The sequence below is a fragment of the Carassius carassius genome, chromosome 43 (assembly GCF_963082965.1).
Source record: "Carassius carassius chromosome 43, fCarCar2.1, whole genome shotgun sequence".
Taxonomy (NCBI): Eukaryota; Metazoa; Chordata; class Actinopteri; order Cypriniformes; family Cyprinidae; genus Carassius; species Carassius carassius.
Window position 1 is genome coordinate 1,454,050 of NC_081797.1, and position 72,089 is coordinate 1,526,138.

Genomic DNA, 72,089 nt, shown 5'->3' on the forward strand with positions numbered 1-72,089 from the left:
CAGTTAGCTGCCAAGGCAATATTTCATTAAATTGATCTTGATATATTAAAATAGCAAACTAAAAATGAATTAAAAAACACATATAAAGTAACAAAAATTATAAAAACCTAAATTAAAATCAAATAAGATATAAATATAAAAAATATACATCAAATATTGATAAAAGCTGTAACAGCAGGTGTTTTTACCTGACGGTGTCTGACCTGGTTCCCCGTCCTGAGACACACACCTGTCCTTCAGCGGCCCCGAAACCCTCCTGGGACGAACACCCGGCACAGGGGAACGCAGCAGGTTCTCTATCAGAAAACACTTCCCAGAATTCCCGAATCCCGGATGAGGAAAGCCAGCCATGTCGTTCAGGTTCCTCGTCCAGTCTGGAGCGCTCAGAAGAGTTTCTCCTCTCGTGTGAAGAGTTAACTTCATTAAAAAGCACAAAGGAGACAATGCTGCGCGCTGTGATTGGCTCTGATAAGACCGGCTCTTTCTGGGGGACAGAAGGTGGAACCCCTTCATTCATTATGTCAAAGCTCCCATTAAATGATAGACACGGGAGACAATGGACTCCTGGCCAAAGTTTAACTTGCACAGCAAACAGAGCCCGGCCGCAGTAAAGAGTAATATCTTTCTTCAGCACCAGCCTTTGAGAGAATCTGAGCCTCAGTCTATCAATGTGGACTGTATTTCTTTACTTTATTGTTGGCCGTCCTCACAGCTGCGGACACTGAGAGCTTGTTTGCAATCAACGAGTGCTACTTTACAATAATTAATGCATGTGTGAAACGCACTTAAAGTTTTAAAGAACACGTCCTGAATTTCTTAACCCCGAATCAGAAGAAATAAATAAGAAACAAGATTTTGCATGAAGCCTAATTTTAGCATCATTAAGATCATTTTCCCTTAATTAATTAATTTAATAATAGAAAAATAATAATGATGTGATTAATGTTTTAAAAAATTATATATTATTTAATCAGTATTTTTTTAAATTACTGCCTGTATGCTAAATTACATAATTTAATTTCAACAATAATTTTACACAATAAATTATGGTATTACAGTATTACAAAACAAAATCTTGATACAATGTAAAAAATTAAAAGATAAAATCAAATTTGAGCACACTTAGGATTATTTTATTAAAAATAAAGAATGTTACTCTAATTAATTATCTAATTAAAAAAAGAAAATCTCTTTACCATAATGTGTAAAAATAGTGATACATGGTATTTAAGTTGTCTTTAATTTACGGTAAATAAATTTAAAAAGTTGTTTTTTACAAGCGTTTTGTAGAAAAGGATGATTTCATAAGTATTGAGAATTACAAAAAAACAGACCTTTTAAAATGCAAAACATGAAGAGATTAAGTTTTAGCATCACTAAGATTATTTTCTTCAAAAAAAACATTAATGAGCATTACCATGATGTCAAAAATAATGATGTTTTATATTTCAACTGTAAATGTAATGCTCTCTGACAACAATTAAATCTTTTTGATGCAAATGATTATTATTTTAGGATAAAATGATATTTAAATATGTCTTCCAAATTAAAAATTTAATTTAATTTAAATGTACAATTCACTTAAAAATGTATTTTCTGTTGCAAAGCAGAAGTGTCATAAAACCAAAATCTGCTTTTGTTCGACATTACAGGGAAAAAGCTGTGAACATTACATTACTTTTGCCACAAGCCAAAAGAGACTCTATATCTACAAATATTAAAATGTGCATATCTCATAAAAAATGATTGCAAAAAAATCTGAAAAAGGTTTTTAAAGCATTTGCAAAGTTTCACTGTCTTCCTAAAGATTACACTTGTTTTTTTGCATATGTCTTCTGGGTCCAAACGCAGTCAGATGTGCTGGAGATGTGTGTCAGACCTGCTGGATGTAAACAGGCATGTCCCAGCGCAGGGGGGACCCGGGCCAGTCTTTTGGGGGAAACATCACCTCATGCTGGGCATGCTAATCGCCGCAGACAGCCGCTCTCTTTGTCCCCTCGACACAGAGCCAAAGGGCACATGTAATCAAATTTGCAGTTTCATTGGCCTCGCTGGTAGCATGCAGGCTGAGCTCCGATGAATATGTAATGTGTGTTAACACTCGGGTTATAGATCAAGAAATGATCTTGTGACTAATCAGATGAACAACACACATCACTGCGGTTATAACAGTGTGACGGAGCGGTCAAATCCTTCACACTCTTCCTGATATTAAGACCAGTGATGCAGATGTGGTTTAACATATCTATGAGAACTGAATGCATTCAATTACAAAATAAGAACCTTGAAAACTCAAAGATGTTTACTGATGAAACATCGTACTTTATATTCCAAAAATAAATGATAATTGCAAATGATGTGTGTGTGTGTTATAGTCTGCATGGTTTTCCCAAACAGGCAGAATTAGTCGTTGATGAAGTGGAGTCACTGAAACATTAGTTGATGTGAACTCATTTGAAGCTATTATATCTTTGTCGTCCTCATTGAGAGAGTGTAAAGAGCCTGTGGTTGTGAGAGCAGCTGTGAAAGGTCTCTCTCCTCTTTCATGCCGAGGTCGTCTCTCAATGGATCAGTCCTCTGGGCTCTTCACACACTAATGCATCTGAGCGGCTGGAACAACAGGAAGTCAATCAGGCCTGTGTGATTCACGCTTTGGATGCCATTTTCTCCAATAAACAGATCATAAACACGTGAAACTGAAAAGACATTCAACTCCAAGCAGTTCTGCAATGAATTCTGACAACAGTTCAATCATGAAATCTGCTTCTGTTGTTAAAATCATGCTAAAACCCTTCATACTGGTTCAAATGTGACTTACTTTATTCATATTCCTAATAGCAGTCAATCACATCCGATTAAAAAATTATTTTTAACCAGTTTTTTTTTTTTTTAAATGAACTGTCCAAATGAACCGATTCACTAAAATGAATCAAATATTATTGAAGAGTTTGTTTGAGTATCATCACAATACACTATACATGCACACACACACATATACATATAATTTACTAATATATATATTATTTATGGTATATTATAAAATATTTTTCTCAAGGCGTCTGTTGTCATCTGTTATATTTATGTGGAAAACTTTAAAATTACATTTTATTTTATATTTTCTAAATAGTCTTTAATGGTTTCTATATCGTTTTCATTTGTAGAAAATATTTTTAAAAATTATAATTGATTTGATATTTTTAGACACTGAAGACTGGAGTAATGATGCTGAAAATACAGCTGCACATCACAGATAATAACGGATATTCATATAGGAAACAGCTATTTGAAATCATAATATTTAACAGTTTTAAGGTATTTATAATCGATTATATGCAACCCTGGTGAAAAAGCTGCTGTAAATAAGTAGTGTAAAGTGGTGATGTGGTATTTGTCTCACTCTTATTTATTTATTTAATTATAAGAAAAAAAAAGCTAACCTACTACCAAATATGAATGCATAAACACAATAATATAGTAGAAACGTTTATTATTTACAGCACACAACAAAAACTACGAAAAACAGACATAAATAGCTACACTTGCGTCTTTACAAAGTACATCTGAATAGAAAATAATATTCTTTACAATTCTGTAATCTCTATGTACAACAGTCGGAGTGCATCTCAAGAGCTGTGTGTGTGTCACTGTATCGTAATGATCTCAGCACTTGTGGTGTTTCCATTTGCGCGCGGCGGCGGTGATGTGCAGGTCCTTCTTGAGCCACGGGAACAGACTGGACAGCTGGATGGAGCCGGAGGCGCGCATCGTGCCCGTGATCAGGTAGAGCTGCGCGCGGCCGGGGCGGACCAGCGGGAGCGCGCAGCGGAGGTTGATGAGCAGCCAGCGCTGGATGAGGCTCACGGTGTCGTACGGGAGCAGCGGACCGCGCCGGATCAGCTCCACCGGGCCTTCCACCGTCAGCTCCGGGTCTGCGGAGGGCAGGCGGCGCCGCGAGATCTTGGCTTTGACGGCTGCGGAGAGAAAACACGGTGAGCTAACGTGCCCCAGAAGTCCCTAAACCCCATCTGGAAAATGATGTGCACAGACAAGAATAATCGCGTACCGAAGTCGGTGAGGCAGAGCGCGTCCAGCACGGTTTTGAGAGACGGGGCTTCCTCCACAGACGGACAGCTCTGACACACGGGCTGAGGGAAATCTGTTCACACGAGAACATGCACCGTTAAATCAATGCATTCACGGGATTTATGAATGTCTGGAAGATGAATGCATTCAGCTTCCGAGTTTTATTAGGATTGGACAATATTTGACTGGAATACAACTATTTGATATATATCTAAATATATAGAGTTGAACAGATGAAGTCCTTAGCAATGCATGCTACCAATGAAAAAAAAATTGTTTTGATGTAATGAATGTGAGAGGGGCTCACCTTTGGAGAAGGCGCTGATGTGTTTGGGTAGCGGCGTCAGACACGTGTCGTCCTGCGCCGGGAACCGGTCACAGTCCAGGGCTTCGGGCCAGGCGTGTCCATGACAGGCCAACACCGGAGCACAGCTGTCCCTCACAGCCACACACACGCTCCGACACGGCTGGATGAACCTGCGGACGCAAACACACCTGAGCTCACAGAGAGTCCACACTAACAGCTTTCCCAGGCATAGAAACATCCAAATGTGTCATTAGCAACCCTTTGAAATAATCTATTATTATTAGAATTTTTAATGCATGTACCTGTCGAGGCAAACGGGAGCGACGAGCGAGCAGACGAAGGCCCGGGCCTGTGGATGACAGCCGGTGTGGAGCAGCGTCCTCCAGTCGTCCGAGCGAGGAACCGCTTCCTCCAGACTGCTGTGGCCCAGCAGGTTAGGCAGACGCATCTCTGAGTACGGCACGTCCTGGCAGACGCTCATCTGCGGCGGGACGGGGACGCAGCGTGTGGTCTGGCCCAGGTCGAAGGCCCCGGCGGGGGCCAGCAGAGCGACCAGGAGCAGCAGGTGAGACAGATGCATGATCCTGACAGAGGTGAGGAGCTGAGAGATGCAGGAGCTGAGCCGGCTCAGGGTTTATATACAGGCGGACAGATGTTATCAACGACACATTAGTGGGACGCAGACAGTGACAAGCAGGAGATAACGGGCCCAGACGGGGGGAGCGAGGGGGGACATTAAATAAACTATCAAAGAGATCTACACACTTAAGCTGCTGACGGCCACAAACCCACCCGACTTCATTTCACAGGACACTTCTAGCTGTCTTTATGCATCCAGATCATTTCACATGATCAAACTGAACCGTGAACAGCAGTCAAGATGTGGGCTGAAGTCTGCTGCAATTTCATCAAAAACACTCTCTGGAGTATTTGTGCAAACATTGTCATTTTTGGTGCATGATTAATTTAAACATTTAGATGATAAAACTGAACATAATATCATAAAATCTGCTGCAATTTCCTGCAGTTTAGTCAAAGTCACTGCCTGAAATATGTATACATTTTGAAACATTTAAGTGCATCATATCTTTTGGTCATTTGTTATAAAACTGAATTATAAATAATAATATTAGTCAATATGTTGGTTAAAATCTTCTGCAAAACCCTCTCTGGCACAAATATTTATACATTCAGATAACTTTAGATGCTAAAACTAAATGTTAAATAAAAACAAAATATTTGTGCAAACATACTTTTTAAGAAATGTTTTCAGTAAACGATTGATTTATATGTTGAAATGATTAAATTGACCAATAAATAATAATAATAATTCCTGTCTTCCTGTATTATGTCACATTTTAGTGCATGATTTATAAATTCAGATTATTTCAGATGACAAAACTAAATGATTAATAATGATAATATCAGTTAAAACTTGGCTGAAGCCTGTTGCACTTCCCTATAATTTAATCAAAACTAAATTGTGCAAACACAATCATGTTTTTCTGACGTTTGTAGTACATGATTTGTTTATACGTTCAGATCATTTCATGCAAAAACTGAACTGAATAAATAATTATAATAGCAGTTAAAATGTTGGTTTAACTCTGCTGCAATTTAGTTAAAAGTACTTTTTTATATAAAATATTCGTGCAATGAGATTTTAGTGCTTTACTTATATTTAGATCTTTCATAATTAAAACTGAATAATAATATCAATCAAGATACAGGCTGAATACAACATCAAGTCAATTCAAAAACATATTTTTTTGTGATATACTTTGAAGTACATAAATATACTCAAATCATTTCATAAAAATGCAACACCATGTAAAACCGCATTTGCACCATTAGTTAACATCTACGTTAAACTAAGATACTTGTTTATGTCTGTCTGTCTGTCATTTGGCTTCTGTTATCAGTGTTTTCAAGTGGAATTTTTTAAAAGGTTTAAATGCATCAGTTTTCTAACAGTGTCAGTGTTTGATAATGACGTAGTTCCACCTGACATCTGATGCAGAAATGTATTTTCCTTTCATTTGCAGCTCAAACAGTGTAAAGTGCATCCTAATGGCTGAGTGCGTCCACATGCACGGATGATTTCTGTTGGACTGAGCTGAACGTCTGGTCTGTGTGGAGACAGGCGTCTCTGACAGGTCACTGAGAGCGAGAGAGTCTGCAGTCTACCTGTGCTGCGGTGCACCTTTGATCTGACTCGACAGGCTGCATTCATATTCAAATCCTCCCGCTCGTGCTGCAGATGTCCCTCTAATGTCTCAGACGCTCTCCACTTCACTGGATTATCTCACATTAGTGCTCTGACATTTGCATTTACAGCCCTGGACTTCTGCAGTCTGACTCTCAGTCTGTGGCTCGGGCAGCTTCTGTATTTTGAGGCTTTTTCTAACATGCATTCCTTCAAGTACAATAAACTGCATGCTTGTTGCATCGATCCCAGTATGCACACGCTGTAATATCGTGGTTTGGAAAATATAATACACCTTTAACCATTTAAACATGAGAATAACTAGAAATAACAATATTTCTGTTTCAGCCGTTTCAGTTTTTTTGATAAGAGAATAAGTGGAGAAAATTATTTTCAGTATATTTCTGTGACTATTTTAGTAGTTTTTGTTACTTGTACAGTCCCCAGAATGGTAGATCCTTAGAGGATTTTTTTATTCATAGTTGAAATTGTAAAAAAAAGACAGACATCCACACAATAGTCTCATCGTTCCTGCAGTTTTTGACCAATTATTCATTTCAAAATGTCATTTAAATGAATGAAAGAAAAAAAAAGATGAACAATTTGACTATATTAGAGGGGAGAATAACTAGGGAAAAAATCATATTCACTATGTTTCTGTTACTTTAAATATTTTACTAATTTTTATTAGTGTTTTTGGTCTCATGAATGTATTCACATGTATGCAATATGACATCAGCGCTCCTGCACTTCTGACCAATCATTCATTACAAATAATAGTTTTATTTATCTTTATTTGTGATCCATTTAATACTTTTTTTTTAACAATTTCAATATTTTAGAGGCGAGAATGACTAGAAATAACTATATTAATCTGACTTCTAAACATTTGATACATTTTTATGACTTTTCCAGTCCCAAAAATGTCTAATTCTAGACTCTGAAATGCGTAACTGAAATAAAAAATAATATGACACGGCATGATTTTAAACAGGGTTTAAAATCTTTACAATATTAGAATAGTGCACACTTAAAGATGGTTGAAATGTTGTATATTGATACAGATTTGTACCTAAATGCATCATGCACGAGAGGTGTACACGAGTGATTGGATCAAACGCAGCTGACAGAACTTCATTTACATGCTCAGAAGAGCAGAAGTGTTTCCAGACAGTGAATGTGAGGGTCTGGAGCCCCTGAGATGAGAAGCCAGTCTGGACTCTCTTTATGACTGAAGACGGTCTTCATCTGAAGTCCCTTTACTGCCCTGGACAGACGGCAGCTACTGAGGGCCCTAACTGGCCCATTACAGACACAGAGCCATTTAGGAGAACAATGGGGTGCTTGAGCCCTCTCGCCGCTGATGAGCCCCCGCTGAGTGTTATTCTTTCTAACGTCTCTTTCTCCTGTGTTTGGATTGTTAATATGTGAGCGCTAACGGACTGGCTGAGCTCCAGCTGAAGACAGCGTCTGCTTCTTGTGTCTGCATCAGGAGCTCAATCTCTGGAGGATGCAGTTTTGTCAGTCAGTGTTTATTAATATGCTGAGTTAGCTTTGGTTTTCAGTTTCACTCTAATTTTAGTTTTGTTTTGTAGTATCTCTGTTTCGCTTTATTTTTATCTCTCCATTTTATTTTCAGTAGTTGTTAAGGCAACAATTCTCATTTCCGTTTAATTTTTATGTCGCATCAGTTTTCTGTTTTTCATCTAATATTTATGTTTTACATTTTTTATGTAATGTCAGTTGATTTTATTTATTTATTTATTTTTATTTTATTTTTTTGATTGAAAGCAGTTTATTTAATTTTAGGTTAACACTATAATATACTATTATAGATTTATTACTGAAATACTTTTCTTTTTAGTAATATTTTGAATAATAATAATTTCTGTTTTCACTAATTTTTTTAGTTTGTTGTGTGTTTTTTTTAATAGTTTATATATTTATATATATATATATATATATATATATATATATATATATATATATATATATCTTTAATTTATATTCAGTTTTATTAATGTATAAGCAAATTAGATTTGATAGTTGAATAATTTTTGGTTTCATCTAAATGTTGATTTTTTTTTATTATTTATTTAATTGATTTCAGGGTTGTTGTTTTTTTCAATTCAATTAATATTTTTAGGTTTAGTTAATGACAACACTAGTGTGATTTGTTGCAGTGTTATGTTATTATCATGCATACGCTATAATAGTTTATATATATATATATATATATATACATATAAATACATATATATATATATATTCAAGAATAGGGTTTTAAAAGTTCTGTTTTCACTTAGTAATTTTGTTGTGTTAATCGTGTGTGTGTGTGTGTGTGTGTGTGTGTGTGTGTGTGTGTGTGTGTGTGTGTGTGTGTGTGATGAACCCCGTCTCTCCTTCATCAGACCAACATTCACATCAAACACAGACAGATTATAAACAGCCTAAATCTGAAATACTTCTTTAAGAAACATTACAAGCTGAGATGCATTAGAACGGGGTGCACATTCAAATGATAAAACACCATTTCTATATGCAGGTCTTAAAAATCATATTCATTCAAATTATAACTTTAATAAACACGACTTGAGAAGAGAGTCTGAGATATTTTGTGGGACATTCACAGAAAACACTGAATATTTTGGCATTTAAAACTATTTTCATGATTTGAAAGAGGAAATCCTTCCTATTTATTAATGTATATATGTACATATACATATATATATATGTTGCTTTGAATAAAAAATTGGTCAAAATACTGTATAAGCATAAATATTAAATAAGAGAACATTTTACTGCCAGCAGGGTGCAGTGTAGAGATGTTTTTGAGTTGTTGTATTGTGTGTCACCAGCAGAGGGCAATAGAGACCGACCATTGTGTTTTATTACCGTGTGTCACCAGCAGAGGGCAGTTAGAGACCGACCATTGTGCTTTAATATCATATATCACCAGCAGAGGGCAGTGGAGACCGACCATTGTGTTTTATTACCGTGTGTCACCAGCAGAGGGCAGTGGAGACCGACCATTGTGTTTTATTACCGTGTGTCACCAGCAGCAGACCATTGTGCTTTAATATCATATATCACCAGCAGAGGGCAGTGTAGAGTTATTATGCTGAAATTCATACTCAATTTGGAGATTTAAAGCTTCATTGGCATGTTTAAATGATTTACACGGCCGATGCATTAATCAACATCTCATATTAGCGAGTAATTAATCATGTTATGCTCCATATTTATGCTATTTCTGTATATTTTCTGTGTAATTTCCACAACTTCCAAAACTCCACGTCTGTCCCTCACAGCCTCGTTCTCATTCCTTCCAGAAATGAATGAATTAAAGCATGACGCTACTCTTTCTAGGGTCTATTTCTATACAATAGAATACACGTGTTTCTACAGTCCTCTGTGTGATGTCAGTAGATACTGTAAGAATACCATGCTACACTCTCGTACTGTTTTCTTAGCACTTATTTTAAATTAGGTTAATGATAATTACTACCTCAAACCCAAATCCCAGCAGTAACCTTTGGACATTTTTAGATTTTAATGAATTTTTTAAACCGTGTTCCTCCCAAAGGTTCCCACAATCTAGGTGATTTCAGCTTTTATTATTTTTTTTTATTTTTTTACTGATACCATAAAGTATTAACATGTTTTAGTTGTTTTGTTTACATGCAGTAGGCCATGGTAGTCTCAAACTTGAGTGAATTGATGTAAATAAATACGTGAAAATATGTCTTCAAAGAAAATATATTTTTATTTACACTGAGGAATATCTAAACCCAAAAAAATATTGGCTAGTAATAATATAATAATAGTAATAAACACTGTTAACTGTGTTTCTGATTCAGTTTTGTTCAATTCTAATCAAACACGATGTTTTCTCTGAAGTGTGGCCAGGGTTCAGCCTCGAGCGCGCGCCCGTGCGCGTGCGCATGCGCAGTCTCCGCCTGCAGCTCGGTCCGTAGCGGCTGCTGTGCTGTTTCTGTCCGCCGCACCGAGAATCTCCGTGTTTTTCCGCTGCGTTCTCCTCCTGCCTCCGTTTATGCGTCGGACCCCGAGCCCCGGGCCCGTGCTGCTCGGTCCGTACTCCCGGTGAAAGACTCGTCTGAACTCGGCTCCGGGCGTTATGCGCTCAGATGAGGCCTACATGCTGAAGCTGTCCTCCTCTTCCTCTTCCTCATCCTCATCCTCCTCCTCCCATGCATGAATCTCACCGTGATGGCTGATGATCAACAACAACAGCCCGGTGCTCCCGGAGCGTCGCTGCAGAGCCCCGAGGCGACGGCACTGCAGTACAACAAGATCAAGAACTCAATCTGGTGAGAGATCCGATCGCACAAACACTCCTGCACATCTCCTAAAACACACATTTCTGAGATGATAGAGAGAGAAAGAGAGAGAGAGAGAGACGAGCACCTGGCGTGCATATGACGGCTTGCGCTCCGATCGGGATGTGTCTGATTCCATTGCATGCGATGTTTGATTGTTTACATTAGGATGTCAGATGGATAGCAGGCCTGTATTTCAGTGCATGGGTTGTGTGTATGATTTTTTTTGCATGGCATATCTGGCTTCAGTGCATGTGGTTATGGCTGTTTTATGATTGCATTAGCATGTCTGATTTCGTTACATGGTACATCTGATTTCAAATGCAACTGATACGTGATGTCATTGGATGCGACTGTTTCAAAGTCCGTTCCTGTTTCCTTTGCATTTGGATACATCAATTTATTACATGGATTTTCTGTTATTGCATTGGATGTCTGATTTCAAATAATATCTGGTTTCAGTGCATGGGGATGTCTGATTTCATTCCAGTGATTGTATGATTTCTTTGCATGGCATATCTGGTTTCAGTGCATGTGATTATGGCTAGTTTATAATTGCATTAGACTGTTGGATTTTATTGCATGGATTTTCTAATGTCACCTAATGGGTGTCTGATTTCAAATAATCTTTTCATTCTGATTTCAATTTATTTTTATTTTTTCAAATAATGATTTCATTGCATGCCTTGTTTGATTGTTTACATAGGAGGTCTGATGCCAAATGGACATCAGACCTGTATTTTAGTGCATGGGTCGTGTGTGATATTTTTTTTCTTTGTTTACGTTCATGTATGATTTATAATTTAATTTCTACAATACGATGCCTGATTTTCTAGCATGGATTTTTTTTTTTGTCTGCACGGGATGTATTTGCAAAGGATGTCTGATTTCATTTCATGGCAATATGCATGTAATGTATGATTTCAATGCATTTGAATGTCTGATTTCAGTTGCAATGGATGTGTAAATTCATTGCATGGGGGTGATGTCTGATTTGATCTCATGGATTTTCTGATGTCATTATTGAACAAAATGCATTTAAAATCTGACATGTCATGCAATGACATCCGCAAATCAATTATATAAAATAAGACATCATCTCCATGAATTAAAATCATACATCCAAATGCAATGAAATCAGACATCTCATGCAGTTACATCAGAATGTCCTAGCAATTGAAACAGATGTCCTAATGCAATTAGAAATCAGACTTAATCATATAGGACCAGACATAACATATGCCATGCAAAGGCATCCTACATGCAATGACATCAGAAAACCAATGAGACAAAACCAGACAACATCCCCATGCAATAAAATCAGGCATCATATCCAAGCAATAGAATCATTGCAATAAATTTAATCAGACATGCTTGCATTATTTGCATTTTAAATCAGATATGCCATGCATTGACAATTCATATCTAATTTGAGTGCATATGATTATGTCTCATTTCTAATTGCTTTGATTATATGATGTCTGATTTTATTGCATGGATTTCTGATGTCATTGCGTGCCTTATCTTTTTTTCAAATGCAAGAAATATCTGATCTCAGTAAATGATGTGACTGTCGAAGTCTGATTCTAATTTCATGACATTCAGATGTCTGATTTGAGGTACAATGGATGCATGATTTCATTGCTTGAATTGTATGATTTCAGTTGCACAGGGATGAAGTCTAATTGCCTTGCATGAATGTTTGGCATCTGAAGTCCACTTACACCTTATTTCCTATAAAAATCAGACATGAAAATGTATTTAGATGATCTGCATGCACTTAATGTCCAGAAAAGCTTCATTTCTCCAAAAACAACAAAAGTGTTAGTGACTCGACCTTTGACACCGTCATTAAGAATGAAAGAAGAGCCTGTGCTTTATTTTATCATTTTAAACAAGCGTAACGACCTCCGAAGAAATGCCTTGCCTGTTATCAGGAACCTAACAGCATGTCTTCCCCCCACTGTGTTCATACTTGAAGCACAACTGCTCTAATAATAGTTTTTTCTTGTTTTACAGCAAATCTGTACAATCAAAAGTGGAGAGTATATTGGTAAGTCTCTCATGTTATTAATTATGAACGTTTAGGCAATGTGCCTCCATTTTTTGTATATCCCGAAAGATCATTTGGACTATAAATTAGGGATGGGCGATATCTTTTCGTTTGTGAGATACTGGTAAAATTCTCCACGATAATATTTAGTCTTTCCACGATAATATCGATAAAACCTAGTTAGAACGTGCAGAATAAATGTGCTACAGTAGTACAGTTCTGCATGTGTATGAGCCTGTTTACAAACTAATTAGCATTGCATTAAAAATATTCTGTATGCTTAAAAAGTACCCAAGATTGCTTAAAGATCACAGATTAATCATATATTTTGTGCAATCATGTTTATTGTCTTCAGGTTTCATCAGTTAAAATGTATCTAACTACAGCGATAACAGGATACCTTTGTCTATGTTAGGGATTTCCTGGAGCCTCATCAGATTTATTACTTCTGCGATGCATGTGGAGTTTCTGCGCTAGAGCGCCCCCTGGCTTCCAGTATGAATTAAACAATCAGTAATACATTACATGTGTACTAGGGCTGCACAGTTATGACAAAAATCTAAATTGTCGATTATTCCCATGAAATTGTAATTGTGACTATTAATTACGATTATCATAATTAACATTGAATGATGTTTATACCATTGTTTAATGCAACTGCAAGCCGTATTTTTTTTATATGAAAATAAACAAGCTGAAAAAACTTTTTGTACTAATCTATGGTATTAAGCTTCAGATGTCAACTATACATCAGATTGGTTTCTTCTTTAAATTATAAAGAAGTTTAAATATGAATGGTATTGTTATGCACGCAGAATAACATAAGTAGACTTTGAACGATTAATTGTGGCATCCATGATTGTGATCACGATTAGAAATTCGATTAATTTAGACATTTATTTTAAGATTTTACATTCCACCTTAATGCATTTTATTTTTTTTAAAGGGAAACACATCTTTAAAAAATTAAAGGCATTAATGTATAGCCTAACTTTACAAAGCTGCTGTTTTTCTATACTGTTTCCTATTTTATTTTATTGATTGAATGGCATCTTCTTTACCTGATCACCTGCTCCTCCTCTCCCTCTGCTGACTTTTCTACCCTGCAGCTATATTTACCTCGGATCTGTTATAAAAACATGTTAAGAGATTATACACCTCATAACGTTATGACATTTGTGTATATCATCATTCATAAAATTCTAACATAGGAGAGATTATCAAAAGAAAGAAATTAAGTATTGAAACCGCCAGTAGGCGGCAGTGTTTCACTGTTTTAATGAGTTAGCCACTTAAATCGCTAATTCATCCAATTCGTTCAAAAGTCAGATTAATTTAGTAAGAAAACAAACACCGATGTGGATACTTTTGTCGTTGATAATTACGACACTATTGAAAAATATACTAGCAAAACAGACAGCTGCTTTGGTAACTTGTTATACCGATAGTTATAGCTAAATACATTGCAATGGATTAGCTAGCTAAATATATGTGGTGTGTACTAACTTTTACACAATATTCTCATACCTCATTGTCAGTACATGATGTATTTTTTTTTTTTGCATCCCTCTCTGACCAGCAGTTAAATATAGTCCGCTGTGCAGCGCTTTCTTCATTTTTGGCGTTAACATTAACCGTGTGCTCTCCCATTCAAACACCACTCGCTTGTTTTGGTGAAAGTGCGACTCATTGGTTGGGCGTTACCAATCGGTTCAATGGAGGGGGGAGTATTTTTTGTCTGATTTATTATGACATACTCATATTTGATTAGGAACAAAATTATTTTTACAAAATAAATGAATTCTATTTTTTCATATTATATTTTTCATTTGATCTACTGTGATTTTCATGTTGAAATATTGGGGGGGTTGTAACTGATGGATTTGCATATTGGGGGGTTACCTCCCCCCCATCCCCCCCATAAACTACGCCCCTGAGTGAATGCCTTAATTTTAAAACAATTCTGATCGTGTAAAGAATAAGTTCATGATATTCATTACTGTCTGATGGTGGGATTTATTTTTAGTTCCAGCAGTCGTGTGTGTGTGTCATCTGAAGACTGCTTACTTTCATCAAAACAGTGCTTTCTACAACAGTTGTCATCCTAGAGTTGTCGTGTCATAGTGCCCTACTGTTCCTGTATAGTCATTTATTATGACATAATTGATATGATGTAGTTGTCATAGTTCTTCCTTAGTATTTTTATAGTATTTACACCAATTTTCACTCGGAAATTGCTTGTAACATTCATAAATGATTATGAATATGCTGCAAGTAACACATTGAATTAAATGTGAAATATCAATGTAGAAAGACTGAAATACGTCAAATGCACTCCACTAATCTTTGTTTTATTTACATCTTTGTGAGATCATTTTTGTGGTGTATCTTAATGCAAATTCTTTAATATTAACATGTTTTCAACAAAGTACTGACATGTATTCGACATTTAAAATGTAAAAGTACTGACATGTTTTTGACATTGAAAATGTAAAAGTACTGACATGGTTTCAAAATTTAGAAAGTACTGACATGTTTTCGACATTTTAAATGTAAAAGTACTGACATGGTTTCGACATTTAGAAAGTACTGACATGTTTTCAACATTTAAAATGTAAAAGTACTGACATGTTTTTGAAATGTAGAAAATACGGACATATTTTCGACATTTAGAAAGTACTGACATGGTTTCGACATTTAAAATTTAAAAGTACTGACATGGTTCCGAAATTTAGAAAATACGGGCATATTTTCGACATTTAGAAAGTACTGACATGGTTTCGACATTTAAAATGTAAAAGTACTGACATGTTTTCGAAATTTAGAAAATACCGACATATTTTCGACATTTAGAAAGTACTGACATGGTTTCGACATTTAAAATTTAAAAGTACTGACATGGTTTCGAGATTTAGAAAATACGGACATATTTTCGACATTTAGAAAGTACTGACATGGTTTCGACATTTAAAATTTAAAAGTACTGACATGGTTTCGAAATTTAGAAAATACGGACATATTTTCGACATTTAGAAAGTACTGACATGGTTTCGACATTTAAAATTTAAAAGTACTGACACGTTTTCGAAATTTAGAAAATACGGACATATATTCGACATTTAGAAAGTACTGACATGGTTTCGACATTTAAAATGTAAAAGTACTGACATGTTTTCGAAATTTAGAAAATACGGACATATTTTCGACATTTAGAAAGTACTGACATGGTTTCGACATTTAAAATTTTAAAGTACTGACATGGTTTCAGGATTTAAATTGTAAAAGTACTGACATGTTTTCGACATTTAAAATGTAAAAGTACTGACATGTTTTCGACATTTAAAATGTAAAAGTACTGACATGGTTTCAACATTTAGAAAGTACTGACATGTTGTCAACAAAGTATTAAATTTTTTTCATGAGTTTGAAATACTAGCATTTTTTAACAATTTTAAGTACTAACATGTTTCTTTTAACATCTCAAACAAAGTACTAACATGTTTTTAACATTTTAAAGTACCAACATGTTTTCAACAAACTACTAAAATGTTTTAAACATCTTAACATTAATAACTTTTTATGTATATTTTTACATGTACTTTTGGACATACTGGATGATTCAGCTAAAAATACTCTCTTGACTATATTTAATATGTATGGCATTATTTTTGCATTAAAAGTTAAAACAGTTAATATTTAAAGCAAAACACCAAAAAAAAGCACTAGTGTAACAATATGTTGTAATTTTATAAATGGCATTATGTAGAATACTTTTTTTTGTCTGTTTAACATTTTTGCCACGTTTTGTTTAATTACTTAAGCCACAATAACAGTTAAACTGATTTACAGAAATTAATTGAACTTAACTATTAAATTAACTATTAACTTGTATATTTGTAATATTCATAAATATTTGCTATATCACTTAGCTCACTTGTACCGTGGTAATTCTGTGAATTACCTTGAATGATCACATATATGTCATAGTATTTGTGTATTGTAATCATTCAGTGCCACAGTTTATATGCAAGTACATAAACCGTACAATGGCAGTAACGCCACAGTATTTTTTGTAAGATTGTTCAAGAGTTAATTCTCAAAACAGTTGAGCAAAATTCATGTAATTTAGCTTCTTGTAAGGCTTTAAATTAAGGAGTCATTCGTTGCAGCTGTTTTTCAGATGATTATATTTTGTTGAGAATTTATTCAGAGGCCTTTTTAGTTTGCTGTGAAATGCCATTTCTGTAAAGTTAGACAAATTAGACCAAAATAGCCACAAGTTTAAACTGATTATAGCTTTTATAGGTAGTTATAGCTTTTGTGGGATCATGTAAAGCAGACATATATAAATGTGTGCCATGACTCCAGTAACAAACAGTTGTATCCACGGAGGCTGTGACCAGGATGATGAAAATAGGAGCACTTGTGGTTGCAGCAGGGTCCCAGCAATCATTTAAAGTCACACTAGATTTAAGACAAAAAAATGATTGCAGATACTTAAGCTAATCATTGGTATAACATGATATGATGTCACACTTCTGCTTTGAATTTCAAAACATTTCGAACCATGACTGACTGAATGAATGCTTATATTCTTAAAAATGCAGTTTATAAATATAAATATAATATATTTTTTAATTGAATATTAATGGACCAACACAGTTATTACAAATATATATTTATAAGTACAAGGGTTAGCAAAGTACTAGGTTATAGTAGTTTTTGTGTCTATTTAGTGTTTAAAATTTAATAAAAACAGTTATTGTAGGAAAAATAGTTTGTGGTTGTTTGTTATCAGATGTAAATGATCCTTATAGAGACATCTGAGTCTCTATGTTGTGATGTTTATATGTAAAAAAATAAATAAAAATAAAACAGAATGAAATGGAAATTACTTGATTGGAATTAACTGGAGTGGAATTGAATGGATTTGAATAGACTGGAATATAACAGAATGGAATGGAGTTGAATTGAATAGATTGAAATTTAGTAGATTATAATGAAATGGAATGCAGTTATATAAGAATGGAATTAAATGGATTGAAATAGAATGGATTTGAATAAACTGTAAAGGAATGAAATTGTCTAGATTGGAATAGAATATAATGATTGGAGTAGAATTGAGTGGGATTGTATAGAATGGAATGGATTTGAATAGAATACAATGAAGTAGAATAGACTGGAATGGAATTGAATGCAGTTATATAGAATAAAACGGAATGGATTTAAATAGATTGGAATAGAATGGAATGGAATTGTATAGATTGGATTTTTTATTTTATTGGAAAACCATGGTTAAAGAGTGTTTGTTTGGGACACATGACGCAGATCAGCAGAATCAGAATCAGAATGAGCTTTATTGCCAGGTATGTTCACACATACGAGGAATTAGTTTTCATGACAGAAGCTCCGCAGTGCAACATAACAGCGACAGAACAAAAAACACAAAAAGGAATAAAAAATACAAATATGTAGGTAAGGAATGACAATATACAAATTGACAATGTATGGCAGGTATATTACAATGAGCATTTATGTATGCACATTTATATTATGTGCAAAGAATTCAAGTGTACGCAAAGTATGTGTGTTAGATAAATAAGTGTGTGTGTATATAAATATAAATAGTGTAGTGTGTTCCACAGTTAGCATATTACTTTTATAAAATGCCTGGTATGGCAATATGATAAAAGACACCAATGTTCACTAGTAGCTTAATCATAATCAAAATAACTCTTTCACCAGTTAATTCATACAACTAGCTGTTTGTAAAAGCAACATACAATCGACCTTTAAACAGAACTCATCCAAGTTTAGAGTTGCATTATAAATATGGAACAAAATACAGTATTGTGTGGTAGAATAGAATGTACAATATACAATATAACCACAGTCAAAAAGAGCATTTTGTGTTTTATTGTTCAGTGATTGGCCAGTAACACCTGTTGCTGCTGTACAGCCAATCAGACGCAAGATATCTATTCCATACATCATATTGCATTAGAATGATGCTTACCAATAACCACAGTCGTTACTGAAGGTGTTTAGTAACACAGAATAAGAATAAGGCTGTTTGCTTTGGATGGAAGGATTTGTGAAGGCTACCTGGTACAATTAGGAAATAACAGTGAATTGTCTTTTATTTTTTATTTACTCTCATTGGCTGTCAAGTCTCACCCCATTCATGAGCGCTGGTTTCCCCTAGCAACAAAGAGGCGAATAGAATAGGACGAGGTGAGAGGAATTCATTCTCACCAGCCAATTAAATGCCCGTGCTGAAACGACGTGTAGCCAGTGTGTCAGCATTGACATGCATGTTTACTGTCAGAGTTTACATGGCAACTGGCTAAGAGCAGGGCAGGATTGCAGGTTTGCAGCTGGCCATATGAAGAGACACGCTGTGTACTGTGTTCCTGGTCGACTTGAGGAGCTCTGTCTCTCCCCGTACGATACACAACCTTGTGGAAATGGATGCAGGAGAAGACAGTGATGTCATGGGCCATGGAGTCTCGCAGGGGCCACAAAAATCAAGGCCTTTAATAGAATTTTAGTGTGTGATATTGGTGTGGAAATTTGATATTGTGCATGATTCGAATACATTTTCTTCTACGTTTCTGAAAAAAGTACCAAAAACAAGCTTAATTGTATTTTTGCTGCGGTGGAATTTTTTTGTCATTTCCATCACAACCAAATATATAAACTTCTATTGGGGAAAAACTAAGGCTGAATGATCATGGTTAAAACTAATGACCAAAATTATTTTGTTTTTCATTCTCATGATTGCACAAATGAAGAAAGTGTGAAGTTTATTTTATCTCTCTTCCTTATGAAAACTTGAAAAACTTTAATCAGTGAAATTTATATTAATTAATTAATGTTTTTCAGTTTTTCACAAACAATACAGTCCATAGTTTTATAGCAAGTATCACAGATGATGCTTATATAATCAATAGGGAAAATTTAGATCATGATACAAATATAATTAATCTTGCAGCACTAGGACAAACTCTTAAAAAAAGCTCTAAAAATAATAATTTTTAAACTTTAAAACTGCAAATTTGACATACAAATAAAAAAAGAACAATTATTATAATAAATGAATGTTGCACATGCTAGGTTTTTATTTTTTAAAGTAAAAATAATGTCAATCTTGCCTGAAATTAGTGTGACCATATCTGATTAATAAAGCAACAATGTAACATGATGTATTTCTATAAATCCAATGATTTAAACAAGTTGCCAACTTGCTAAAACAAGCAAAATATTTTTTTTTCACCCCTTAAACTTTTATTGGAAAAAATGTGTTCTAAAAAAACATAGTGTGACTGAAACTTTGGGGGAAAAATACATTTAGGTTAGTCATAGAATTTTAGATTTACAGATTTTAACACTTTACTTACATGTAATACTTGCATGTGACGATTAACCTGCTGTGATTTTATAAAAAATAATAAACTTGTGTGAAATGTCCTTGTCTTATAATCCTTGCATTGTTCATTCACACAGCAAGATGTTGAGAAGTTTACAGATATTGAAAAGCTCTACCTCTACCTTAAGTTGCCTTCTGGTCCCAGTAGTGGCAATGATAAAAGGTAAATGTTATTTTTTTTATCTACCTTATTCCTTTCCATATCCCCCTCCTCTCCTTTTATGATTTCAACACCTCATGGACCATTTGTGATTCATGTGCTTTGCAATATCAAATACACTCATAAGTCTGATAATTATGATTGATTCATGTTTACGTTCAGTGAAACATGCATATATGAAATGCATTTATGAAACAAGATCAAAGCATATGCAAGTATCATTTTTTTGTAATGTTTAATTTTGCATTTGTTGTCAGCTTCAAATTAATTCATGATTCATTCAAGCTAATCATTTCACCATTAAAATAAATTTTGTGTAAATTATGACATTGCAATACCAAGCTTCCTGTATTTTATCATTTGTTTCCCCTTATCTGTCCATCATGTCAACCCCTCTTTCCCAACATGATGTCCAATAGAACTGAAAATCAGAGGGGCTCTGCAAGTCCTGCGATATGGTACTACAACTTTAACTATATTAAAGGGAAAATAATTTTGAAGTAATATGTAACATAATATATTATATAGGACCAACAGACGTACACACAGCGTTCTGCTGCTACCCATCCCTGTTTCAAGCATTTTCCCATCCCTCTGTTTTCCCAATAGTGACCAGAACTCCATGTCATCGAGCCGAACCCAACAGATGTATGCATTCAACTGGATCCGAAATCACTTGGAAGAGCACCCAGAAACCTCACTGCCAAAACAAGAGGTGTACGATGAATACAAGTGAGTGGTTTAATGCTGCGGTAATGGACGGAGTTTGGGTTTGCATGTACTCATCATCAGTTTCTCATGCTGTGTTTCAGGAGTTATTGCGACAATCTGGGCTACCATCCTTTAAGCGCAGCTGATTTTGGAAAGATCATGAAGAACGTTTTTCCGAACATGAAGGCACGCCGTTTGGGCATGAGGGGGAAATCAAAATATCCTTTTGAATGGAAAAAATCTGATATGTTTGTATAATGTAGATTGCTAAATGCAATACACCTAAAGCATGACAACATTTGCATTTGAAACATTTTGTATGCATTGTTGTGCACCTTTACAATGCATTACGTACTGCTACAGTGGGCTGAGAAAAAAAGCATTTGTGCAAATGCCGTCACTCCCTAACTTGGAGTTGCACAAATCAGGAGATGGGGTGAGTATCCTGTTCATGTCAAATCCAAAACAAGAGATTCATATCAGTTTATTTAATATGCCCTAATTGCAACAAAATTATGTGCAGATTTGATAACCAGATCCCCTCTTATCCCTCCTCTTCTTTAGTGTGAATTGTTGGAGTCGACTGGACAGTCACCCAGTGCTGAGGATGAGATGCGTTCGGCAGCTTGCGGTCTGGTCTGCGAATGGGCTCAGAAGGTTTTGAGTCGCCAGTTTGACAGCGTGGAGGAACTGGCACGCTTTCTTCTCAACAGTCATTATATAGGCACTAAGTCTATGGCAGCTCTGACTGTTATGACTGGAACCCCAACAGGCAAGAAACCAAAAATGCTTGCATACAAATCTAGATGATGCATGAAAATGTGGGTTGTAGCAGCTACTGGGTTACTTGTGTGGCATTCAAACTATGTTCATTTCTTGTTTCTGACTTCTAAACCAGGTATGAAAACCCCTACGCCTGCCTCTGCCTTTGTGCCAACTGGTGAAGCCAACTCATTCCAGCCCCAAGTGAAGACCCTCCCTTCACCTTCTGTAGATGCCAAACAGCAGCTGCAGCGGAAGATCCAGAAGAAACAGCAGGAGCAGAAGCTCACCTCTCCTTTGCCAACTGATGCCCAGGCCAGAAGGGCAGAGGCGGGCACACCAGGCCCTGGATCCAGCCTGACCTCTGGAAGTCCTGCACTACTGTCCCCTCAACCAACCATAGGCATTGTGGTTACTGCTGTTCCAAGTCCTATCACAGTAAGGAGATTTTGGTTGATAGCAGGGTATGGATGATTTGACATGCTCAATGGACAAGTGGTTTAGATTGTGCTTTTGTTTGCAGGTTCAGAGAAGCAGGCAACTAATGACCTCTCCAAGTCCTGTTGGGGCAGCAGAGGGAAAAGTTGTACCTGTTAACTTCCAGGTTGTGACACAAAATGTTAAGCAGTCTCCAAAAACACCCCAAAATATCCCTGCCAGCCCAGTCGGTGACAGGTTGGCTAGACACCGTTATGCTCAGATTTTACCTAAACCATCTGCCACAAGCGCCATTGCCCTTCGCTCGCCCCCAACACTCCTCATCACCAACAGTCCCATCAAGACGGTGATGCCCACACCCCACGTTAGCTCTGTAAATGTGGTCAAGATGACTGCAATTTCATTAGCGCCTAACAGTAGCAGTAGTAGTATTAGTACTCCTACCCCGTTGCGACCTGCTTCAGCGGGTGTCAGTAGCACAGCTTCTCTGGAAGAGTCTAGCCAAACCCATCAAGCTCAGAATGGGGCATCTGTCATGTCTCTTCAGTCATCTGGGAAAGCTGGACGTACCTCCACAACCCTAACCCCATCAGTGTCCACTGTTACCAATGAGGTAAAAGTGACTTTTGAAGCTGTGAATGACAGTAACTTAGCCACTGCTGTTGATAAACAAAGCACTGCATCAGGGGCAAGTACAGGACTAAAGAACGAAAGAGCCACTAAATTCAGAGCTTCCAGTGAACCCTCTTTTTTTATTAAGGCGTCCCCTGTGCCTGAGAGAGTGGCAAGGGCCAAGAGTGACTCTACAACCCCTTCAAATACAATCATGGGGGCTCTTGCCCCGAGCAGCAATAACAACAACGATCAACCAGAAAGTACTTTGTATTTAACTGTTACTAGCCAGAATGTAGACGCCGAATTGTCATCCATTTGTGCTGTGGAAACAGCAAGCACTTCTTCTAAAGATGCTGGCCTCGGTCCAAAAAGCCCTCGAAAACGCTCTGCATCTGTTTTGGAAACCCATGCAATTCCAGTTAAAAGAGTATTCATTTCCCAGCAACCTTTGGATGTTAGCAGCAATACCAAGCCTGGTATTGTAATAGCAGCTAAGAAGATACAGAGACCTGGCACCTCAGCAAGACCAGAGAGTGCTCCATGCAAAGTTACAGTAAAACAGAGTAGCTCTTTTTCGACTCAAATCTTGGCCCTTTCTGACACCCCCATTGGAGCCCTGGACACCTCTCAGACTGTTAATCCTCAGAGCTCTTCACAAATCGAGAATGAAGTTGCCAATATTAGCCCGAATGAAACTGCTTCTGGTAACAGCACAACTTTACTGCAGCAAATCCCAAGTCACCAACAAATCAGCAGTGATGTTTCTCAGGAGGTATCTGCTGTAAGTGAGCTCAAGAGTTCCCTGCAAGACTACTCGCAACAGATGCAAGTAGAACACAAGCAGATTGCAGCTAATCCCTTACCGTTGATGGCCCAGGCAACTGAGACCACCAGTCAGCTCACTCTTCAGCAGGACATTGTTGATTTTGCAAGAGCCCAAGCAAGCATGGACTATTTCCCCTTCAATGATGATGATATGACCCAGGACAGTATTGTAGAAGAGCTTGTACAGATGGAGGAACAGATGAAGCTGAATAGCAGTTTGCAATCCTACCTGAGTTGTGTGGATATATCCCTACAAGGTCAAGCCACAGTTGGCCAAGGAACAATCCTGTCGCCCCATCAAACAAGTACACAGTTCTATCATTCCTCCCATAGTAGCGCAACTCCAATCCACACGCCAACTCCGACACCCACACCGACACCAACACCTACTCCAACTCCTACCTCTGAGATGCTACCAGGGGGGCATAGCTTCACCAGAGAAAGCCCTTGTTCTCGAATGGCTCCTGTTACCCCAGTGGATAGTATCTTAGGTGGGCGCCATACACCCATCAGTACTCCACTGTCAAACTGCAGCAGCAGTGTTCCTCCGAGTCCCATTGAATGCCGCAACCCCTTTGCGTTTACTCCTATAAACTCTAGTATAACTGGATATCACGATGGTAGCGTTGTGTCCAGCAGTCCAGTGAAACCCATGCAAAGGCCAATGGCCACCCACCCAGATAAAGCCAAGCTGGAGTGGATCAACAACAGGTACAACAGCACTGCAGGATCTCCCGTTATCTCCACCAACTCCACCATTGGTATCCTGCCCAGTTACCAGGATCTGGTCGAGGACCATTTCCGTAAACCACACGCTTTTGCCATCCCAGGTCAATCTCTCCAGTGTCAGTCAAGGCATCAGGATGGAAACTTGGGAAGGTTGACAACCGTTTCCCCAGTGCAACAAGGACACCAAACCACCCTTAGTAGCAAGCAAGAAAGTTTTGCCGTCCCAGCTCCGTTGGACAGCAAAGGGACAGTAAGCACATCTGCATCTGCAGGGGGAACCTTCAGATGTCGCAGCGTTAGCCCGGCAGTTCGCCAGCGTAACTTTAGTGGCACCACTGCTCAAACAGTCACCACCCCAAGGTCTGTTGTTTCTCCCTTTAATTGCCCCCTGACATCTGAGGTCCTGAACATTTTGTCCAACAACCAGTCTGTTGTCAGTGCCAGCAGCTTGGCCCAGAGGAGCCAGTCAGTTCCACTAAACATCATGATGCAGTCTGAGCTGCTGCCCGTTAGTCACCAGGTGCAGCAAAGCAATAGTGCTAAGATCACCACTGTGCTCCTTAGCAAGATGGACACAGATGGAGATGATACAGTGCGAGGGCTAGGTGTAAATAACCTGCCCGCCAATTACACCGCACGGATGAACTTAACCCAAATCCTGGAGACAACACAGGGCTTCTCCGGAGGCCCCAACTCTCAGAACCAGCAGCTGCCTCTGGACTCAAGCCCTTCGCCCTTTGACTTCCAGAAGACGGGTTACCTCATAAGCACGGGGGAGGAGCAAGTCACCTTCTCCAGTGGTGACAGTCAAGCACAATCGGGCTCTGGACTTCAGCAGCCGGAAAAGCAGCTTCAGCTCCAAGATCCGCAATTGGAGCTGCAAAACCAACAGCTACAACTCCAGAATCAACAGCTGCAACTTCCAGCTCAGCAGTTACAACTCCAAGACCAGCAGCTGCAACTGCAAGAACCGCAGTTGCAACTCCAGGACCAACAATTGCAGTTGCAGGACCAACAACAGTTACGGGATGACCCAGATCATAGCCAGCAGCACTTGTTGCCCCAAACTTCACAGCAGGTTGTGGATCAGGAGCAGCAAGAGCAGCTGGACTTCAACACTACCGTCAAGGATCTCTTGGGGGAGGACAGCCTCAACCCCAGTTCGCAACTTGTTGGACAAGTGGCATCAGAACTCAGTGCTGTCGCCTCTGAGTTTTCCAGTGATATCCGGTTGACTTCTGACCTTTCAAATAGCATTAACGACCTGAACACTTTGGACCCCAACTTGCTGTTTGACCCCAGTCAGCAGCAGGACCAATATGAAGACGCCACACTGGAAGAACTGAAGAACGATCCTCTGTTTCAGCAGATTTGCAGCGATACTGTGAATTCTGCTGGTTTCGATTGGCTGGAGAATAAAGACCAGTCAACTGTGGAAATGTTGGGATAATATTATTTCCTGTTCCTTTACTGTTGATGTTGCTGTTGTCGTCGTTTATATTTATGGTTTCTGTTCCACGTTTTTTTTTTTTTTGTATCGCGACGTTTTGTGAATCCCTTATGTAAAAAACTATTGAATGACGTATCTGTGCAGCAAAAATCTGGACGCATTGGACTGTCCAGTTTTAAAGTGCCAGCCTGAGGTAAATCTCCTACAGGCATGTGCTATATCTGAATTTTTTACAGTTGTTTTGTTTGTATTCTTGTTGTGTGATTTCATGGATCATTCTAGTCATTTCTCCACATTAAGAAGTCATTTATAGTGGACGGTCAGATATTTCCTCTGGTTCCTGCTGGTAGTAAAGTACATTCAGTATAACTGAGAAATTACATGGTGCACAAGCATATCCCTCTTTTCTATATTTCCTTCCTCTAAAACAATAGTAGATATTGAGAACCCGCATGCACAATTTGCCCTTGTATTTCAACAAAATGCAATATTCCAAGTGACGAATTGTTGACTTTGGGGAAACACCTTTTCTAGAAAGTTGTCTAAGCATCCTATGATGTGGCTTTGTGAGTTGAATAGGAGACCAAATGATTGCAAAAGAGTGCTCCCAAGCACCGTATGTACAGCAGAGGTGAAATAACATCTACATATCTTAAATCAGTCAGTTCAGTGAACTGCAAAGGTCTTAGGTGCTACATGGTGCTGACTTAAAGAATTGCATTAACTGTACATTTCATCAGCCATCATTTGTTTTGTCAAAGTGATTTTACAAATTTTGGGGGAAAAAGGTATTTAAGGCCATAATACTTGTACTGTTAAGTCCAAACTGTTGGGCAAGGATTAGACTTTTGGTTTGTTTTATTCCAGAAAAATGGGAAGATAAGACTCGTCTGCCTTATTTCAAGAGTCTAAGGCCTTATTCCATCTCATTAAAGGCTTCTGAATTCAATAATTTCTTAAAAGAACGACCTTGGTGCATTTGTCGTGAATTAGCAGTTCTCCATGTTTAGATGGTTGCTAGCCATTTCGTAGGCTTTTTAGCATTTCAAACTGGTAGTGATGATGGTATGGTGAGGGCTAGATATTCTTACCAACTCGAGATCAGCAGGCAAACCTGTGTAGTTTCTCCAGCCTTAACTCCATACCAAAGAGCAGCTGAGGAAGAACAAGAGATTGCGATCCGATAAGGTTTCCATCTTCAATCGCCTGTCATTTAAAAGGGATCTTGACTGTTTTCACATTTGTGTATATTATGTATATGGCGGATGTATAGATGGTGAGCATGTTGTACAAGTTCAAAAAGGCTACATTTCTAGGCTAATAGTGCGACATTTGTAAAAAAAAGGACATAGTTGTCATCATGAGATTTCCATTTTATCAAGATGCTAATGGTGATTATTTGTAGGTAGTTTCGAGTGCCCTTAAGAAGAAAACGCTGAGTCCATAGCCAGCACGATATTTCGCTTGTTACGTTTCTGGCTTCCTGTGATGTGCTAGTAAATGTTGGGTCTGTAGCTTGCTAATGTACCATTTTTCTTAGAAGTTTATTGGTTCCTGCATACGCAGATGTGATGTGCGAATGAAGAGAGGATAGAATAGCATGGATTTATCAAGAATAAAATTAATTAGATAAGACTTAAATATAAAGTTAATTTAATCGTGACATAGCTAAATGTTGTGTGTAGAGACGAATCAAAGGAGCAGACACTGGAAATGGTTTGGAAACGTTCATCTTATTGCACTAAAAGTTGCGTTACTTTTTCCGTTGACAAACAACAATTGGTGCCCGCGTTGTTGTTCTTCTAAAGACAATAAATAGAGGAATTACTCACTCATGCTCGAAAACGACAATTAATAATTGCCTTGTGTAGCAATGAGCTCTAATCTCAGTGAGATCCGCGTTGTACGACTTCTCGTACCTGAGAAGAAAATCTTAAAAAATATGAGATTTTAAAAATGACTGCGAATTAAACAAAAAAATAAGCCAACATGCTTTACCATGTTATAAAATGACTGTATGTGCGCATGTATGTTAAACTATCTATGGTAGTATTTGTTGTGACCACTCCTTTAGCCAATCAAAACACGACGAGAGGGGACAAAAGTAGTTCTTCGGAAGCTTATATGCATTTCTACGATGTTTACTAAGTTAAAATAAGTTGTTTTTCGTTTTGAATATATCATCAATTTTCTTCTTTTTATATATATAGATATAAAAAATGCCTACGTGAAGAAAGCTGTAAATATTTTTTATGTTATGGCATTTATTAAGGCACTGATTAATTACCGTTTTTTTATTTTACCTGTAAGACTCCAGTCCTCTTTTGATACACAGGGTTTGACGCCGCAGATTCGTCTGGTCGGTCTGGTAGAAAAACATGTCCATTCTGATCTGTAGATTTGAGCCTCTGATATGCTGGTTTATCTGCTCTATGTGGACAGTAGCTTGTTAATATTGCAGAAGCGTTTCAGCGATTTTTTTTTTTTCTTTTGTTTTTTTCCAATGGAAATTACTCACAGGTGAGTTTTTTTTAAGTGGTTTAAAATGCCAATAAACATTTTTTTTAACAATATTTGTGTAGTCTGGAGTGTGTTTGAGCGTCCTCTGTTGGTTCACATTGACACTGGAGCACAAAAAGAAAAACAGCCACAAGGTCATGAGGTCATATCATGCAAGACTTGCAATGCATGCTGGGATCTCACTAACCCTTAACAAGTCAACAATATAAATCTATAAAAATTTCACTATAAAACTTATGAAATTTAAAATCTAAATATCTGACAATCACATGAATTTTAAGACAAAGTTAGCTTTTATAGTATTTGACTGATTTAGTTGTTTCTTTTTTGTTAGAGTTTGTCTTTTTATTGTGTATACATTGTTAAAATATTTTATATTTATTCATTTTGCGTTTTGTTATGTAAAATGTATTGAGAAAGCACTTTTGAAGGCGCTATGTAAAATAGTTTATATTATTATTATTATTTGTTTAAAGTCAATATTATTAAAAATAGTGTTGACTTAACCAACAAATATCCTCAAATATTAAAAGGGAAAATAATAAAATGCTATAAATTATTGATAAGATATTTGAAAATAATAATTATTATTATGAATATTATTTTGAAACCATTTCAAAGGCATTTATAAAATATATTCTTATATGTGTGTGTGTGTGTGTGTGTGTGTGTGGAGGGGTATTTAAATCACATTGATTTGAGGAGATCACTGATTATGTTTTTACTGTTTATTAAGGGTTTGATCTTTCTCAGTATTTAAGTTATGCTTTAATATAATATTGATAATATAAAACAACTCATAAAACATAATTTTGTTTCTTATACAATAATCAAGCTTGAAACTTAAAAAAAACTATATTATATATAAATTATTAATCAATGAAGTTTTCTAAGTAAAAATTGATAAAGGCTATTTATACATGTTAAAAAGTCAAACTAATGCAAGTGACAAACACAAAATTGCTAAACTTAAAAAAAAGTTAAATATCAAAAATAATAACTACTTAAAACTATCAATAAAACTAAATGAGTGTCTCAGCGTCACTAAAATAACGGTCTTGTGAATACTTCATGTTGTTCAGATCTCTACAAACAGATTCTTGATGCATCAAACAGCACTGATAATAAATGCTCTTCTGCATATTCGATCATGTGTTTTTAGGGTTAGAGGTCATTCTGCCCAAGCCAGAGGTCAAAGGTCAGAGGTTGTGGAGATGGGGGTTCACCCTGACCGTGGCTCTGACCAATGAGAGCAGGGCAGTCAGTGCTGTGCCTCTTTCCCATGACCCCACACACATTCACACAATGCTAATGACTCCAGCCCTATTGATCCACAGCCTGCTCAGAAAACTACACAGCAGGAGCTGTTTCATAGATATACAAATACGCTGTTCCAGCATCACATGTCTTGTGTTATTGTGCTGAGACCTAATCACTCAGTGGTCATCACTGATCAATAACTGATTAAACTGAGCACACAAACACACACGTGCATCATCTGCTGAGCTTTATGTTCTCTTCATGTCGTAGAGATTTATAAGAAATGTATTGGAATCACTATTAATATGAACTTGTATAAAATCAGTTATTTGCCAAGGCAACATTGCTCAGCTAAAACTGAAATAAAAATTAAGATAAACTGTATATAGTTATTAAAAAAGATAAAAATGACAAAAATGAAAAACTAATATAAAATGGAAAATATAAAAATCTAAAAGTACTCAAAATAATAATAGTCATTTTTTTATTATATAAAAAAACAATTTTATTTTATTTGTTTACCAAGAGAAAGCTTTCACATTTGCATTTAAAGTAATGTACTAAAATAACTCAAACTAAAAATGAAGTTAAAAAAAGTACAAATATAATAATATTAATAATAAATAACAAAAATGTAAACTACAATTACAACAAATTTGGAAAATGTATTAATAACCAATAATTCAAAATATTAATAATAATAAAATCAAAATTAAAATGATTTCAGCTAGTTACAAAGGCAACATTTATCAATTCCGTTCAGAATACAAAACTAATTTTATAACTAAAATTATATTAAAAATGAAAAAAAAGTCAATCACTGTACTAGTTCAGTAGCGTGAGAATATGCATGCCCTTGTCCTCTGATAACAACTAATATTTTATTACCTTTCAGAAAAGTACAAATATGGCAAAATAATAAAAGAGGAACCTTTGTTTAGCATATATTTTGTACTTTTGTACTATATATGTATACACATACACACAAACATATGCACATATTAATTTGTTAGTTTGCTAACAGTACATCAGTTATTTTGTGGAAAATAAAACAATAAATGACTTGCTACAACCACTTTAATTTAATTTAGTCTTGAATTTATTTTCATTTACATTCATCATTCATTTATTTTCTTTCTTTATTTGTAACTTTTTAACTATTTATTTATTCATGCATTCTTTCATTTTTATACAGTAATCCCACGTTATTTCTATATTTAGCTACTGCTTTTTGGGTGTTGCTGCACATTTTGCAAATAAAAATTTGTTAAGAAAAAGTTTTCGATCACGAATTTACTGGAACTGTAATGAGATGCAGACTGGTGATATATTACAGGTGCACATGATGATATATGATGTGGCGTAATCCTGGACGTGTAATGAGACGTGAATACGTGATGAGGGCGGGGCTTGAGTGACGTGTGACGCGAGCAGCGCGAGCTTCAGCTTCAGTCAGTGAGCGGATCTCCGGAGAGTCATGACGCGCTCCGGACGCGCGCGGATTTTACGCACGGAATGACCGTGAATCGTCGATAAATGGGGTCCGTGGATTGGAAAACATATCAGCGTTTGCTGATTTTACTCTGGGTCTTGTCGTTTCCAGGTAAGACGTGTTATGTCTACGTATATTTTGACAGGAATCTCGTGCGTAAAGGCTGGAGGTCTCCAGGTTGCGTCCGAGAGAGTCTGAACGAGGATCGTTAACTGTCGCTAAACCACATGCAGATTGGATTATCAATGTGTTTTAAATTATTGTGAGATTATTTGGATGGGAACTGAAGTGCTGAGTGAATATATTATCAGAATTTGAGCATTTTCGATAGTGTTTGAGTTTGGATACAAGTAAATATTATTATATTTTTAATTTTAAAATATAAAAATTTTAAAAGTAAGTTAGTCAGTATTTTTATTTTATTACACCCTGAATGTTTCAAATACTATTAGTATTTTCTTTTTTTCTTTTTTTGAGAGGGCACCTCTAAATAATAAAATAATAATAATAAAAACACACTTTTTTCGTGATTTAGCCAGTATTTATTTTATTATACACTGAATGATTCGAATAATATTTTTATTTTATTTTATTTTTGCATATATTTATTGCAAATAAATGAATAAATAAATAATAATAATATAACAATAATAAAACCACACTTTTTTAAAAGTGTTTAAGCCAGTATTTATTTTATTATATTTTATTTTATTTTAGTGGGTGTCATGAATCCAACCAGTTGTAAACAATATGACTGAATCAACCTCACTAAGATGCAACAGCAGAATCCATTTCAAGGGTCAGATCAGGTATAAACGGCTTCTTAACAGCAACACACGGCCCAAAGTCATCAGAATGAGAATGCATTCGATGGCCGGATGATTCCTCTCTCTCTCCCAGCTGACCGTGACTAAAGAGATTAGATCTTGACCAGTATGTTGCATTGTTTGATAACGTTTAGTTTCTCCTCTCCTCTTCTGCAGGTGTGTTCAGCTTCAGTGAGCTGTCGTTCACCGTCGAGCCTGAGGATGTGGCGGCGTCTCACGGAGAGCGAGTTATTTTGGACTGTCAGGCTCAAGGTGAGTCTCCCATCAGCGTGCGATGGAGGAAGAACGGCGTCCAGCTTCTCCAGAGAGGCCGGTCACAGGTCTTGTCCAACGGTTCGCTCTGCATCTCCAGCTCAGAGCGATCAGACGAGGGCTTCTACCAGTGTCTGGCACACAACAGATACGGAGCCATCCTCAGCCAAAGATCACGTCTCACCATCTCCAGTACGTATGACAAAAACATGCACGACAAGCCCAAAACCAGAAGAAACAATTAAGATATTAGATCTAGTTTCAAGAACACGAGCCCTAGTTTAAATAATAAATAATATGTTGCACACCAAATTCTAAGTGTGTGAATGCATTTCATAATTAGACTTAATGATCAATTGATGTCACACAATCTTAACATAAGTGTAATTTTCACTCAGAAATTGCTAGCAAATTTCACAAATTACAAAGAACTGGCAAGTAACATTGAATTAAATGTGAAATTATGAAGTAGAAAGACTTAACTCGCTCCAAAAATCTATGTTCGACTTTGAAAAAGTCATGTTTAAGCATGTTTAAATGCCAAATTCTGCTGATTATGAAAATTGATGTAGAAAAAAGCCATAAGTTTAGTCTGGGCCTTATGCATGTAAAGATCTGAATTCAATATGAGTGATTCAACTATAGTTGTATTATGTTTCTGTCACTAGACGGCTATAATAGAAAGTTTTAATGCATTATAAAAGGGTAAAATATTAAATAATAAAAAAATAAACAATTTCCATATTGAAAAATAATTAATTCTAATTCAATAAAATGACATCAAATAAAACATTTATCTTTTTAAATCCCAAATTCCGCTGATCTTTCTCCCAAAATCAACGTAGAAATGTTGAAAAATGCCACGTGTTCAATACAGGCCTTATACGTGTACACCTTTGAATTAGAAATGAATCGCATTGATGCTATGTATCAGTTGTTATATGTTGTTTCTTTCTCTAGATGGCTATAATAGAAAGTCTTAAGATCTTATGTAGAGGTAAAATATTGAATAATCTTCAGCGAAAGAGCTGAAAATGGACTCATGCACCAGCAGATTTCATGCTCCGTCATGCAGCTGCGTCATTGGCAATGCGATTGTTTCCTGGTCAGTTCCTCACAGGAATCTGTTAAAGGCTATTGGCCCGTGTCTTTTGTCCCGTGTGGCCCCGGCTGCCCTCTGATGGGGGACGTTTGTTCAGCCGTGAACCTGTGCACAGAGAAACAGCTGTGGCTATTGAACTGGCTCAGGCCTGACCTTCACAAAGAGACCAGAGCCGCTCCAGCTCAGCTGAATGCTGCTCCATACGCTCCAGCCATGTTTAAAAATATAAAATAAAATCATACAAAAATATAAAGCTATATTAAAAGTTTATTATAAATAATAATAAAATAAAATATCAAAAATGAATTTAGGCAGCAAAGGTAGCATTTCTAATTTTTATGTAGTTTAACTTGGTGTACTTAAATAACTAAAACTAAGTCTAAAATAAAAATTCATAAAAACTATATAGACATACGTAAAAATGTAAACAAAATTACTAAAACTTAAATTAAATTAATAGAATCAAAAATTGTAACGAAAACAGAAAATACAAAACAATAAAAAATCCATTCAGAATATTAATAAAAATATAATATCTGTATTGCAGCAGCACTACTGGGAAATGCAGTTAATCAGGTATTATTATATTTAAAATCCAATTGAATTTCAATTAATCAGCAACATCTGGTAGTAATATAATATAATATGTGTATGTGTGTGTTATATCATTAATAGATATTATTAGATGGTCTAATATATCAGCCAGTGCGATTAATCAGCATTATTATTTTGAAATGATCGTTGTTATTACAAGCATAAACCACTAAATAATAAAATACAATATCCAACATAAACCAGTAACTGTTAAAATAAAATATCTGCTCTCCAGGTTAGATACTGTTATTTGCATGGGCTGTGGGACACTAATAATATAATCATTGCTAACTATGTGTCTGATTTATAATTGTGCAAAGTCTGCTAAACCAAATAAGCAACTCTATACCCTTCGTAAGCCAGCGTGTGAAGGGTTAAGGGTTGGCCTCACTGGCCGTCTGTCCAGAGGCCGCTGGGAGAGGTCAGAGGTCACAGGCTTTATTCTGGCCTGACTGATGCATGAGCTCCATTCAGTGTTTTCAACATGATTGTGTTGCTCGCTCGATCTGAGATCTCAGTTTCTCTCTCTCACATGAATTAATGCATTTATTTAAGATCAAGTTCAAGTGAAGTACAAGTTAAAAGTCAGAAGAAAAAACAATTTAAAAACACATCAAAGTTGCATATAAATACAATCAGTTTTATTATAGTTAAATAAAACCACAATAACATTTAATTTGATTGATCTAAGATCAACTTAAAACTAATTCTATAATAATAAATGTACTAAAACAGCTTAAATAAATAAATAAAACTACATCGACATTAAAAATACAAATTAAAATGAAAGTATAAAAAATATAAAAAGTATAATAGTATCTCCATGATGCTAATATAAAACACAATGTAGTCTAACATATGTAAATGTAATGAAAACATGCACAAGAAAACGAGCTCGTGATGCTATTTTAATACAAATTAAACACATTTCCCTCTAAATCCTTGCTATTGTGATGCATTTATAATAATCATACTCCGTAATCAAATGATGTTAAATGCAGAAATAATTAAATAAATGAACCTCTGGATGAAATATAATTTATTGACAGGTTAATATTCACCCGTATAGTTCCATGTATCGTCTATAATCCTCATTTCTCAAAGTTAAATGTTAGATTTGTCTTTCCAGGGCTGGAAATGAACGGTTTTGTTGGTATTTTAACAGCATTATTAGAGTCCTTGTGTAAATGGCATAAAAATCTCCTGAACACATTTAATCAGAGTCTCGGACTGGATTTGGGAGGACAGACGGACTTGACTGACCTCTGACCTTTGGCAGGAAACCTTTGTGCTGTTTGACCTAGGCATTGATCTGGATTTTACAACCCGGCTGACCAGACACACACACACTAAAGAGGGCTGATTTAATACTGAGGGTTTGGTATTTTCTCTTTTCATTACTTCTGTGTGTTGATTTCACGGCTTTCTCCACACACTGATCTCCTTCAGTCTCTGAACAGCTGTGTAACCCGTGTAGCTTAACCTCTGAAGATAGCATCTTTAGAAAAAACACTCAATATTACTTGAAAAACAAAGCTACTGAAGGTGTGTGTATTTAAGTGAACTAAGTAATACACTGCAGAAATGATTTTCTTTTTCTGTCTGATTTTCCAGTACAGATATCTTAACTTGATAATCACATTTTATGCTTAAAATAAGAGCAAATATGTGCCAGTGGGGTTCATATTTTAAGTCATTTTGCTTGTATTATTTATTCAAGGATGTTTAGATATTTGTACTGGAAATTTTTTTCTTTTTTTCTGTGTTTTATTTACCATGAGAGAACAGCAGATTGTCGGTTTAGTGGTAATTCATTTTTCTTTTTTAAGGACTTTTCCTGTCATTTATTCAGGGTTTTTTTTTTTTTTTAGTTTTTTTAGGATTGTTTCTTTTTTTTCTGTACAAAATAAATGTTTGTTCATAAGTAAGTAAAGTAATTTCTAAGCCATATCACTATAAAGGAAAACAATTCATTTTTATTATTTTTATTTAGTCAATGGTTATTAATTTTATTTATTTATATATAAAAAAATTTTTTTTTTTTTTTTTTTAAATTGTAAAATAAATGTTACATCTGTTCACGAGTAAGTAAAATTATTTTTGAATCATGACACTACAGAGGAAGAGCAATAATTATTTTATTCTAAATTCTTTATTATTTTGTGTGTGTTTTTCTGTGCAGAATAAATGTTTAATTTATTCACGAGCAAGGCCATTTTGATCAATACAAGCACAATATTTGATTAACAATTAATGGTGTTTGTTTATTCATTTTTTAGGATTTTCCTGTGGTTTTGTTTTGTTTCTGTGCAGAATAAATGTTAGTTCACGAGTGTGTAAAGCTCATTTTGAGCCGTTTGAACACTACGTTTGCTATTTGATTGACAGTTAGTGGTTATTAATCCTCACATGTAAATTTAGGAGCTCTTTAATTTCCCTGGTCTCTGTTTGAACACGAGTGACTTTTCATTGATTACCTTCAGAGCCTTCTGGCTAGACTCGAGGGGGAGGAAACACAGTGGCTTATGGGTAAAGTGAGGGGCTGGTGTTTTTTGTTTTTAAAAATGTGGGAAAGTGCTCCTGTTGTGAAAATGAAGAAACCGTGTGATTGGTCCATCACCTGTGTGTTGATATGTGCAGCTCGCTTCATTCATTCAGGTGTTTCAAACCTTGTTTTACACTTTACATGTCTTCATGAAGAGCCTGTTTATTGCATATTGACACACTCGTTTCAGATGAGTGTTATTGATTCTCACTGATCTATAAAAGTCGTTCTTCACTGTCATTGGGCCATTGATTCATTGATTAGAGCAGCTGTTTATTATTGGCTACTGTGCACTCTGGCTCTAAACAGACAACCAATCACAGAGAAGATCCGTCTCAGTGCTCTATGCTGTAAGATTAGAGCTAAATGGGAAATCATTTCATGTCTGATTTCATGCATTTAACCCTAGAGTTTATTGGTGAAAGTTTCTCGCTGGCTGCTGAGAATGCATTCAAATGTGTGTTTAATATGTACTGATAGAGGAAGTAGAGAGGATCGTCTTGTGTTTACTCTTATCTTTCAGACCTCATTATTGATTATGGTGGATTCGTCTGTGTCCGTAAAGTGATTCGTTTTAAAGCGATTTATATTGATTTTGAAGGAAAGCCAAGAACTTTTATTATTTGCTGTTGATGTTTGTCCAAAAAACTGCTAATAAACGATAAATATAATACAAAGTTAGATCTATATTAAATTCTACATTGGCTCTATTTGATTCATACATAATTGTGGGCCAGTGTTGTTTTAGTATCATTAAGATACAGACTTTTTTTTCTGTTTAAATTTTAGTCATTTATATATATTTATATATAGTTTTATTTATACATCAAGTTAAACTAAATGAAAATTATAAATGTTGACTTGTAAACTAGCTGAAGTAAAATAGGTAAAAATTGTTATCTTGTTTTATTTTAGGTTTATATATATATATATGGTAATAAAATGGTTTATTTTAGTATCACTCTTATAGGTTTCATTCATATTTTCAATTTGATTTTTATTAATATATTTTCTGTTTTCATTTTAATTTCTGTTAGTGTTAGTATCTGTTGAGTGCTTTTGTCATTTAAATGTTTTTTCTCTAAATGTGTGTCTATATAGTTTTTATTAATTTCATTTCAGTTTTATTTTTGCTCATTTTAATACCTCAATGTAAACTAAATGAACATTAGAAATGTTTCTCCTGCAAATAGGTGAAATACGATTTTCATAGATTTTCATTTTTAGATTATTCTTTTACATTTTTTTTAAAACAGGTTTATTTAACTATAATAACCCTGTTGTGAATCATTTATATCTCTTTTCTTCACTCTGAAATTTCACATTATGGACACATAAAAGGATGCAGTGTTGATTTTAAACATGCAAATCTTGGTTAATGACTTCTCTGTCTTCCACTGACCTGAACAGATGAGCTGATGTTCATTACCCAGCCGGTCTCTGCTGAAGTCAGGCTGGGCTCAGTGGCCAGATTCTCCTGCGCTGTCAGTGGATCAGCCGTTATCAGCTGGGAACTTAACCAAAGATCTCTCCCTCTGGAAACAGACAGGTGTGCAAATAAAAAAACACAATATGCTAAATAAATGACAGTAGTTCACACTAATGTGTATAACTGCAAATGTGCTTGTTTCAGAATCACAGTTTTGCCAAATGGAGTGCTACAGATCCATGATGTGACAATGAGGGATGCTGGCAATTACCGATGCTTAGCCACAAACCTGGCCAGTCGAGTCAGGAGCCAAGAGGCCGAGCTGAGCATCATCCCAGGTCTGTGTTTGTGCGAGGATGAACGCTGATCATTATCAGATCTAGTTCTGAAATAAAGGAAGCAGTAGCTTGGCATTGCATCTCCTCTGTTCTCTGTGCAGCATCAGGTCCGAGGCCTCTCATGAAGCCACTCATCATAGCAGGACCGCAGAACATCAGCGCCGCGCTTCATCAGTCTGTGGTTCTGGAGTGTTTGGCGGAGGGAAACCCTCGGCCGCTTGTGTCCTGGAGCCGGGCCGACTCTAAACCCATAGATGTGTCAGGAGCCAGAGTGCTGGGAAACGGGAACCTGATCATCTCTGCTGTTAAAGCTCATCACAGCGGCACGTACCTGTGTCGGGCGACGACGCCGGGAACACGCAACTACAGCACAGCGCCCGGAAACCTCACCGTACTCGGTAAGAGATGTCTGCTGGACGGATGCATCATAAACACTTCTGAAGGGCTCTTTACAACAACTATATTAACATTCACACCTATGATTATTTGTGACCTGTGCTGGCAAAAGCAGTCAGATTGTGCACAGTCTAATTTGGAGCTAAAGACAAAAAAAAATAATTGCATGCAAAATTCACTTTATAAATGTATGTAGTGGATTACATTTGTTTATTACGGGAATGCACCACGCAATCTATGGTCACGCAAATCATTCGTTATCCAGCTTCATCTACAGATGAAGTGAGTATATGTTTATTTTTTTTGCATTTTTCCTTATAATGTGCTAGTTAGCAAGTTTCACGATAAATGCAGCTAAAGTTTCCAGTTTCTCAGAGAGGCGGGGCAAGCAGAGCTCATTAGCATTTAAAGGGACATGCAACAAAGTGGCTTGCTGTAAACAGAGCTGTCTTTGACAGGGTAAAAAGGTGTTGTTTTACACTACCATTGAGAAATTTTAACCAAAGACTATAAAAAATCATATCAAACTCTGGAAAATGGGCATCTGATGACCACTTTGAGCCCTCATCTAGTGATCCCAATGCTCCAAATAGTAATTAAACATCTAAAAGTACCTTTTTCCCTGCTGCTCGTTTCACACGCGCGAAGATAGATAACTTTACCGATAGCTATATTATCATTCACATTAAGAATAGTAACACTGGCATATTATATTGAAATCTATATTACTGATTAAGAGCAATAATGATAACTGTATAAGCGTTCACATCAAGAATGAAAACTTTTATGATAACTATAGTAGGCATTTACACCAAGAACAATAACTATATTAATATTTACACCAAGATTGATAACATTAATGATACTAACTATTTTACCATTCACACGAAGAACAATACTATATTTGCACCAATAAACATAACTACAGTGATAACTATAATGATATGTCATTAGGGTCAAGTTTTTGAAATTGAGACTTATACATCATCTGATTAATAATTACGCTCTCCATTGAAGTATGGTTTGTTAGGAGGACAATATTTGGCGGAGATGCAACTATCTGGAATCTGAAGATGCAAAAATATAAGAATTCTGAAAAAATCATCTTTAAAGTTGTCCAAATGAAGATCTTAGCAATGCATTTTACTAATCAAAAATTACGTTTTGATATATTTATGGTTGGAGATTTACAAAATATCTTCATGGAACATGATCTTTACTTAATATCCTGATGATCTTTGTTCTCACTGCATTTTCACTCATTTGCTTGCAGTTGCTCCGACTCTAGTAGAGAAACCCGAGAGTCAGACCCGACCCAGAGCTGGTACGGCCCGCTTCAGCTGTCAGGTCGAAGGGACACCTGTTCCCCGAATCACCTGGTTTAAGAACGGTCAGGTGATCCACTCCAATGGACGCACCAAGATGTACAACAAGTACGTACAGACAAATACCTATCAAATACCAAATGTCATAATCTGTATAATACTGACATATGTCCCTTCATCGTGTACCAGTAAACTGGTGATAACCCAGATTATTCCTGAAGACGATGCCTTTTACCAGTGCCAAGCGGAGAACTCCCAAGGCTCGGTTGTGTCCACGTCCCGTCTCATCGTGGTGCTTTCGGAGGACCGTCCCAGCGCACCGCGCAACATCCATGCTGAAACCATCTCAAGCTCAGCCATCTTACTCGCGTGGGAGAGACCGCAGTACAATGCAGATAAAGTCATCGCCTACTCTATACACTACATGAAGTCTGAGGGTAAGCAGGGTTCCCAGCTGATTATGTCCAGTTCTTATCTTCCTTCAACCAGATACTGGTTGACAGAGGAAATTTTGCAGCTGAAAGTCATCTCAAGTCTAAATGCATGTTGTAGATCTTAATATGAATAATTAATACATGCATATGTTTTATTTTATTTTTTTACCTCCATTTAATCACCCTGTCTACTGCAAGCTGCTCACATTCAGATCTTCCTCCATTTTTAAGTGCTACAACCGCATCTCAACATCCGATCAACTACAGATGGATAGAACCAAATTATGCCTTAAACCCCGCCCCTTCAAGCGTATGCTAATCAGCGTCCACTTTTGGATGCCACGCCCACATTCCAACATCCAGTCAACAACAGATGCATAGAGCCAATTTACCGCCATAAGCTCCTCCCCTTCAAGCTCACACTCGCCCACATCCACTGTTGAGTGCCACGCCCACGTCTTAACATCCAATCAACAACCGATGCTTAGAACCAAGCCCTGCCTTAAATCCCGCCCCTTTAGCTCGCACTCACCTGCCTTCACTTGATTTTTGATATAAATCATTGGCTTTGTGTTCGGAAGCCCTCAGAACAGGAATGAAGGGATTTTTCTTGCAGGATTGTGTCTCTGTTCTGTATTAACAGAGTCCTTAGAGACATGAGAAAAAGGATTAAAACAAACAGAGGATACCCTTCAACTTTTGGTCTGATTTTCTTTTCAGGAAACATTGCTATTGTGGTTAAAGCATGTTCAGAACTACATGGTTGTGTCTGGTTTCTATTGATTCAGTTTGCCCTCGAGATAAAACTCAAACCTGTAATCTAACTTGACCCCAATCAAAGTGTGAGATCTCAGTTGTCGGCAGTATTTTGGAGAAATCTGATTGACTGATAGAGTCTATACTCGCAGGACTGAACAATGAAGAGTATCAGGCCGTGATCGGGAATGACACGACCAACCACATCGTGGACGATCTGGAACCAGCGCGAAACTACACGTTTTATATCGTTGCCTACATGCCGATGGGTGCCAGTCGCATGTCAGAGCAGGTCACGCAGCACACGCTGGAGGATGGTGAGTCTGTGGACTTTTAGACCAGTGTTTCCTAACCAGTGTGCCAGGTTGTCCTGTAAAATGATCAAATAAAATGATCTCTATTATATTTCGTTATTATTTGAAATCAATTTTCTTCATTTTAAATATCCTGTGCATGGCGTTTTAGGAGATTTTGACCAAATTTATTAAACAACAACACCCATATTAACTTTATAACATGTATATTGATGAAAACGTAATGCGCCTAATCATCTAATCATATATAAAGTCAATATACCAATTCTGACGATGCATTGTTTAGTTATTGGAAAAATAACTAAAATTGGAAACTGTGCCATGGCAGAAAAAAGATTGTGAAACATAGTTTTAGATGATTTCCAAAAGTTAGATTTCCCAGAACACTTTCCCGTCAAATGTGTTTTTGATCCCTAGTGCCCCTCCGTACCCCTGAGTTGAGCCTGACGAGTCGCAGTCCGACGGACATCCTGGTGTCCTGGCAACCGCTTCCTCCCAAACTCAGCCGTGGACGTGTATCTGCGTACCGTCTGTCCTACCGTACGGCCACGGACGAGCAGGTAATCTCTGTCGAGCTGCCCGTCCCGAGTGAGAACTGCACCCAGTACCTTCTGCAGGGTCTTCAGCCCGACACCATCTATTTGATCCGAATGTCTGCGTCGACCCGAGTGGGCTGGAGCCAGCCGTCTGCCTGGAACTCCCATCGCACGCCCAAAACATCCACCGCCACAGGTGAGAGGCTGACAGCACGTCTACCTTCATTTGGCTCATAACCATTGGTTTTATGATACTACACCCTCAAAAAAAACGAGGGTTTTTGCAGCGAAGAAGTAAATGTGACCCTGGACCACAAAACCAAGGGGTCGATAAATCATCTCTCCATTGATGTCTGGTTTGTTAGGAGGACAATATTTGGCGAAGATGCAACTATTTCAAAATCTGAGGGAGCAAAAAAATCTAAATATTGAGAAAATCATCTTTAAAGTTGTCCAGATGAAGTTCTTAGCGGTGCATATTACTAATCAAACATTAAGTTTTTATATATTTACGGTAGGAAACTTACACAATATCTTCATGGAACATGATCTTTGCTTAATATCCTACTGATTTTTGGCATAAAAGAAAAATACGATAATTTTGTCCCAATCAATGTACTGTTGGCTATTGCTACAAATATGTGAATCATTAGGATATTAGGTAAAGAACACGTTCCCCTGTTTTAGTAAATCATAGCTACATTGTAATAATTAATTTCCTAAATTTAGTAAATTAGTATGGCTTGGCCACAATTTACAAATTAGGGATCAAATTAGTATAGTATATATTAGGCCACATCATACTAATTATTCCCTCGTTTTAGTAAATTGTGTCCACGCCATGATACTAATTTGTTTCCTTGTTTTAGTAAATTGCGACATGCTGTACTAATTTGTTGCCAGTTTTAGTAAATCGCGACAATTTCACACTAATTCATTCCCTCATTTTAGTAAAACGTGGCCAAGTCGTACTAATTAGTTCCCTTGGTTTAGTAAATCACAGCTACATCATCTTACTACTTCCTCTAGTTTTTATCAATTGGAACAAGGAAACATACTAGTACAGTTGCCACAAATTTACTAAAATGAGTAAAAAAAATAAAAAAAAGATATTGTAATTTGTGAAATTATATCTTTGTCCGCATGTCATCTGCGGGACTCCATACAACTTCAATCCTCTCCTTTAGGTTTATGCATCTTCTTCTCTTTCTTTTGAATCCGGAAGAGCTGCTCCATTTCAGAAGATCCTCAACAGCGCCCCCTACCTTATAACAGTGAAAACAGGAATAACTTGTCTATGGCGCAATTATATAATAGCATTATGTAATAGATTACGGAATATGTTGTCAATGGCAGGGAAAGAATTTTAAGATCTTTTTCTTAGTTTGAAGAAGTTTTGCACCGTAAAGAATCTTTTGGTGGAATGAAAAGGTTCCATAGCAGTTAAAAACTCTTCCTTGGATCATCGATGCCAATAAAGAACCTTTATTTTTAAGAATGTAGCATATGTAGCGATCTAGAATACTCTGGCAAATGCATAGCAGCATCTATGCATGATCAAGATGCATGATCAACTCACCACTCTCTTCAGAAGAAATTGAGTTTTATTTAACGCTGCTTTCAGAAAAGCTCCGACAGTCTCTGTAAGCCGCTGAACTGGGCAGCTCAGACCGTGACAGATGCATTAGGCTTTGTTCCTGCATTCTGTTTGTTACTCAATGACCCTTGACCCCGGCTGTCAGTTAGGAGTTGAGGGACGGCTCAGTTTCTCAGTTTCGGGTCATAAAGGGAGCGCATTAGGCAGCCTTAAGAATAGACCTGTTTCAGAAAGACGAAGTTGACTGGTCCCCAAAATGGGCTTTATTTTCTCTTTCAGCCTTTTCTGATGGATATTGGCTCTACCGGATCTTAGACACACTAATAGCGATTTGAGAGTGAATGTCTGGTTGAAAATAGAAAGTTTTGGGGTTGAATATGGGCGTTATGAGGCAAGGTGGCTTTGTTTGAGTTTGAGTGGTTGGAAGGATCTTATAAGGAACTTATCAAAGCCTTAATAATTAAAACTGACTTGAATTGATGATTGAATGTCACTGGTTGAGATGTTGTGTTGAAACTGATGGTTTTTATCTATCCTTGACTCTACTGCCCTAATCACTGCATTTTTCACTGCAAATGTGTCATTCTGTACATGCATTTTCACTTTAAATGAAGCGATGCAAAACACTGAATCCAATTACCATTAGCCAAAATGTTGTTAATATATTCCTCTTATAAGTTATATATTTAAGTTAATATATTGCCCTTATTGGCAAGACATATCGGCATCATTTTTTTCATATCGGTCCGATATGATATTTTCATTTAAAGCCATTATCGGCCAATTCCGATAATATTGTGCATCCCTATTTATTATATAATGTTTTTATTTATTTATATCACAAATCATGCAAATAATTCAAATTGGTTTCCTAAATAATCATAAAAGGTTCAAAGAAAACAAAAATAGCAGATATGATACATTATGGATTTAAAATGTTTTTTGTGTGTGTTTTTTTTTTATAATTTTGTAAAATAATTTCAATGTCTAGACAGGGAAAATAGGATTAACTTTATTATTATTAAAGTTATTTAATATTACAATTTAAAATCCACAATGTAGCAGTAGTATTAAAAGCTTCATTTAGAAAAAAAAAAGTATATAAATGTATTTTACAAACTTTTTATTCTTGCTTAAATGTATATTTTTTGTTGTTGTGCATGATTCATCAATGCATGACAAGGCAAGTTTATTTATTATGCAATGTTATAAATTTCAGGCTGCTGATGAAGTCAATGTCATCTAGGCAGGGAAAATAAGATTTAGCTTTAATATTAATATAATTTAATATTTAATGTACGGTAAGTTTAATTTAATTTTATAATTTAAAATCCACATTTCACTCCAAAATAAGTCATGTTATGAATGTTAAATGCACTTTTTTTTCTAGCCATTAATGTATGGTGTGGGCTTGTCGCAGTGCTGATTTATTAGTGGTGTTTGAAAGTTATTAAATCATCACTATTACTAGTCATTTTTACCTGTCTGTCAGCTTGTCCTCAGAAAACATACAGAAAATCTGTACAGAGGTGGTTGTAATGTGTCTGTTCGTGCCCTCAGTGCCTCCCGCCCCAAACCTTGAGCTTGAACCTGTGAACTGCACCTCAGTGATGGTCCGCTGGTATCCGGCTCCCAGCGACGCTGTGCTCCAGGGATACAAGCTGTCCTTTCACCCAGACGGCCAATCAGAGGACTCGGTTCTCCAGCTGCCCCCCCATGACCACCAGCACTCCATCACAGGCCTCAGTGAGTGACACACACATGCAGCTCTCCGTTAACACATGCATAGCTTAACCCACTGTGGCATGCATTATGTTCTTCTATTCATACATTCTTTTCTTTATACGTTTTTGTTACATGAAATAGCTTCAATTATACAAATTAAAAATGATTTTTTTTTTTATTGATGCATTCAATCTTAATTTCCTTAAAAATCTGCAACACACACATACAGACACATATAAACATGTGTGCACACCATCGTAAGTCACTGAAGGCCAACTCATCCTCATTGTCTTCACAACAAAGAGCCAATTCTGCTATATTTCTACGTAAAATATTTCCCAAAAGATTTACAACAATACAACTATACAACTAAAAACACTTAATAAATAACTGCAATCATATTATTGATGTCACTATCTATAAAATATTCTATTGGGGAAATACATTACTACAGCGTTGCTATATGCTAACATTGATATTTTCTCAATTTACAGTTACTTTCTAGACACTGTTGAATTGTGAATAGAAATATGTAATTTACTAACCAAAGAGGATGCAAAAAAATCCTCTTTAGGAAGAGGTGTTCAGAAATGAGGTTAACAGAGGAACTTGTGGAGCACTTCAGCAGGTGTCCTCCATGTGAGGGTGTTTTGGAGGAACATTCGTATGTCCTTTGACTTGAAAACAGCACATTAGTGATTGCCTTAAGGTCAGCCCTTTTAATTACCATAATGCAATATATTGTATTTTTTAAGGGAATAAGTAGAAAGTAATTGTTGCCATAATGGCAGCTCCGTATTGTAGAGGGTTAATATAATGCAAATTATGAAATATTTAGTAGAAAACCCATGAAAAATAGATGTTCTTTAAAAAAAAATCAAATCAAAAATCAATTTTTTTCCGATTATGGGCGGCAAGTTTATATCAAGTAAATAAGACTTTTTCTTCTGCAAGTTTATATTTTGCATTTCAGACTTTTTTGTCAAATCTGAATTATGAGGGAAAAATACAGAATTGTGCAAAAAGAAATCGAAATATACTTTTGTTTTTATTTGGTAATGGGAGTAAGGTTTCATAAATTCTAAATTGCCTGTTTTAAACAACTGGACTTGTACATTTGATTGATTTAAAATGAGGAATCAGCCTCAATGCATTTGAGAAATGATTATTATGTTGAGAATACCTGTGTGGAAACCTCAAACTGATCACTTCTGCACGGTCGCCCTGTCCGTCCGCTTTGTACGTGTCACGCAGTTTCCCCTCAGAGGTCAGAGGTCACGGCCCAGATGTCTCCCTCCAGCTTTCCCAGAATTCTCCATGCCCCGTCTATTGTGTTTGGGTTTAAGGTCGTCCAGAGGCCCGTGAGAGCGACCCTCCCCCCCGTCACCCTACAGCTGGACACTCACCACAAACAAAGCATTCTGGGATTGAACTGAACTGGGCAGAAGTGACCAAAGAGCAAGCTCGAGTTCAGTCTCCTGAAGGAGGGAAACTGTCTGAAATAATTTAATATTTTAAATTAAGAATAAAATAATTAAATAAATAATTAAATAATTTAATTTCACTAGAATTTACATATTGATTTTCTCAAAAAATAATATATACATTTTTAAAATAAATAAATTTTCACATTTTGTTGCATACAATGGATAATTTGTAATGGGGAAAACAAAAAATATTAGTAGTTTGATTAAGATATAGAACATTTTACCTTTTGTATTGGAAAATTAATACATTATCTTATTATCTTTAGAAAACATAGGAAACATACATACAACAGGGATTTAAATACATTTCCTAATTTTCTTAGAAAATATCACATTTTTAAAATAACAATAAAAGCTTAATTTACCTAAAACTAAATATTTTTAGAATATTTATGATTAATTTCATTAAATGGTAACGTTTTACCTATTTTTATTTTTATTTACTGGGAAATACATTTTCTAATTTTCTTTGAACATGTTTAATACTTTAAATTCAAATTAGATCTTAATTCACTTAATACTTAAATTTTCAAGAACATTTGTAAGTAGTTTGATTAGGATTTCCATAAGATATAAATATTGTATCTTTCTAATATTTTACTGTGAAACTAATAATTTATTTTTATTAATAATTTATAATATAATAATTTAAATTTTCTTAGAATATTTCTTAGAGCATTTACAATTATTTAAATTTAATATTTTAATTCATTTTGAAAGATTTGATAAGGATTGTCATATACAGTAGATCTTTAACCCTCCATTAAAAAAATAAAAATAAAAAATCATCATGGAAAATTAGTTTCAGTTTCAATTTGATCTAGATGTATAAACAGTGATTTAGCAATGCATTAACTTTTCTGAAAACAAATTCCAGTTGAAAATGCACACATCGGATCAACATTTGCATGCTTTCACGTGATTCTGCAACATAATGGTTGACGTTTTTATTGAAATAAATGAAATATGTGTTTCTGTGAGTTTGGTGTTACACACTAGACAGAAAAAGCATAATTTGCATAAATTAAATGACCCATGTGTGCTTATTTCTCTGAGACACAGCGCCACCTAGTGTCTTTGTGATGCACTGCTCATTACAAATCTGTTTAAATGGGCACAGCGAATGGCACTTTAATTATGTTATTATGTCAAAAGTACATTTTTATCATGAATAAGGCCTATTATTATAAAAAAAATTCTCAGACATGTCTGAAGTACCATGTTAGCTTTCAGAGCTCATTATATAATGTCAACCATATAGTTTTATCTCTATATGCATCATGTAAAATTTCAGCAAATTTAATAAACTAAACGTCAGTCGTTTTGTGTGGTGTTTTGTGAAATTTTGCTAAATTAAGAAAAAGAAATTGATTATTTGAGGTACTTTATTTATTTTATTTTATTGTGTATTATATGATTTATGTTGTCCTATAGATTCCAGAGTAAAGTACCATGATAAACTGTTAGCATTCAGTGCTAATACCTCAGTTTAAGTCATTTACTTTGACTTAAGACATTGTGTGTAATTTTATACAACATATAGCTTATATGAGGTGTTGGTACTAGTACTATAAAATACTGTTAGCATGAAGTGCTAATATCGTATCGATGTTGTTTTGCAGACCCCAGAGTGAAGTACCATGTGAAGCTGCTAGCGTTCAGTGCTAATGGAGACGGCTATCAGGCCCATCAAACGGTCAACACACCAGGGTGTCCATGTAAGAGTTAAAAAACACTCAAAACCTGAACTCTGCTTCATCTGTGGGATTTGCACATCCATATTTCACTAGAAACACTTCAAACCAATATTCAGTGTTAGCACTGAAAACATAGAATGACAAGCTAACAAATACTGATATATACCTTTGTGATAAAGAGCGGTTTCATTGTGTTGAAATTATGCTTGTAGATATATTTCAGTGGCATATTAAGGCCACTTAAGTGCATTTCAAGAGAGATACTTTCATTTTAAATCATTTGGGCTTTTGTTGTGGTTTTTGAAGAGTTTACTTACTTGAGCACAATGTAAGTACTTAATTATGATTTTATCTGTATTTGATACTATATTTAAAGTTAATATGTTTTATATGTACATTTAAAGATGCATTTAAATACATGAAGTACAAGTTTAAATAGAAATGACATTAAAGTGTTTTTAAATATGTTTTTACTTATTTTAATCTTGTTATTCAGTGAAATATCTTGAATCAACATACATTTAACTTGAGACACAAAATGACTTGAGATATTAAGTACCAATTTCTGATATAATGTATCAAAACTCTTAAAGTTTATGCTTAAAACGAAAACAGGGTCAGAAAAATAATATTGATTTACATTTAACTGACCCATTTTTTTTCTTGTTTTATGTTTTATAAACTAAAATTTTGTATACAGAATAAATAGAATTTGTGAGTGTTTGTATTTGGAAAAATGTATTTGTATAGTCAAAAATATTACTCTGTCATTTCTATTGAGACTTGCATATCATGTATTTAAATATATTTGTATTAAACACAAGTTGCATGTCATTTTTGCATTACATCCAGCAGCACTTTCAAGTTCAGCTACTTACAACTATATATATATATATATATATATATATATATATATGTAAATGTTTACATTTTCATTAACGTGTTACAAACTTTTATAGTTAACATGCAATTAAGTAAAAAAACCTCAGTTCAAATTTAAGTATATTGTTGTTATTTAGATTTTAAGTAAAGTGAAACCTCTGTGCACCTCTGTTCTCAAGGATAAGCTATCGTCACCGGTGTAAATCCTCAGATTTCGAGCTGTTTGAAGCGGTTGTCTTGTAAGCTAAAGCTTGGATGTTTCTCTGTGTCTGTCAGCTGCACCGCACCGGCGTCTGGCTGCCCTGCCGTCTCCTGACCACATCCACGCTACAGCGGACAGCTCCTCAGAGGTCAGTCTGAGCTGGGGTCGTCCTGCCTTCAGTTCTGGGAAACCGGTCAGTTACTCCATCCGCTACGGGCCCGTGAGTCCCTCCGACGCCACGGCCGTGCGCTACGTCCAAACGTGAGTGACCTTCATCACTACAGACTTTCTGGTATTTCTGTAATATTGTGGTATTTCTGGAATATCATAGTATTTCTGGAATATCGTAGAATTTCTGGAATGTTGTGGTATTTCTGAAATATTGTGGTTTTTCCGGAATATCGTAGTATTTCTGGAATGTCGTGGTATTTCTGAAATATTGTGGTTTTTCCGGAATATCGTAGAATTTCTGGAATGTCGTGGTATTTCTGAAATATTGTGGTTTTTCCGGAATATCGTAGTATTTTTGGAATATCGTAGTATTTCTGGAATGTCGTGGTATTTCTGAAATATTGTGGTTTTTCCGGAATATCGTAGTATTTCTGGAATATCGTAGTATTTCTGGAATGTCGTGGTATTTCTGAAATATTGTGGTTTTTCCGTAATATCGTAGTATTTCTGGAATATCATGGATTTTCTGGAATTCCAGAAATTTGAAAGTCATGGAATTTACAAAAAATTTGAAAAAGACAGAAAAAAGGAAGGAATGAAACAAGGAAAGAAAGATAAAAGGAAAGAAACAGGGCTTAACACTAGCTTTCTATATTCTTTTTATATTTTATCTACATGTTCTCTTTGTATGTGTGTGTGTGTTGAATTGTGTGTGTGTTTGTGTGTGTGTGTGTGTGTGTGTGTCTGTGTGTCTGTGTGTGTGTGTGTGTGTGTGTGTGTGTGTCTGTGTGTCTGTGTGTCTGTGTGTGTGTGTCTGTGTGTCTGTGTGTCTGTGTGTCTGTGTGTGTATGTGTCAGTGTGTATGTGTGTGTGTGTGTGTGTCTATATATATATATATGTATGTATGTATGTATGTATGTATGTATAAAAAAAACCTTGCTTATGTGTACTGGGTTGGGCTAACTGAGTCTTGTCATAGCACTTGCACTCTTTTGTTGGTTTTTATTGCTTCTGTTGTCCTCATTTGTAAGTTGCTTTGGATAAAAGTGTTGCTTAATGACTAAATGTAAATGTCAAAGCACTCTTAAGTATCACAGGTTTATTTGTAGCAATAGCCAAAAAAACATTGTATGGGTCAAAATTATTGATTATTCTTTTATGCCAAAAACCATTAGGATATATTTAGTAAAGATCATGTTCCATGAAGATATTTTGTAAATTTCCTTTCGTAAATGTATCAACTTAATTTTTGATTAGTAATATGCATTGCTAAGAACTTCATTTGAACAACTTTAAAGGTGATTTTCTCAATATTTATATTTTTTTGCTCCCTCAGATTCAGGTTTTCAAATAGTTGTATCTCAGACAAATGGACACAATCTCAGTTTTAACAAATTGACCTTTATGACTGGTTTTGTGGGGCATGGTCTCATATTTGTGTTCTCTCTCTTCAGCTCTGAGCAGACCGTAACGGTGATGGGTCTCCGGCCGAACACACGTTATGAGTTTGCAGTGCGTCTTCATTTGGATCAGATGTCCAGTCCCTGGAGCGCCTCCATCTATCACAGGACCCTTCTGGAAGGTACCGCCACACTCAGATATTATTACAGTGTTTATACATATTCTCATTTCATTTTTAATTTTAAGATTTGATTTAGAGTTTCAGTCAATTTTTTGTGTGTTTTTGACATTTTATTAGTTTTGTCTTGTTTTTTTAGTATTTAATTTTTATTTCAGTTTATTTATTTATTTATTTATTTATTTTAATGGTTTTAACTCTAATATTCCTGATCCCGACTAGTAGTGTAGTATTTACATTTTATGTATTTACATATTATTTACATATTGTAAAAACAAGGTAGCAAACAATTAAAGACTGTCACCATAATTTTAGTAAAGGTTTTAGTCGTTTTTCTATGTTTTGTCATTTTTATTAGCATTTCTTTGTATATATAACTTTTATTGATTTTTATTTTAGTTTGAGGTATTTAAGTGCAGAAAAATAAGAAATGGAGGCAACAATCTGAAATAAAATAAATGTTTATATTTTATTTTATTTCAGTTAACATTTATTTTGTTCAAAGTAACATCAAATCAATTCACAGCTTTAGTTATTTTAGTATAAATTATAAAGTTAAACTAAATAAAATTAGGAAATGTTGTCTTGGCAGCTATTTCAGTTCAAGTTTATTTATTTTTTATTTCAAGTAAAGCATATGTTTTTGATGGTTTTGGTTTTATGTGACTATTATAACCGTAGTCCAAACTGGCAGATTTATTTGTTGATATTGTAAGTTTGTAAAAACAGAGAAAAGTGAAGACTGTGGGAGTAATCGGATTTGAGATTGAGCCCTGGATGCTTTTTTCCCGGCAGCCCCGTCGTCTCCGCCGCGGTCCGTCCGAGTGAGTCTGATTGAGGAGGACACAGCGCTGGTGTCCTGGAAGCAGCCGGATCAGCCGGACCTGTCCATCACACACTACACCGTCCTGTACGCCTCGCAGAGCTTCTGGCTCGCTGGAGAGTGGAAGGTCCTTCAGAGAGAAGGTGAGCAGGGTCCAACGAGGCAAGGAATTTCTGGAATATCGTGGAATTTCTGTAATGTTGTGGTGTTGCTGGAATGTCATTGTATTTCTGTAATATCTTGGTATTTCCGGAATACCATGGTATTTCTGTAATATCGTGGTATTTCTGGAATATCGTGGTATTTCTGGAATATTGTAGAATTTCTGGAATATCGAGGTATTTCTGGAATGTCATGGAATCTCTGGAATATTGTAGAATTTCTGGAATATTGTAGTATTTTTGGAATATCATGGTATTTCTGAAATATTGTGGTATTTATGGAATATCGTAGTATTTCTGGAATGTCATGGAATTTCTGGAATATTGTAGAATTTCTGGAATATCGTGGCATTTCTGGATTTTCCAAAGGTCTATTCCAGGAATTTGAGTAAGGGAATTTACAAAAATTAATTGTCCATGTCATGGAGGTTTTTTTTTCTGCTTTAAGGTTTAGTTTCCTTTTATCAAAATGTAATTTTGCTATATATATTTTTTTTCGTTTTGTTTCATACATCTTGCCTATTGTAATGGTTAGTCCACTGTTTTTCAGAGCCATGTTATTCCCTCTCTGCTTTTCAACTGGCAATCACTGAAGTCAAATGCAGTCAGCAGGCTGTACCTGTGAACTGAGAGCTTTGGCTATGAAATGCCTTTAAAGACTGGGATTTGAAAGTAGATGACAGAAAGCTGAATCTAAGGGCCATATTTTAAGCACAAGGCACATGTGCACATGTCCGAATCCACTTTTGCTAGTTTATCTATGAGAAAAACTGTCGGCGTGCCTGGTCTATTCTGCTTCATACAATGACTACATGTAGAATTTATTTTTCCATTCTATTACTTTGTAGCCATTTTTAATTCTATTATTTATCATTTTTTCATTAGGTGTTTATGTAGCGTACACAATATTAATATGTTATATTGTAATCCTTTAATTTGTAATATTTGGCATGTTTGTGTGTAACTGTGTGTGTAACATGCAGAGGGTATGTGTGTTGTGGACTTGCCTATAGTTATAATATTTTATAAAATTTTAATATATCATTCAATTATCAACTTCATTTTTAGATGTTTTTCCCAAAGTTCCAAATAATGAGCTATGAACTGTTGTCATGCAGTAGAGGTATAGAGCTGCAAAATGAAAGTGCATCAGCTCAGAGTTGATGTTGAGAGGTATTCATGTGTCAGCTGATTTCATCTCTCGCTGGGTTTCAGGCACAAACACGATGGCTCTTCTGGAGAAGCTGGAGTCGGGAAGTGTTTACCTGGTGAAGATCTCGGCCTCTAATCAGGCGGGAGACGGCCCCTTCTCCAGCACCGTAGAACTGCGGCTCACCAGGAAAACACACCACAGTCACGCCAAGAAAACAGGTACACCTCACACATCAGACCTGAGCACAAGCCATGCATTACTTTTTTTACAAAAGTATTAGGGATGTAATGATATCAGAAACTCGTGACACAGTATATAGTGCAACATATATAAAAAAAAAATATTCTATCTAGTGCACTTTGAGAGTTCAGAATTAAGAGCTTCAACCCATGTTTCTTACTTAACTAAGAAAAAAGTGAATTGACTTGTAGCTGAACTTTAAAGGTCCCCTTTAAACCTATCGTTTCATATCTTCATGTGACCACAATAATACTCAGACCTATTTAATACTGCATTAAAACTCAAATTAATTAATAAATAAATAATTAATAAAAATTATTATTAATTAATAAATGTTTAATCAAGTAATATACCATTTCTGCAGCGTTTATAGCCGGCCTGTACCACATAGATGAGAAGTCCATGAGCGGCATCATCGCTGGCGTGTGCATCGCTCTGTCCATCATCATCCTCTGCATCTTCATCCTCCTCACCAAGAGCACAACACGGTGAGCCGAAGCATATCAATCAATCAATCAATCATTTATTTATATAGCACATTTAAAACACAACCAAGGTTGACCAAAGTGCTTCACAAGCAATCAAAGAAACACAGTAGAACAAATAAAACAGATACAGCATGCATATATAATACAAAAAAAGAACAAGCGAGCAGTAATAATATAGCTGAAAATAGCTATATAGTGTTAAAAGCCATGGAGAATAAATGAGTCTTTAGCTGAGTTTTAAAAATGTAGATAGACGGGGCATGCCTAATAAACATCGGAAGGCTATTCCATAGCTTCGGGCCTGCGGCAGCAAAAGATCGATCGCCACGTTTTTTTAGTTTTACTTTAGGGACTGTTAGGAGGCCATGGTCACTGGATCTCAGGTTTCTAGATGGTGTATAAGGAACCAAAAGTTCAGTTAAATATTGCGGTGCCAGGTTATTCAAAGCTTTGTAAACAAATAATAAAATTTTAAACTCAATCCTGTACTTGACTGGTAGCCAGTGAAGGGACATTAAAACAGGTGTTATAAGGGTCAAACTTACGCTTCCCAGCAAGCAATCTAGCGGCTGCGTTCTGAACTAGCTGTAGGCGGGAGATAGATGCCTGGGTACTGCCATAGTACAATGAGTTGCAGTAATCAAGCCTACAGGTAATGAAGGCATGAATGGCTATTTCTAAGTTATTTCTTGAAAGAATGGATTTTACTTTACTGAGAAGGCGAAGTTGGTAAAAACATGACTTGACTACAGCAGAAATCTGTTTATCAAATTTTAAATTTGAATCAAATAAGAAGCCCAAATTCCTAACACACTTTGAGTTATAAGGGGTGAGAGGGCCGAGGTCAAGGTCAAAATCGCAGTTTTCCTTGGGGCCGAACAGAATAAACTCAGTTTTGTTTTCATTTAAATGAAGAAAATTGAGGGAAAGCCATGCTTTAAGATCATTCAGGCAGTCTAACAGTGGCTGAAGAGAAGAATCATTATTGCATTGCAGGGGAAGGTAAAGTTGGGTGTCGTCAGCATATAAATGAAAGGAGACACCATATTTTTTAAAGATAGTGGCCAGAGGAAGTAAATATAGAGAGAATAACACCGGCCCAAGGATTGATCCCTGGGGGACACCACAATTAAGCGGTTTATTAGAGGATGAATATTGACCTAACTGAACAGTAAAACATCTATCTGACAGATAAGAGCGAAACCACTGTAAGACAGAACCCCGAAGTCCTACACAAGACTCCAAGCGTGACAGAAGAATGCTGTGGTCTACTAAGTCAAAAGCGGCACTTAGTTCCAAGAGGATCAGAGCCAATGGTTTGCCAGAATCTGTGATAAAATATATGTCATTAAGAACTCTTAAAAGAGCAGACTCAGTGCTATGTAAAGCTTTAAAACCAGATTGAAAAACTTCATTAATTGAATTATTTAACAGGAAAGTTTGTAATTGTACCAAAACTGCTTTCTCCATAATCTTTGAAATAAAAGGGAGATTTGAAATGGGTCGAAAACTGGAGAGAGATGATTGATCTAGATTAGGTTTTTTAATATAAGGAGTTATCACAGCATAGACAACAGAACTAGATGGAAAATAAATGAGGCTGATGTCAGTGACTTGTAGCCACGATCTAAAATGATGCTTTCTTTCAGCAGGAAGTCAGCTTCCTCAAAGATGATTGGACGGGTTGGGAATGATGTCATGCGTAGTGGTGCATCATCAGCCAATCAGCAGCAGGCAGAGAACTCAGAGGCTCTGCTGCCGATGATGAGGACGCACTTCATTGATGCCAAAGTAAGAGTCTGTTTATTATTATATTTTTTAACAACGTGCAATAAAATGACATGCAGAGATTAGGCATAAGTTAGTATTTAAATATTTAAAAACTTTATTATTTTTTTTTTTTTTACAAAATGAGGTTTAAAATACATGCGAATTTGTTTTCAGGGAGGAACTAATTTAATGATAAACCACGCTGGACCAATAATAAATGACGGTCAGAGCAAACGGAAAAAGAGCAGCATGTTTAATAATAATCAGAAGTCTATTGGAAATAAAAGCAAGGTGAGTAACAGAAATAAATGCTTTTAGCAATTGTTTTAATTCTGTGTATCTGTATCCAAGTCAAATTTGCATTACGAGTCAACATGAAACGCTTAACTCTTTAATGTTTTCAGTTTAATTTGGTTATTTTTTTGTAATTTTGTTTTTTATTATTTTAAATATTACTATTAAGGTTTAATTTATTTTATTTCAGTTTTAGTTCCATTTTAGTTTTTTTTATTTCCTAGATAAATGAAAATAAAATAATATGTATATATTTAAGTTAAAAATAATAATTAAAAATAATATTTTTCATTTAATTTATTTCAGCGCTATTGCAACAAAAATGTTTAATAGTTTTAGTTTTAGCTGCTGATATCGACCCTTGAAAAATTTTTCATCAAAAAGAATATTAATGAGGAAAAAATAAAACATTCAGCTTAGACTGAAGTCGAGGTGAAACTTTTATTTAAGTATCACTGAGATAAATGTTATAGTTTTCACTTATAGTCCTCATTTTAAAGATTCTAGTTTAAAGATTTAGTAATTAAGTTGGGAGTTTTTTTTATATATATATATATAATTTAAATTTTATTTCCAGTTGTAACTTTTATTTAACATTTTAGTCATTCTGTTGTTTGTTCATTATAATGATTAATTTTTTTCTTTAAATTGTCTATAAGTTTTTATAAATTTTTATTACCAGTTTTCATTTTAATTTTAGTTAAACTTTGAGTCATTTCGTCATATTTATTGGTTTCTCTTTTATTTAAATGTCTGGATCATTTTTATAAATTTTCATTTTTAGTTATTTTAGTACTAACTTAAGTTCAACTAAATAAAAATGTAAGTTTTTTTTTTTTCATTTTAGTAAAGTAGAACAACCCTGATTATGAAATCCCTATCAAATTTTTTTTGTGATGATTAATCGCGATTAATCGCATTCCAAAATAAAAGTTTTTGTGTACATAATATATATGTCTGTGTACTTATGTATATAAACACACACACACATGCAAGTATATATTTTAAGAAAATGTTTACATTTATACATTTAAAATATTAAAATATAATATAAATTATATGAATATAGATATATACATGGAAATATTTTGTATATTTATATAGTTTGTATTTATATAAACATAATAAATATACACCGTACACACACATATATATTGTGTAAACAAAAACTTATTTTGGATGCGATTAATCGTTTGACAGCACTACTAATCGTTGTAATATTTAATATTGGACAGATGGACGATCCCGCTGGACTTTATGAAGTGGGGAAGATGGTTCTGCGTTACGAAGACGAGCAGTCGCGAGTCTATTCTCCTCTCGGAGAGTCGGAGAGTTTGCAGACCAGCGGTGCAGACTCTGGACACTTCTCTCACGATGAGACGGAAAAATCCAACGATGGCGAGACGTTTTCAAACAAATGCATCATGAGCATCTGCTCGCAAAATTCAGCCGAAATGCCTCCGAGATCTCCCTCCCACCTTCAGTTCACAGCGCTTTAACTGATCTGTCACTCATGTGAGTGGGCGTGGCCTGTCAGCCATCTGAGTGGGCGTGGCCTGTCAGTCACGTGAGTGGGCGTGGCATGTGATTTCAAGGCCTATAAATATAGTTTGCAGTCTTTCCTCAGGATCAGTTCAGTGATCTGGATGTTTGCGGCAAAAATCTCAACGGTTTGAGAGTTTGAATAGCTTTACGAAGTCACAGACGTTCTGTTGGCTTTGACAAACTTGCACAGCCTTTCCTAATAACTTTCCCTTCCCGTCCGGACCTGCTCCGTGAAACTCACAACGTCCCAAAGATGAAGGTCCAGGAGTGGTTCGAAGCCGTTCATGAAGTGTTTCAGATGAATGTGTTTCCTATCAGTGCCGATGAATGTTTTGAAGAATGAATGCCTGATGTGCTTTACACGGACGGACGAGCGTTTTCTTTTTGTTTTTGATCGTGACAGAGACGGAGTTTTGTTCTGCTGTCTCTCTACCTCATATTTCTGATGACGCTCGTCCTCAATCTCATTGTGTTGATATGAACACTGAACGCGTTTGACATTTATAATCCAAAGAGTCCAAACGTCTAATGAAAATGGGCGACACTTTACATTAAGGTTTCATTTAGTAACTAAATTAGTTAACATGAACTAGCAATGAACAATAATTCAACAGCATTTATTAAACTTAATTAATGTTATTCTCAACATGTGCTTTTGGTTTTTAAAATAAAAGTTGTATAGCATAAGTTAATGAACGTTGAACTAACACGAACTGTTAAAAAATTACTTTGAAACAATTCAGAAATTGCTAGTACAGTTCACAAATAATTACTGAAATTATATTTTCTTGTAGCTGTTTAGATTTTAAATATTGCTATTTAGCTTTAATTTATTTTTCTTTTGCTTTTACAGACAAACAATAAATAACTGCAGTTCTAATCATTACAATAAAACAAAATACTTAGAAACAATTCAGTTAAATTTTAAGTAGAAATACTGGAATCGTGTTTTCTCTTGAGCTTTTTAAAAAATATGTATTTTTTTTTTCATTTTTTGATAATTATTAATTTTGTTATTTTATTTTGTCAATTTTATGTTTTTTAATTTTTAATTTATTTTTATTTTAGATTTAGTTACGCTTTAGTTTTTATTAATTTACGACAAGTAATTTTATAGCTTTAAATAGCAAGTATTTTAACAATTTCTCAAGTAAACTTGACAAATTATTACAAAGAAATTATTTTAAAAAACATCTAAGTAGAAAAAAATCCAATAAAAAATTGCAATAATTCATACAATTTCATACAGTTACAATATTTTTTATAGTGTAGCATTAACAAGGATTAATAAATGCTTTACATATATATATTGCTCATAGTTCATGCTAGCTAATGCATCAATGAACGAGACCTGATTGTAAAGTGTTTCCAGATTTTTTAAAATTCTTTTATAGTCTAATAAGAGAAATTCTGACTTTGTACAAATGAGTTTTGCTACTTTGGCTGTGTAGTTTCACCTGGAATCTGAAATATCTTGCTTTTACATAGAAATCCTAAATCTTTCCAGGTTTAAATGAAAACAATAGTGATCTCAGACTTTTAGACCTCACAGTATATATTTATTTTCCACTTAAAGATACAAAAAATAAGATGAAATGAACAGTTGAGGTGCCTCAGGTTATGAAAGCTGCTTTAAAAACTATAGTTTAGATACGGATCAGACGAGTGAATTTCAGACCTCAGTTGAAACGTTTTTGATTCATTCTTGTGTTGAACTACCTCCGTCTGCTGCTTTCCATTGTGTAGCTCGGTTTTACGTATGCCAAACGAGATCAAGTTGGTGATCCATTGTTTTAAATTTATTATTGGTTGAGTTATTTGTGATGTTGCATGCAGTTTGCGTTTTGATTCTTTTGTGGAGGATTCAGTTCTGATTCATTTTGGTTGCTCTTATAATTTGACTCTTGCTTCTTAAAGGAAAGGTTCACTCAAAAATGAACATTTGCTGAAGATGTGCTCACCCTCAGTCCATCTGAGATTAGGATGAGTTTGTTTCTTCATCAGATTTGGAGAAATGTAGTATTACATCACTTGCTCACCAATGGAAGTGAATGGGTGCCATCAGAATGAGAGTCCAAACAGCTGATAAAAACATCACAATAATCCACAAGTAATCAACAGCACTCCAGTCCATCAGTTAACATCTGGAGAAGACAACATATGAAACAAATCAGGCATTATTATTATAATTTTTAAATTTGTGATTATTGTGATTTTATTTTTTTTAATGAGCTGTTTGGGTTCACATTCTGACGGCACCCATTCACTTCCATTGGTGACACACTGATGCAAAGCTACATTTCTCCAAATCTGTTCCAAAGAACAACCAAACTCAACAACATCTTGGATTTTTTGCATAGTTTATACAAACTGAGGGATGCTTTTTGTGTTTTTGTTTTTGCAAGGAAGGTGAATAAGTGAAAAATAACCAAAAAGACAAAAATCTAATAGCTTTATAAGATGTCGACGGCCTAATGATGGGAGGATCGTTTGCAATATATTAGATGTCTGATCCAAAGAATGAAATGAGAAGTTGTACAATGATGCCAAAATACTGTAACCTCCAAAGATAGATGCTATATATTTCTGTATATCGGAAAGTGCCCAAAGAAACGCATTTCTTTACATTCATTGGAGTAGCCAAGCTTTCGTTCGTTCTAGTTAAAGTGCTAAGATTTGGGGATTTTCTTTGCTACTTTTTCCATTTTAGATGGTAGTGGCACAGGTTTGGTGACGGACGCTAGAATCCAAAGAGATGTTTGCTTCTTTCACTGGGTTTGAGATGAAAGATTTGGACAGGACGGATGTGAGAGTGACTGACTGTGTGATTCTGAGTGTTTGTGTGAAGTGTGACTGAACTGTGATCTGTGTTTTATCACATGATTGATTTGTGAAAATATAATCAGAGTTTCGAAACAACCCTTTCGATTGAAGCGGCACGAAATCATCATTTCAGAACACAAATTAGAAACCAAAGATTGATTCGGTCGCCCCTGTGTAGATTTGACATTTTGTCATTTATTTTGCTTTTTGTAAAGTTGCATGTGTTTTGACTGCGTCACGCATCTGTAAACCTTCAGAAAACCTGATACAAGTCTTCTATTGAACATGCCAATGTGAATTTACTCCTGATTGTGAAAACTTATCACAAAGACTTTGAATTAGGGGTGTGAAATGCTTAATTATTATACTTAATATTTTTCTTTAGTGCTTTAATTATTCTTATGAACTTGTCATATGTGTGTATGAGTTTATGCTAAATCCAAACACATTTCTCTGTGAATGTGCCAAAGAAATATCAAGTTTTATATTTCAGAGGGTCTGAATTTTGATGAAATTTAATGGAAATGTAGTTTGTTTATTATAATTTGCATTAATATCTAAGCCCCTCATGTTGAGCATGTTTGTACCAGTTTGATTCCATTATGTGCCAAAAAGCGGTCCGAACAATGCACAATATAATAAAATGTTTCTCAAAGAATATCTTTATTTGGCTCTTGAGTGTCCTTCACAGAACTCACACAGATATTAATCATTCAGTTTTAGTGATACACTAGAAACAGTTTCAGGAAAAACAGAAATTTTTCAGTTAATATTGAAGAAATCATGACAGTTGCTTCTCTTCTTACTTGTGGTGTCCCACAAGGCTCTATCCTTGCTTCAATTTTGTTTTCACTGTATATGCTTCCTCTGGGGTAAATTTTTGAGAGACGCAATATTTCATTTAATTGTTATGCGGACGATACGCAGATTTATCTTCCCCTGGAAACTGATAAGAGGGGCATGGATACTCTTTTGGCTTGCCTTGTTGACGTGAAGGATGTCCGTAAATTTTCTTAATCTCAATGAAAACAAAACTGATATTATTGTTTTTGAATCCTTAGAAGCCTTTAGCTACTCTTGTTTAGATTTTGCTCTGCTGTCTCCACTTGTCAAACCAGTAGTGAAGAATTCGGGTGTTTTTATTATTATTTTTTATTTTTTTTGGATAATTTCAATTCAATTCAATTCAAGTTTATTTGTATAGCGCTTTTTACAATACAAATAGTTACAAAGCAACTTTACAGAAAATTATGTTTCTACAATATTTAGTAGTAGCTAGTAGTTTGTGCACGTTTGACAGGATTTTAGAAAAAATAAAAAATAATAATAATAATAATACAAGACGTAGTCAGCTAGACGATGAACTATCAATATCATTAATTAATAGTTATTATATGATGCAGTCACACATGTAGCAATAATTGTTAGTTCTGTTTGTTGATTCAAGGTTAGGATCATCTGGGGTCCTCTGAGGGTCAGCATCATCTCTTCTCAGGTGTTCTGGATCCAGACTGGAGCTTGTGTAAATCCTTACATCCCGTGGCAAAACATAGAAACAAAATAGAGACATCATTAGCATAGCTGCTGATCCAACAAAGTAAAATTAGTTTAACCCAAGCTAAAGAATAAAAATGCACATTTGATCAGATGCAACTACACTCACAATTTAAAAGATACATTATTCGTATACTTGGCGAAAGAGATGTGTTTTTAATCTAGATTTACACAGAGAGAGTGTGTCTGAACCCCGAACATTATCAGGAAGGCTATTCCAGAGTTTGGGAGCCAAATGTGAAAAAGCTCTACCTCCTTTAGTGGACTTTGCTATCCTAGGAACTACCAAAAGTCCAGCGTTTTGTGACCTTAGGGTGCATGATGGGTTGTAGCGTGGTAGAAGGCTAGTTAGGTACGCAGGAGCTAAACCATTTAGGGCCTTATAGATAAGTAATGATAATTTGTAACTGATACGGAACTTAATAGGTAGCCAGTGCAGAGACTGTAAAATTGGGGTAATATGATCATATTTTCTTGACCTGGTAAGGACTCTAGCTGCTGCATTTTGGACTACCTGTAGCTTGTTTATTGACGAAGCAGGACAACCACCTAGAAGTGCATTACAATAGTCCAGTCTAGAGGTCATGAAAGCATGAACTAGCTTTTCTGCATCAGAAACAGATAACATGTTTCGTAGCTTGGCAATGTTTCTAAGATGGAAATGTTTCTAATATAACACCCAGATTTCTGACTGTAGAGGAAGTAACAGTACATCCGTCTAGTTGCAGATTGTAATCTACAAGATTCTGTGTGGTGTTTTTTGGTCCAATAATTAATATCTCTGTCTTATCCGAATTTAATTGGAGAAAATTATTTGTCATCCAATCTTTTACATTTTTAACACACTCTGTTAGCTTAGATAATTTAGAAGTTTCATCTGGTCTCGTTGAGATATATAGCGGAGTATCATCAGCATAACAGTGGAAGCTAATTCCGTATTTTCTAATAATATTACCAAGGGGCAACATGTATATTGAAAATAGAAGGGGACCTAGGACGGATCCTTGTGGCACTCCATATTTTACTGATGATAAATGAGATGACACCCCATTTAAGTAAACAAAATGGTAGCGATCGGACAGGTAGGATCTAAACCATCTTAGAGCCTGCCCTTGAATACTCTCAAATAGCTCTCAAATTTGACAAAAAGACTAGTTCTGTGATTAAAACCAGTTTTTTTTTGCATCTCAGAGTCCTAGCCAAGGTAAAACCACTTCTTTCTTTTAAGGATTTTGAAAAAGTGATTCATGCCTTCATCTCAACAAGACTAGACTACTGTAACTCTCTTTATATGGGCATTAATCAGTCCTCTGTTGCCACAGGTGTTCAGAAACGAGAACAACTAAATATGTTATTTTTATTAGATTTAATATATATATTAATATATATATTATGTATATATTATAAATTAATATATATTATGGTATATAGTATATATAGTTATTTTAATTTAATAATAATGTATATATATTTGATTTAACAAATTATAAAAAAATATATATATTTATATATACCGGAAGAACCTCATAACTTTGCCAAAACGTTTTCCATTTGCTGGGTAACTGATTTTAAAATCTTTTATAACTTGTTCACATTGGTCATTACTATTTTTTATAACATATTTTGGCACGATTTTGCCGTCTGATTCGGTGTGAGTGTGGTGTACTGTAATGACGCTCCGCGCCTCTCGGTGGCGGGAAAGTCTGTTTTCAGCGTGATGACGTCATGCGACGGAAGCGGAAACGCTAGTTCTCTTTTCTTACTGTGTTCGCAACACAGTGGCACATGTGCGCGAGTGAAATCATAGTAATCGATTAAAATGCGCATCGAGAAGTGTTATTTCTGCTCGGCTCCGGTTTATCCGGGACACGGAATGATGTTTGTACGCAACGACTGTAAGGTAAAGATGCGGATAGTTAGCGCTGTCAGTCTGCGTGGTTATCTCCGTGTAAACCACTGCTATGGGCATTAGCATTAGCATCAGCATGTTGTTTAGTAATAATGAGTGAAATTGAACTGTTTTGATTGAGTCCTATATTAATGTGTGTCCTTTTTACTCAGAATAGTCACGTTACCACAGTAAATGTCGACAGAAATATGTGTATCCCATGACATAATGCGACTTTAGCGTGTTAATATTACATGTTAAGAAGCGATATAATTGCAAAGGACATATAAAAACATGCTATTACTGTCTCTCTCTCTCTCTCTCTCTATATATATATATATATATATATATATATATATATGTCTGTGTGTGTATATATATGTGTGTATAACTGCCGCATCATGTTATAACACCACCGCACGCTACTGATATAACGTTACACACACACACTATATATATATAATCTCAATATATGAGAGTGTATATAAAATATATTATCTAATAAAACCATGTTACATGTAAAATATAGACAAATAACGAAAAAATAATCAATATACAATCAAAATAAATGTAAATATGTATAATATATATGTATTATCATCATACCATGTCAAAAAAAATAAACCATGTTAGTAGTATTAAGGTACCGTAGTTTTGTCATATTCTCAGTTTGTGTTGGCGTATATCAGTGTGAATCCTGACAGGTGTGTGTGTGTTTTGAAGGTTTTCAGGTTCTGCCGGTCCAAATGCCACAAAAACTTCAAGAAGAAGCGAAACCCAAGAAAGACCAGATGGACGAAAGCGTTCAGGAAGTCAGCGGGCAAAGAGCTGACAGTGGTGAGAGACACATATGCCCCGTTTCCACCGCAGGAACTTTACCCAGGAACCGGGGACTTTGGCCTGGTACTCGGTGTGTTTCCACCGCAGGAACTAAATAAAGTTCTGGTTAAAAAAATGCCCCTCAGAAAGTCCCTGCTGGCGAGGTAGTACTTTTACAAAGTTCTGAAACTTTCGGGGGCGGGACTTTGGTCGCTAAACATCCTGATTGGTTGAGTACACACAGCATTGGTTGAGTTCAACCACCATTTATTCGGATCATTTTCTAAATATTACTGTTATTGTGTCATGAAATGTAATTTTAAAAGCATTTCAGGCAAGAATGTAGTTATTTAAAACTCAAATCTGTGGTTTATTTATAAAGACAACGCCTATTTAAAAATGTGTTTCGCCGATCTCGGAGACGGTGAGCTCCATGTGACCAGCGGGAGCTCAGTCATCATCTATCCGCCGAGAAGCAGCCTCTCCTCGGCTAGACCTTCTGATGTGTGCCGCTGGCTCTGATGTCTCTTTAGTGGTTAAACATAAAATATAATTCGTTTTGGGTAAATCTAACAGGTTATCTTCAATTTATCTATACGTTAAAATGAAAATAAAAAAGTCAAATCTATATAATATTTCGTTTCATTGTAATGGCTGTATATATACAAATATCCCTGAACTAAGTACATTTCTGCAGCTGTTATTATGTTTAAATGAAAATGAAAGGAGGAAGTGGTATTTGATATCCTATTTCGTTTTATTGTGAATATACAATGAGGAAAATTGCAGTAGCCATGATCAGCTGACTGAAGTTATGAAGAACGCTGCTGTTTGCAGAATTACCGGACTTGCGTCGTCGCAGACATCACACTCCCGAGTCGAACTCACAAAGTCTGAACTACCGAGGATGTACGTCCAAAGCGTACTCTATATTGAGAAACGCGCACAGACCTACGTCACCAGTCTATTTGCCTAATCTTCCCGGTACTTTACACCGCGGTGGAAACGCAGAAAGCAACAGGTCTGGGGGGAAAAAAGTTCCTGGTACAAATGTTCCGGGTAATTTCGGTGGAAAAGCAGCAATACACACACACACACACACATATATATACACTGATTCAGCTGTTCATTCATCAAATTAAACACTGCTTGTGTTTGTCAGGATAACTCACTGGAGTTTGAGAAGCGCAGAAATATTCCTGTCAAATACAACAGAGAGCTCTGGAGCAAGACCAGTGAGTACACACACACACATACACATACTCACTCACACTCACACACATACTCACATACTCATACTCACACACACACACACACATATACTCACTCACACACAAACACACACACTCTCTCACACACACTCACACACACACATACTCACTCACACTCACACACAAACACACACTCTCTCTCACACACACATACTCACACACACACATACTCACTCACACTCTCTCACACACACACTCACACACACATACACACATACTCATACTCACACACACACACACACACACACACATACTCACTCACACTCACACACAAACACACTCTCTCTCACACGCACTCACACACACACATACTCACTCACACTCACACACAAACACACTCACACACACTCACACACACATACACACACTCATACTCACACACACACACACATACTCACTCACACTCACACACAAACACACTCTCTCTCACACACACTCACACTCACACATACTCACACACACATACTCACACTCACACACACATACTCACTCTCACACACAGACACACACTCACACACACTCACTCTCACACACGCACTCTCACAGACACACACTCACACTTACACACACACTCTCTCACACTCACACTCACACACTCACTCACTCACACATACACACACACACACACACACTCACTCTCACACACTCACTCTCACAGACACACACACACTCACTCTCACACACTCACTCTCACAGACACACTCTCTCACACTCACTCTAACAGACACACACTCACACATACTCACTCTCACACACTCACTCTCACAGACACACACTCACACATACTCACTCTCACAGACACTCACTCACACACACACACACACACACACACACACTCACTCTCACACACTCACACACTCACTCTCACAGACACACACATACTCACTCTCACACACTCACTCTCTCACACTCACACACACACACACTCACTCTCACACACTCACTCTCACACTCACACACTCACACACACACTCACACACACACACACTCACTCTCACACACTCACTCTCACACTCACTCACTCTCACACACACACTCACTCTCACACACTCACTCTCACACTCACACACACACTCACACACACACTCATTAATGTGGATTACTCTGCCTGTGTGTTTGAACAGTGGAGGCCATGAAGAAGGTTGAAGCCATCAAGAACAAACGTCAGGCTCGCTTCATCATGAACAGGTGACTAGCTTCAGTCTAGTTCTTCTGGAGCTGAGACTCGTTACTGAACGTATTCATACATGATTCATACATGTGATCGCTCCATGTAAATTTAAATTCAATTTTAATCTATGCATTTAGCAGACGCTTTTATCCAAAGCGACTTACAGTGCATTCAGGCTATCAATTTTTACCTGTCATGTGTTATCATTTTAGAGATTGTTATAGTTCTTATTAGTAGTCTGAGTTAGTTTCTCTTTTTTTTTTTAAGGTTTTCTGTTTTCATTTAAATTCTAGTTAAAGTTTTTGTAATTTGTGCATTAAGTTTTTTTTTTTTTTTTTTTTAATTAAGAGTTTGAACCTTTGTAAATATTTTTCATTATTTTTATTTGTATATTTTATATTCGTTATCATTTTATGTTTTTTAGTAGTGTTTGGTCATATTATTTTATTTTTTTAATATACACACGCATGCATATATAATTTGGTTTTAGTATATTTTAGTACATCCCCTTAAAGTAAATGTAAATGAGAGCTGTTTTCTTGGCAACTAGTTTAAAACAACTTTTTTAAAATTAAATACTTTTTATATTTTAAGTTTTAAACAATGTTTTATGCTAAATATGTTGTTTTTTTTTGTCCAATTTTACATTTGTATTTGACGTAACAATTTTTTTGAATTTTTTTTTCTCTTGTCATAAATTTATAGTTTTTTTTATTTTTGTCCATATAATTTTTTTTTATTGTTTTCATTTTTATTTTTGCTTAAGTTTAGTAAATTTAACTGAAGGAAAATGATAAATGTTGCCTTGGTAACTACCTGACATCGATTTGAAATAGATTTTATTTCATTAAAGTTTAAGAAAGAAAAAAATATTTTTATGCAGAGTTTTTTTTATATTTTCCGTTTTCATTTTAATAATTTAAGGTTTTTGCATTTTCTTATGTCTGTTGTTTTTATTTGTTTATTTTGCCACATCAAATAAAACAAACATTTATTAGGGTTTTAAAAAATATTTAGAATTTATATATTTTATGTTTTAATTTTAATTCTATGTTTTAGTTGCAGTGCTCATCATTAACATGAACATTTCCATATGTCCTCAGGTTGAAGACCGGCAAAAAGCTGGAAGATGCAGCAAACATCAGTGAGGTCAAGAAGAACATTCACCTGATCAGAGCTCCACACGCAGGTAAACCTCGCTGCTCAGACGTTACCTCACCCAAACCTGTCCCATGATTCCCTGTTCTCACGTCTGCCCTCTCTCTTCAGGTCAAGCCAAACAGCTGGAGGACAAGATGGTCCAGAAGCTGGCAGAAGACGTGGAGATGGACGAGTGAAGCCAAGAAAACGCTTCTCATTGGGACTTTAACAATCCTTCTTCTTTGTGAGCATGTGGTCAGTCTTGATTTGCATAAACATGAATATTGATCAGAACCAGTGTGTCGACCGGACGGAGTCAGCCGTTTCCCCAGGATTAATACTCTTTAAAATGACCTTCCTCATGCTCTAGCGGCTGAATATCATTCTGGGTATATTAAGTGTTCACCACCTCATTATGTACGTGAACTTTATGGACTTAAGCAAAAAATAATTCTAATAAAAAAACTTAAAGTACATCTGTGATCATTTTGAAAATGTGATATTTTTCATGTTTCTTAAGGCCTAGGTGCCAACAGAATGCAGATAAGTGAAAAATATCCATAATTTTGGCTTAAAACGTGTTTTAAGCCTAATTATCAAATAAAAACAATCAAAAAATTTAAATATAGTGCTTGTGTGTTTATATTTTATTACATAGTGTATTTAAATAGTTTTTTATTTGTAAATGGCATTTTTAATGTAGAATTTTGGTTAAGAATCGTTTAAAATATTTTTTACTAAAGAATTACATGCTTTATTTTTTTTTAAAAAATCAGTTTTAGTTACCAAATTATTTTTTTGTAATTTAGCATTTTGTTGACTATACATTTTATCTTAAGTAGGCTACATATATTTTACTTTATCAAATATTAACGCAATTTTTTTTAGATTTAGTTTAAGTAACAGTCCAAAACAAATGCAACTGTAATTCCCAAAATAAATACAACAGACAGGCGTTAAAAAATGGTTAATATTTAATGGTTCCAGTTAATGAGTGCATAATGTCAGTATGTAAATTTAGAAATGAAATTATGAGCTTTATATATTAAATTCTGCCACCTGAGGGGAAGCAAAACTGGCTCTGAAAACCAAACCCTGATTTTAGAGTAAAACGAAACATGACACTTCTTAAAAAATATTAAAATTGCTTTTTGTTTTTTTTAAATAATATTGTGCCATAATTTACAGATGGCTTTTTCAGTGAACTCAGAAAATAATGTAAACATTGCACACACAAAAAACCACACATCGCACCGCTTTCTGAGATCTTCAGTAAAAAAATTAATGAAATTGATATGAACCGTTATGGATAGCTCCGTGCATCAGCCCAAAAAAAGAAAGATTTTTTCATTGTAAAATGATTGCATCCAATAAGGCACTCTATATATATATACACACAGTCAAACCAAAAACGATTCAGACACTTCAACATTTATCACAGATTATTTGGTACAGTTTAGAAAATGCTAATAAAATATGAGAACTGAAAGTAATGCTTCATTTTCTTCAGTCTGTGATGTAAAAATCTTAAAGAAAAACACACTCAGGTCAAAGTGTCTGAGTTTATAGAATTAAATATTTATAGAATTTATAGTTAATGTATGCAATTATAGCAAAATGGTGTCCTGCACCCACTATTACTAAAAATGTAATAATATCCAAACTTATATCTGGTGTGTGAATTGTTTTTGGTCTGACTGTACATGTAAACTATTTCCGAGAGCTTGATTTGAGTGCAGCTTGATAACCGTTGTAAACACACACACACACACACACACACACATCACAGGCTGGTCTTGTGCTTCCTCACGAGCTCCGGGCTGGGTCTCCAGACTCTGTAGAGCTCCTGCAGCGTCCGCACATCTTCAGCGGCGTCGTGAGCCCCGTAAGACTCCTGCAAAAAGTGCTGGACCAGGAACTGCTGCGTGTATCTGGGCAGCTGGAACATCTCCCTGCTGAGCGTCAGTGTGTCCACGCATCCGGACACCACGCTCTGGAAGTCCCCCAGCAGGTCAAACTGGGCCAGGACGCGGGTCATGATGGGCCAGTCGAAGCGTCTGCTGTTGTGTCCCACCAGAAAGGGCTTGGGGAAGGTTTTGAGGAAGCAGATGAAGTCGCTCAGAGCCCGTCTGTGAGGGACGGTGGGCACGGGACGGCGTCTGAGGAGCAGACGGGGGCCATCTACAGTCAGCCCTGTGACTCGGGACGCCCCGTCTGTGATGGAGCAGCGCGGCCGCAGATACACGTTAAACACCCGGTGCCCGCTGACGGCCGACAGCTGCACGATATCACACGCAGACGTGTCTGAGCAGAGACAAGAGCATGTTTACTGCAGGGGGCAGTGTTCCTGAAGATTTTAAATGTACATGAGCTTTATACTTACATTTGGGTTTTTTGGTAACCATATTTTAAAATATATATACAATATATTACTGTACAATTAAATCCAAAAAATTATATATATATATATACTAATAGTATCCATTATCCAACAAATTTTTAAATGCTGCAAAAAAAAAAAAAAAAAAAAAAAAAAAAATATATATATACATACAATATTTTACAGTACAATTACATGCAATGTGTGTGTTTTTTTTTTTAAATATATATATTTTTACTAATAGTATCCATTACCCAACAGGTAATGAAGCATTAAAGAATATATATATATATTTTGCATATTAACATCTTATGTGAAATTACATATATATATATATATATTATATATATATATATATATATATATATATATATAATATATATATATATATATAAGTAATATTGTGTCTATATATATATATATATATATATATATATATATATATATATAGACACAATATTTTACTGTAGAATAACATGCACTGCGTTTATATATATTTATATATATATATATATATATATATTTACTTATAGTATCCATTATACAATATTTTTTTAATGCAGCATTTTGTTAAATTACAATATTTTAGTATGAAATTACATTAGGTTTTTAATTATATATATTTTTTTAATTATATAATTATATGTATTTTGGTGACTTCATATCATAACTATTTTTATATATTTTACTGCAGATTTACGTGCATTTTTCAGTTATAGTTAACATTTTTAATGTAGCATTTTGGTGACTTTTTTTTTTTTTTTTTACAATATTTTAGTGTACAATTACATTGTATTTTCAAATTTAGTTTAGACATTATAATATATAAAATGTTTTCCTAACTCATTTGTCCGATAAAATATATATTTATAAAATATGAATGAATGATATAAATTATAACGGAATTACTTAATCAATTGATACATAAATAACAATAGATGTAACACGGGCATGTTACATTATAGAGATGGATCTCTCTAGTTGTGTTCATTATAAAAATC

General features: G+C 35.5%; 6 protein-coding genes across 8 annotated transcripts in view; 3 read left to right on the top strand and 3 right to left on the bottom strand.

Annotated features, from left to right (window-relative positions):
• LOC132125150 (homeobox protein DBX2-like) overlaps positions 1 to 587 on the bottom strand; it is a 12,107-nt gene extending 11,520 nt beyond the window's left edge. The window contains exon 1 of one of the 2 annotated variants that reach the window (XM_059536403.1): positions 204 to 587. In XM_059536403.1, coding sequence (XP_059392386.1) covers positions 204 to 513 — 310 coding nt within the window. In that variant the 5' untranslated portion in view covers positions 514 to 587. Of the gene's footprint in view, positions 1 to 188 lie in introns of both variants that reach the window. The other variant, XM_059536402.1, reaches the window with a different exon arrangement.
• Positions 588 to 3,470: 2,883 nt separating this feature from the next.
• On the bottom strand, positions 3,471 to 4,970 carry szl (sizzled). The gene is made up of 4 exons (XM_059535970.1): positions 4,693 to 4,970; positions 4,391 to 4,560; positions 4,064 to 4,156; positions 3,471 to 3,971 (listed from the first exon to the last, which is right to left on the bottom strand). Exons 1-4 carry the CDS (start codon positions 4,968 to 4,970, stop codon positions 3,661 to 3,663), a joined length of 852 nt encoding a protein of 283 aa, XP_059391953.1. The 3' UTR covers positions 3,471 to 3,660.
• A 5,484-nt stretch (positions 4,971 to 10,454) lies between these two features.
• LOC132125310 (DNA-binding protein RFX7) lies at positions 10,455 to 28,269 on the top strand. The gene is made up of 10 exons (XM_059536682.1): positions 10,455 to 10,927; positions 12,956 to 12,989; positions 20,496 to 20,581; positions 20,998 to 21,036; positions 21,188 to 21,310; positions 21,391 to 21,507; positions 21,641 to 21,725; positions 21,854 to 22,061; positions 22,188 to 22,489; positions 22,575 to 28,269. Exons 1-10 carry the CDS (start codon positions 10,812 to 10,814, stop codon positions 26,106 to 26,108), a joined length of 4,644 nt encoding a protein of 1,547 aa, XP_059392665.1. The 5' UTR covers positions 10,455 to 10,811; the 3' UTR covers positions 26,109 to 28,269.
• Positions 28,270 to 31,333: 3,064 nt separating this feature from the next.
• prtgb (protogenin homolog b (Gallus gallus)) lies at positions 31,334 to 58,998 on the top strand. Of its 2 annotated transcripts, none has more exons than XM_059536356.1 (19): positions 31,334 to 31,491; positions 32,364 to 32,651; positions 38,111 to 38,249; positions 38,334 to 38,467; positions 38,569 to 38,865; positions 40,137 to 40,296; positions 40,378 to 40,625; positions 41,531 to 41,695; positions 42,110 to 42,424; positions 45,386 to 45,571; positions 48,660 to 48,755; positions 49,893 to 50,079; positions 51,444 to 51,571; positions 52,364 to 52,534; positions 53,768 to 53,923; positions 54,310 to 54,433; positions 56,083 to 56,224; positions 56,378 to 56,494; positions 57,733 to 58,998. In XM_059536356.1, the coding sequence occupies exons 1-19, from the start codon at positions 31,425 to 31,427 to the stop codon at positions 57,994 to 57,996; spliced, it is 3,384 nt and encodes a 1,127-aa protein (XP_059392339.1). In that variant the 5' UTR covers positions 31,334 to 31,424; the 3' UTR covers positions 57,997 to 58,998. The 2 variants fall into 2 exon arrangements, with proteins under 2 accessions (XP_059392339.1, XP_059392340.1); XM_059536357.1 differs by having other exon boundaries at positions 56,086 to 56,224.
• Positions 58,999 to 64,156: 5,158 nt separating this feature from the next.
• On the top strand, positions 64,157 to 69,336 carry rsl24d1 (ribosomal L24 domain containing 1). The gene is made up of 6 exons (XM_059535615.1): positions 64,157 to 64,319; positions 65,031 to 65,144; positions 66,289 to 66,361; positions 67,522 to 67,585; positions 68,672 to 68,757; positions 68,838 to 69,336. Exons 1-6 carry the CDS (start codon positions 64,239 to 64,241, stop codon positions 68,903 to 68,905), a joined length of 486 nt encoding a protein of 161 aa, XP_059391598.1. The 5' UTR covers positions 64,157 to 64,238; the 3' UTR covers positions 68,906 to 69,336.
• Positions 69,337 to 70,105: 769 nt separating this feature from the next.
• The window catches only part of plex9.1 (PML-like exon 9.1), a 2,543-nt gene continuing 559 nt past the window's right edge, over positions 70,106 to 72,089 (bottom strand). Inside the window, exon 3 of the mRNA XM_059535876.1 lies at positions 70,106 to 71,012. Coding sequence (XP_059391859.1) covers positions 70,492 to 71,012 — 521 coding nt within the window. The 3' untranslated portion in view covers positions 70,106 to 70,491. The remainder of the gene's footprint in view (positions 71,013 to 72,089) is intronic.

What these genes read in the sequence shown, in the direction of transcription:
- szl (XM_059535970.1), bottom strand. Translation starts at nt 4,970, where the DNA reads ATGCATCTGTCTCACCTGCTGCTCCTGGTCGCTCTGCTGGCCCCCGCC. An exon ending in CATCAGCGCCTTCTCCAAAG is followed by an intron (nt 4,157 to 4,390) that starts GTGAGCCCCTCT and finishes TCGTGTGAACAG; the next exon opens with ATTTCCCTCAGCCCGTGTGT. An exon ending in GCTCTGCCTCACCGACTTCG is followed by an intron (nt 3,972 to 4,063) that starts GTACGCGATTAT and finishes TTCTCTCCGCAG; the next exon opens with CCGTCAAAGCCAAGATCTCG.
- LOC132125310 (XM_059536682.1), top strand. Translation starts at nt 10,812, where the DNA reads ATGAATCTCACCGTGATGGCTGATGATCAACAACAACAGCCCGGTGCT. An exon ending in TGCACAAATCAGGAGATGGG is followed by an intron (nt 21,726 to 21,853) that starts GTGAGTATCCTG and finishes CCTCTTCTTTAG; the next exon opens with TGTGAATTGTTGGAGTCGAC. An exon ending in CTGTTCCAAGTCCTATCACA is followed by an intron (nt 22,490 to 22,574) that starts GTAAGGAGATTT and finishes TTTTGTTTGCAG; the next exon opens with GTTCAGAGAAGCAGGCAACT.
- prtgb (XM_059536356.1), top strand. Translation starts at nt 31,425, where the DNA reads ATGGGGTCCGTGGATTGGAAAACATATCAGCGTTTGCTGATTTTACTC. An exon ending in CGCACCAAGATGTACAACAA is followed by an intron (nt 40,297 to 40,377) that starts GTACGTACAGAC and finishes ATCGTGTACCAG; the next exon opens with TAAACTGGTGATAACCCAGA. An exon ending in CAGTCACGCCAAGAAAACAG is followed by an intron (nt 53,924 to 54,309) that starts GTACACCTCACA and finishes CCATTTCTGCAG; the next exon opens with CGTTTATAGCCGGCCTGTAC.
- rsl24d1 (XM_059535615.1), top strand. Translation starts at nt 64,239, where the DNA reads ATGCGCATCGAGAAGTGTTATTTCTGCTCGGCTCCGGTTTATCCGGGA. An exon ending in TTGTACGCAACGACTGTAAG is followed by an intron (nt 64,320 to 65,030) that starts GTAAAGATGCGG and finishes TGTGTTTTGAAG; the next exon opens with GTTTTCAGGTTCTGCCGGTC. An exon ending in GATCAGAGCTCCACACGCAG is followed by an intron (nt 68,758 to 68,837) that starts GTAAACCTCGCT and finishes CTCTCTCTTCAG; the next exon opens with GTCAAGCCAAACAGCTGGAG.